Source organism: Colius striatus, chromosome 1 (genome assembly GCF_028858725.1).
Source record: "Colius striatus isolate bColStr4 chromosome 1, bColStr4.1.hap1, whole genome shotgun sequence".
Taxonomy (NCBI): Eukaryota; Metazoa; Chordata; class Aves; order Coliiformes; family Coliidae; genus Colius; species Colius striatus.
Window position 1 is genome coordinate 13,965,806 of NC_084759.1, and position 71,262 is coordinate 14,037,067.

Sequence of the window (71,262 nt, forward strand, 5' to 3'; positions counted from 1 at the left end):
CTTCCTCCTTCTCCAGAGCTGAGTCTGCAAAGTAGAGTGCCCTGTCTTGCTTTAATAGTCCTATTGCTTTTAGGTCAAGACCATGTCCTTGGAAGATTTCTGCAGCAGATGGAAGGTCTAGAATAAGGATCAGTCCCACTGTGATGTGCTACAGTCTGAGAAAGCACCACAGCTGTCCTCTTCCTCTGCTGCTGGTGAGTTTCCTTAGTCTCAGGTTGAAGCCAGACTCAGGATGCTGCTGCACGACTCCCCAGGAATTTCAGTGCTAAGAACAATGTAATGTTCTTACTTCATGGCCTTTGGGGAAAGGATTACCTACCAGTGTGGCTAAGTAGGTAGGGAAAGTTCCCTTTTACCTCTTTCTCTGGAAAGTTAAGAAATGAAAAGCATGCTGGGGTTTGCCCTACTGGAGAGTAGCTCTATGGAGAGGGATCTGGGAGTTCTGGTGGACAGCAAACTAACCATGAGCCAGCAATGTACCCTCATGACCAAGAAGGCCAAAGGCATCCTGGGGTACAATAAGAAGAATGTGGCCAGCAGGTTGAGGGAAGTTCTCCTGCTCTTCCACTCTGCCCTGGTAAGGCTATACGTATTGTGTCCAGTTCCGGGCTGGAGAGACAGAGAACTTCTGGAGAGAGTCCAATGCAGGGCCACCAAGGTGAGGCATCTTTCTTATGAGGAAAGGCTGCAGTAACTGGGGCTGTTCAGCCTGGAGGAGACTCAGGGGGAACCTTATCAATACTTATAAATAACTAAAGAGAAGGTGTCGAGAGGATGAGGCCAGTCTTTTTTTCTGTAGTGCCCAGCAAGAGGACAAGGGGTAACAGGCAAAAGCTGGAACACAAAATGTTCCATTGAACGTGAGGAAAAGATTCTTTGCTGTGAGGGGTCAGACAGCCCTGGCACAGGCTGCCCAGGGAGGGTGTGGGGTCTCCTTCTCTGGAGGTTTCCAAACCCACCTGAACATGTTCCTGTGCAAACTGGTTGAGGTGAACCTGCTTTAGCAGGGAGTTGGACTGGATGATCTCTAAAGGTCCCTTCCAACCCCTACCATTCTGTGATTCTGTGAATTGCTGTGAATGGAGAACTAGGGGAGCTGCTATTACACTGGAAGAAACAAAGCAAGCAGGAAGAGCCTGGCAGCTCGGGGCAGCTCCACCTCCTTTTCTGCTATTACAAGCATTTTAGCCTTTTTTTTTTGTTCCTCCTCCTCCCTTCCTCCTCATTTCAACATGAGGCTTGCCAAGCAGAAAGGGAGAGACTGCAACTGTTCGCCTTGAGGCCTGGAAAGGGAGGAAAGAGCAGCTCATGTTGCCAGATTGGAAGGAAGCCGAAGGGCGCAGAGGGGCAAAGGGCAGATACGTGGCTGGGGATGGAGTGGCGCAAGGGAGGGAAGGATGCAGGCTATGGAGCGCTAAGGAGGAACTCTGGATTAATTAGCCTTGGGAGAGTGCAAAGTGAAAACCTGTTACAATACATTCAATGTAACTTCAAGGTAATTTAAGTCCCCAAATTGGGAGCACCCTGTTTGCTCTGTGAAATTAAGTCTTTAAACAATTCTGATTAAAGCCACAGAGAGCGAGCAAGTGAGAGCTTGATTCCTTATGTGACAGTAATCAGCTTCCCGTGTCCAATAAAACTCTAAATCCCACACCCTGTCACTCTTCAGACATGATATTTGGAGAGCTGGCTCAATTTTTGAACCCATATCCTTGTCTCCTCCGTGTCAGTAACTTCTTTAAAATTACACATTAGGGATCTGGTAAAAAATTCTCAACTTCTAAAAGGAGTTTTAACCCTGGTGTTTTGTGTGTGTGTGTGAGAGAAATGTTTCTATAACTATGTGAAGTTAACTGGTGTAACAGTAGCAGCTACACTACACTAGCCATCACTGCAGCTAGATGTTTGAAATTTGACAGATGATATTGCTATATGACAAATGTCATCACATAGGATGGGAAATTTGAGACGGTTTTAGAAAAGACATGAATGATTCTCTTGCAAATTCATGTTACTGGAACTCTTGTTACAGAAAATTACCCACTAGTGTCATAAGGGTCTGCTCAGTTACACTTCCCTTCTTGTTACTCTTCAGTTGTGCAAATACCCTGCCCGTTCTGTCATCAGATAACGGGGTTTTTTAAGTCTTGTACCTGCTGTTTCCTTATAGGGAAGGCCAGACCATGACTGTGTGGGGAGATTTTGAGCTTGGGTCAGTGTTCTGGTATGTGCTGTGGAAGTTTTCAGATTTCTATTCGCAGACATTATCTTAAAACCCTCCAGCGGAAACTTACGTTCCGTCTTCCTCCTGTTGTTCCCCTGTGACTTTCGACGACCCAAGCCTCACCACTCACGTTGCTTCCTCTGTCGCAGCCTGCAGAGCCGCCTCTACTAGGAAATGCGGCCACGCACACGCGCTTTGCCCCGGTGTAACGGAGAAGTGATACAGCTGCAGGGTTCGCACCGAGCCCCCTCCTCGCCTCTCCCTCCGATCAGCAGAACCATGCGAGTGGGCGCTGTCCGCGGCCGACCCCTGAGCGGAGCGCGGTGCCGGCGGAAGCCGGCTGCGGCCGGGGGCAGCTGGACAGCCCGTCTGTGGCGGAGGTGCCGCGGGCAGCTCCGCGGGCCGGGGCCGTCCCGCAGCGGGAGCGCGGGCAGTGGAAGCCGCCCGCCTGCCCCGCCGCGGGACGGGCCAGGCCGGGCCAGGAAAACCCCGCCCTGCGCCACCGGGGAAGCACGCGGGCGCGGCGGGGATCCCCGGCCCGGAGGAAAGCACCTAACGTCCCCGCTGACGCCGCCGGGCCCGGGCCTCCCTTCCCCCTCAGCGCCGCTACGTGAACGGGAGGAAGGGCAGTGAGGCCTAAGAGAGAAGCCAGGCAGCCAGGGCGGCCGAAGCTCTCGACACTGAGGGCAAGAACAGTTCAGTGGGCGCTCCAGCCGCCACACTTGAGGCTCGCCAGGGAGGGCGCCGGCAGATATAACCCCGGCAGCGCCAGCGCCACACCGGCTGTCGGGACGGAGGGCGTGAAGGCCCCGCCCGGCGCCCGCCTTCCTCATCCCGTCAGGTCGCGCATGCACCCGGCGGTCGCCGGGGATTTCCCGATGTGCCGGGCAGGGGCGGCGCCGGCCCGCGGTGCATCGGTTCTGTTTCGCCGTTGCCGGGCACTATATAGGCCAGGGCGCACATTAGCTCGCTAGCTGCCGACGGCCCCGCTGGAGAGCGTGAGTAGGGGGGAACGCGCGGGGGGGCCGGGCCGCGGCCTGCTGGCGCCTCGCCGGCGGGGCGCTGCTGCCCCGCTCCTGCCCGTGTCGCGCTGGGTCCCTGCGCCGCCTCAGGGGGCGGCCGTGCCTGTGGCTGGTCTGGCCGGCGGGAGAGGAGCCCTGGGACGGGCTCCCGGCGCTGAACGGAGCGGGGCGGCCCCGTGAGATAGTCGGTCGGGGAGCGAGGCTCGGGCCCGGCCCCGGCCCCGGCCGGAGTCGCAGGGGGCGGTCCTCGAGATATGTAAACGCGAAGGGTGCTTAGAAGGGAAGCTTGTCTCGCCTGGTTTATGACACGGGCAGAATATTAATTTGAGTTTTGAGATTGGTGTGCTTTAAATGTCAGTACCATGGATTTATAAATAACTTGTCGCTGCAGGAAAAAACAAAACCCATGAGATTCGACATAGCTGGGCAGACTCGAAACCAAGGATACTCAGGGCTATAGTGGAGGATAATAATAGAAGGAGAGTATTTGGCAGAAAGCCAATGCAGGATCTCGGGTTTAAGTGATCCTACGTGTTTTAGGGTTATCAGGGTCTCGGTTTGTGCTGATAGTTCTAGCGTTTGCACTGATGTATTTTTCTGCAGTACAGAAACAGACTTTAACTTCTTGGACTGTCATTGTTCACGTATGTTACTGATAGTCTCACCATTTACGTTAAAGGAGTGGATTGGTGTAAGGTATTGGTGATTAAGAAGCTAGTGACCGTATCGAGAGCAAATCAACTAAGAGCTATAGAGATAAGTAGGAAATGAGCTCTGCCGTTTTCCTTTGGGTGATTTTTTTGAGGGGCTGTATTGTCATGCCAAGTGTTATCTTTTGAGTCTTTCCTGGAAGAACATTTCAGGAACTGATCCTGAGAAACAGACCACTACGTAAATGTGTGTGGCTAACTGTAAAAATTCTATATTCAATTTTAAAAAAACTTTTATCATTGCTCTTACCAGGAGTTTTTGGTGTTTTGCTGATGCCCTATGCTTCAAGTGTCATAGGGCTTACTTAAATAAGAATTTCCAGTATTTGGAATTTAAGCCAGTTTAATAAAACTGAATCCTCATTTTTGAGACTCTGCAAGTTTAAACGAATTTAAATGGAGTCAGCTTCTTTAGTACTAAACCTTACCTTTAGCAAGTGCTCAAGGAGCCTGATTCATCCATCTACCTAAAAATTTCTGCTTGTGAATTGTTTTGCATATCTGTCAGTAACAGAGAAATTGTGTGAAATGTACTCTGTATGGTCATCTGTAAAATTGACTTCCTGAAACTTTCTAGCTAACTGTACAAAAAATCCCTTATGTTGAGATTTTAGTGTTTCAATTAGCGTAGTTTCTGTTTGTGTAGACATTGCACGCACCTCACTTTGTATAATTTTAAACATTCTTTTTTTTCTTCTTTGTAGGTTTTGTTCCACCTGAAAGAATTAAATGATTGAAATGATAGACACTTACATTTTCTTCTTGCAAACAGTCACTATCAACATGGAGGCGTAGACACCTTAGAAGGGACATCAGTCTGAACTCTGGGAGGTAGTTCTGTGCACAAATAAAGAAAGGCTTCAATTTTACTTTTTTTTTAATCTGAGGATTCTGTTTGCTTTTGTATGCCATAAACATGGTGTACAGAAGAAACTCAATTGGACAGTACAAAGCATTAGAATGCCCCGACACAAGGCAAATCATTTATGTTAAATTTGATAACTTTATGCTTCTAACTAAAGCACCAGGTTAAAACTGAAACCCTGTTTGGTCTGTACTGTTATATATAACCCTGTTATAGACAGAAGAGCCTGAGGCTATCCCAGGCTTGTGAATTACGACAGTTCATCTGTGTCAGAGACAGTGTATAGGATTTGTTTATCTCGTAGCTGAATATTTGATATACATGGAGTTGAGTATAAACTAACTTCTTTAGTCTTAACAGTTGTTACAACAATGTGCAGAAGTTGAGCGGTCTAGCAGCAGCAAATGTACCAAATCAGTAACGTCAGTTCAGGGGCTCTTTCTTTGTGTGCCTTTTGAGCTTGACAAACCATTATTTTCAGCCCCCTAATGGGTTTTTCAAATTAAAATCCAGACCTGTTTATAAGCTGCATATTTATCAATGGTCTAGGGTGAAATAGTTCTTAAATCATTGCACATATGTTCTAGTTAAAAGCAACAGCATTTTATTTGCTTCTTTCTTTAGTTTCTTTATTGGCAAAGGATTTTGATCAACCCATTTGAGATATTTTTCCCCTGCACTAGCCTGACAAACTGATACTGCTCTCCCAGAAGGACAGTGCAAGGAAAGGGTGCTGTGCCTGTGTGATTCAAGGGGAAGGAAGTTCCTTCTGATGTGCTTTCTTCAGTTTTCAAAATGGGATGGGGCAGCTTTTGCACTGGAAGAAGTTGTGTAAACTAAAGTAGAAGAACTTCACAGGTGTTCAAAGGATATTAATCATGAGACTAATTCCATCCAAAGCTGCACATTAAAAGTACAGATTCTTACTTTTGTACAGGCAGGGGTCATTCCAAATTGCCTTTAATGCACACAACTACCTCCCAGAGGAAGACTTGTCCCATTCTTCCAAAAATAGTCCATTATGAACATAATGGAAGATAGCCCTTTCTTGGCTAGCATCATGAAGCAGAGTGCCGTGTGTGGTGAACTGAAGTACGACTTATCCTGTGAGCTCTACAGAATGTCAACGTTTTCGACTTTCCCCAGTAACGTGCCAGTGTCAGAACGGAGTCTTGCCCGGGCTGGGTTTTATTACACTGGCATGCAAGATAAAGTTCAGTGCTTCAGTTGTGGCTTGACATTAGACAACTGGCAGCTAGGAGATAATGCTATGGAAAAACATAAACAGCTGTATCCTAGCTGCAGTTTTGTGCAAGACATGCTTTCGGTTAACAACCTTGGATTGTCCTCTTGTTCTTCCTTCTCACCTTTGGTCGCAAACAGTCTCTCACCATCTCTGCATTCCATAACGCTTTCTCCAAGTTTAGAACAAGTGGGATATTTCAGCGGCTCTTTTTCCAGTTTTCCTCAAGACCCAGTAACTACTAGGGCAGTTGAAGACCTTTCATTCTTGAGACCTAAGCTTCACAACCCTTCTATGAGTACAGAAGATGCTAGACTGCGCACTTACCACTCATGGCCGCTGACATTTCTCTCTCCTGCTGATCTGGCAAAGGCTGGACTTTATTACTTGGGGACAGCAGACAAAGTTGCTTGTTTTGCCTGTGGTGGTCAGCTGAGTAACTGGGAACCAAAAGATAATGCCATCTCAGAGCATCGGAGACACTTTCCTGGCTGCCCTTTTGTGGAGAACCTTGCTCGAGGGCAGCCAAGTTTCAATGTTTCCAACCTGAGCATGCAAACCCATGAAGCACGGGTTAAAACCTTCATCAATTGGCCCACCAGAATCCCAGTTCAGCCTGAGCAGCTTGCAGATGCTGGCTTTTACTATGTAGGTAAGGAAAACTGATGTGCCCGGTTTTGTTTGTAGCACTGTGTCAGCATTTGCTTTAAAGTTCATTCTGTGAGTGTTTGCTAGATTTGTTTTTGTTGTTGTCATGCTGTTTGTTTTTTTTAAAGGCTGCAATGATGATGTCAAGTGTTTTTGTTGTGACGGCGGGTTAAGGTGCTGGGAGTCTGGAGATGATCCGTGGATTGAGCATGCAAAGTGGTTTCCGAGGTAACTTGCAAAATCTTTATTTGTTCACATCCTTAAATACTTCTAATTTTGTCAGATACGTACTGCACAACAGTTTTGTTTAATTTCACCATATTATATACAAATCCACTCCTTCATTTGGATGCTTCATGTACTCCTCTTTAAAAGCTCTGAAGTGCTAAGGTGTGGCCTTAATTAAATATGTCTTCATTAAGCATGGTACTAAATGCTTTCCACTTCACAATTAAAAGCTGTGTGCATCCCCAAATCGCTATTAGCAAGGGAGGCTGCATTGTTAATGAGCATACTTACCCAAGAGAAGCAGGCAGAAGGCAGACTGAGGAGGGCAAAAGCTGCTGAGAACAGAAGGAGAAGGAAGATCTGACTCCCTTGATCTAGCTCTGTGCTTGTGCTGTATGCTCTTGAACCAGTTTTTCAGCTCGTGCAGTTTAGTTTCTTAGGTGTGGAAATGCTTACGAAGAAGGTTTCAGCTGCTGTTTGATGTGTCTCTGTTGGAAAAAGGGCAGAAATAACTTTTTTAATGTCCCCCACCATTAAATGGCAATTGCATACCTGATTACTCTCTGTGCCTGTGGAAATCTCCACCTACATTAATGACAGAAGTGCTTGCACTTAATTGCAGGACAGCCAATAGTAATTCTTCACATCGTAGATCTCCAAGTAGTCTTTCATGGGCTACTGTTGGGCTACATGACGTATGTAGAGTTAAATGACACCTTTGTTCCCTTCTGCATTATGGTAAATGCCCTTAAGAGATATGACTCTGAATTAGTGAAGTGCATCTGCCTTTGACAGTGGCATTAAAATTTAACTCCTTTGGCTTGATCTGAGTTGGAAATAAGAATGGTGAGATGTAAGATAGGATCTGTTTATCCCTACGCTTCGTAGCGATGCTGACACACTGTCATTTCTCATGGTGTGCCATTTTGATTAGAAGTGGTAGCAGAATGTAAAGCTGCTATATTTATACATATATGCCTACTGACTGCTGAATGTCAGGAAGAGCTTTCACCAGGCTACATCAACTAAGAGAATCCTTTCCCCTCTGAAGGAAGAAAAACACGTATTTGAGTTCTGTTGTGTTACCATGAACTGTTTAGTTCTAATGTATTTTTCTTCTTTGTCAAGTAGAAAGTATAATTTAGCACACTACTGTCCACGTTTCAGGTGTGAGTATCTGCTTCGTGTCAAAGGAGGAGAGTTTGTAAGTCAAATTCAGGCCAGATTCCCCCATCTTCTTGAACAGGTAAGCTTTATTGGTGGTTTTCCCTTGTTGGAGAGTGGTGTATTCTTTTGAGAAGAGTTCAATCCATCCTTATGACTAATTTTTGCACATATTTCTACTGGGTTTCCAACATGGTAAATACTCTTCTAGAACACAAAAATGAAACCAGGGTTGAACCATGGCTAATGCACTTGGACTGGTAGGGTTTAACCTGTACAGATTATTTATGGAGAGTGTTATGAGGCAGTGAGCTCTTCTGTATCAGGGCAGAGAAATTCTGAGTCTGTAAGTTTCAGTGAAAAATACAGGTTGGTAATTGTTATTTCAGAAATTGCTCATGACCAGCTTGAATTATTTCTAACCAAAACCCTTCCGGTAGGAGTAATCAAACTTCTCTTCATGGAAGTGGTCACCACTAACTTATATTGATTGTATAGCTGCACAAATTTGCAGATTCGTGTAACCATATGTAAAATGTAATGGGTACCATTCAGATAAAAAGCTTAGGGATGAGGGAAGAATCTGTTGGAGGAGTGTGTAGGGGGCAAAGCAACATGTCAGTACTAATGCAGTTCTGTTATGTTCCACAGCTCTTATCAACCTCCGATACACCTGTAGACGAAAACATCGACCCCCCCAGTATGTATTTTAAAGCATATTTTTAAACTTCATCAGCATTTTGCAGACTTAACCATTGACTGTCCAATCTAACTTGCTTAACAATTCTTAAAATCTCTTGAAAACAACCCCCCCCCCCCCCCCCCCCCAAAACAGCAATACCAGGATTTCTAGCTAATGATAAAGGTTAGGTAGCTTTAATGTTAGATGGACAAACTTCAAGGAAATACTTCTAAGAGATTTTGTCTTTCATTTTCCTTATTTTCAAATTGGTAGCTAATTCAGATTTTTTGGGTTTGATTTTTGTGGGTTTTAGTTTCATGGTTAGGTTAATCAATTTGATGTTGGTTAAACTGACTTATGGTTGAACTTGGTGAAACAGTTGCTAGAGGGAGTCATGACCATGCAGTTGCAAAGCTCTTGTTTTTAGGTAAAGTTGAGCAGCTGTGGTCAAGGAGAGGGCAGGACAAGCTGATAAGTCATTTGGAGCTGGGCTTTGGTTATGGTGAAAATGACTTCTGCCAGAGAGTGAGTGGGTTATGCTATCATAGGCCCCACTGGCTGAGGACAGTGAGTCAGTGTCTCTTGTATCTGCTGCTTACTGAGTTGAATGGAAAATACTGATCAAGAGCTGGAATAGAGCATTTGTTTGTACTATGAACTCTACATTTTTACCCCAAGACATTTTTCAAGACTGAAATTAGAAATGACTAAGTATACAAAAGTTGCTAAGACACAATGGAATACTCTGTGGTTTCTCTGGATTATCCAAGATTTTAGTGAAGGCCTGACATGGATTGAAGTCTCTCATGGATTCAGTCTCATTGAATCTAAGTAACTTGCTTCCTTTTCTTTAAAAAGCTTTTTGGTGCTAGTTATTCCTGTATGTATGCATGTGTGTAGGTAATCCTGGTGTCCTGGTGTGTTTGATTTCTGAGTTGTATAAGTATCTTATTCTTCCACACAGTGATTTTTTTTTTTTTTTTTCTCTTTGAGTAGTTATTCATTTTGAACCTGGAGAGTGTCACTCAGAAGATGCTATCATGATGAATACGCCTGTGGTTAAAGCTGCCTTGGAGATGGGATTCAGTAGAAGGCTAATAAAGCAAACAGTGCAAAGTAAAATCTTGGCCACTGGAGAAAACTATAAGACTGTCAATGATCTTGTGTGTGATCTGCTCACTGCTGAAGATGAGAAGAGGGAAGAGGAAAGAGAGAGACAACTTGAAGAAGTGGCATCAGGTATGTGTAAGCAGTACGTAATAAAAGTGAAAAGCAGAAGTGGTTTGTGTTGAGTTTTTTCCAGTAAGTCATTCAGTTTAATTGTTATTAGGATCAACTTCTGTAAAGGCATTGTCACAGGATCTGTACAGAACTAGCAGTCTGGGAATTGTTTCATTCCCCTTAGGGGATGGTTCATACAGGTGCCAAGGGGTCAGAATCGCCTGATTATCTGCACAGGAACAAGGTGCTTTATTTATTTGTGTGCCTTATCTTGCTGTAAAGTACTTTGGATCCATTTACTTTATTGCTTGGCACACATTACTATTTTTTTTCCTCAAATTTGTCTGCTCTTTAAGCTATTTCAGTGAGCCACCATATCCACCTCTAGAAGAGCCATAAATGTTTGTGAACATAGAGCCTGCAAAATGGCCAGAGGTGTGCTTTTCTGTCCAACTCAACTGTGTAGGCCAGCTTTTTAGCAGTGTTTCTTTGCTGTGTTTTCAATATTTCCTGTTGTTTTAATACCATGTAAGTGTTTTTTCAAGTCTAAACAAATCCTACTGTTTTTGAGTCTGTGAAGCAGTAATGAAACTTCTCAGTTATAAATGGAGTGAAGACTGCTTCTTTCCTACTGGCATGTTTTATCAAAAAACAGATGGATCCACCCATTAACACTTAATGGAAAGTTGTTGTTTGTAATAGACCGTAATCCCCTGAGTCTGCTTGTACTGTACTTGTGGTTTTCTTGCACATAATTCTGTTGGACACATCTTATCAGAGCTTGCTTCTCTCGCCACATGACTTTTGACTACCATTGACTAAGTTAAGCTGTTGGTTGTGGGCGAGTTGGTGTTATGCAGAGGTGATGTTTTCAATTTCCAGTTCTGCAGAGAAATCTAAGTCTTGCTAGTGAAGTGAGAGAAGATCCCCTCAGTTAACCTAGCGATGGGAGCAGGAAGTGTCCTTGGTAGAAAGACTTCGGCTAAGAAGCTGCTTAGATGTGGTTTTTCTTCAGTCTGTTCTTTATGTGACTAGCATTAAAACTTGCTGAGGTCTATATTAGTGATGTGTAGTAAGAGAAAACTTCAAGCAGAGTTTAAGGAGCACATCACTTCTTACTAAGGGGAAGTGCAGGCTGGAGTAGTGTGTTGGTAACCAATTCCCCATCCCCTTTGCTTTCCAGATGATTTGTCCCTGATCCGGAAGAATCGAATGGCTTTGTTCCAGCGTTTGACCTGTGTACTTCCCATCCTTGGGAGCTTGCTATCAGCTAAAGTGATTACAGAGCTTGAGCATGATGTTATTAAGCAGAAGACTCAGACACCACTGCAAGCAAGGGAGCTGATAGACACAGTTCTAGTGAAAGGAAATGAAGCAGCCACCATATTCAGAAACTGTCTACGGGATGGTGACCCTGTGCTGTACAGAGACTTATTTGGTATGTCTTGCCTATTGTTTGACTTTTAAGGATTAAGTTTTTTATCAGCCTAACCAATGTTATCATAGCAGCCTATATATTAAAAAGAAATAAAAGCCAGGTGCTCTTTGAATATAGTCAAATGACAGGATTTTTTATTTTATTTTAGTGGACAAGAACGTGAAGTGTCTTCCCACAGAAGATGTTTCAGGTACCTTAAACTTTACCTTCTTACTTTGAGGGGTATTGTGGCACAAATAGCTTACATTGTGGAAATTACTTTGGTTAAGAAATAGGTTTTATGCTTTGCTCTCTCCCTAGTTCTACTTTGGTAAGAGAGACTTACCTGAAAGTTAAGTGCATGCACAGACCTACAAGCAAGTCTCTATCCTGTTCCTTATAGTCTTACCCATGCTTTTGCAGCATAGGATTTAGAGCTTTTTGGAGCTCAACAAGTCGAGCATGTGTTGGACTTGATCCTAGTACAGGCTGTCCTTTAGGCTTTGGGTAGAGTTGGGACAGTGAGCAGTAGGTTAGTATTTCACAGTAGGTATCATCACCTCCACTTTTCCAGAGGGTATCCTAAGATCCAGCTTGACCAACAGCTGGTAGATAAAAACTTGAGACATCAGACTGAGTTTGCTCTGGTTCTTGGTCCTGTAGTTCAGACTGTTAATAGACTGTAGAAATGTACCCAGGCCTGCCTGTAGCTCCCTTCCACCAGTCAGGCTGTGCTCTGTGCTTCTAATACCGAAGCAAACAATGTACAGCATTTCTCAAAGTGCAAACACTGATTGGTCTCAGGATCTACTAATGGCCTTCAAAAAATCCTTGAGCTGTTGTCACCTCACAGAAGGGGAAAGAACAACTAGTTCCTCCTTGTATGCCACTTGCTGAGCTCTGGAAAATGTATTTTCACAGTGCATCTATATTTGGCGACTACAGATGGAGAAATAAAGGGTAAAATGGAACATGCTGTATGTGAGTTAGAATGCATATATACTCAGGCTTCTCAATGTTAAATAATGTTTTCCAGGTTTACCTATGGAAGAACAATTAAGAAGATTACAAGAGGAAAGAACATGTAAAGTTTGCATGGACAAAGAAGTTTCTATTGTTTTCATCCCATGTGGTCACTTAGTGGTGTGCAAAGAATGTGCCCCGTCCCTTCGCAAGTGCCCGATTTGCAGGGGGACAATAAAGGGTACAGTGCGGACATTCCTGTCCTAAGGAGGGAAACTTGCCAAAGGTCTGTTCCTGCCATCCTCCAACTGCTGAAGTTAAAGAATGGAACGTTGTGTTACAGAAGATGATTAACCAACTACCTAACAGTGTTGTGTAAAAGTAAACTGTAACCATAAGGATGAGCACACTAGACCTTTCTTGTTAAGTCTATTTCTGTTCATAAAACTAACTCAATACTAAGGTGAGGTTTTGTATCTTTCCTTTGAGTAAGGAAAACAGCTTCACCAGTATGCTCTTATGTCACTTGGAAGAACAACTTTCTGGTTGAGTTCCTAAAATGGTGCTTGGTGTAACTCTTGTCATGAGTTTCCTTCACATGGGTGTGAGGAAATACGTTAAGCTTCCTGTTAATAATAGTTAACTTCGGCTCCTGTTTTGGTTTTGTTTTGGCTTTCGTGTGGACTTAAGGGGAAAAGAGGATGACTGTTACAAGCACACCAGGACTTTTGAAGAGTTTTGTTCATGTCTAGATACTTGTGTAATGTGTACTAATAATAGTTTATATGAAGACTGAATTAAAATATTTCTACTTCTCCAATGAGTACTTTTTACTCTGTTCTCCTTATTGGCTTTTCTCTGCAGGCTGCAGGGACAAATGCTGTCTTTTCCTGACAGAAGTTTGGGGATGTTTGCCCACAGGAGTACAATAGAACTTTAATTCCTTGTGTCTTTAATTTGTTCCGAGGGAAGTCAGCTTGTGTGCTGCTTGGTGATTCCCTTGGTTTATTTAAGAAAAAAAAACAAAACCCTTTACCAGCATCTCGTACTTCCTTCTGTCTGGATTTTTTTTCAAACAGAAATCCTGTATGGAGAATGGCCTTCAGGATCTTAGAGATGAAGCAGAGAATAGCTCTACAGCGATATAGCCTTTCTGGTAGGGATTAAAGCATAAAAGCTGTGTTTTGTGTTTGAAACTTTATAATGATTGATTAAATAGTAGGATCTTCCACTCCCTGTGACATCTTGGGTCTTTTTGTTAGCTGACAGTCTAGGGCCTCCTGTTTCCTTGCTATTTGGCTCTCGCTTTACCCTTCCCAGGTTTGTACCCCTGGACTTGGATAGCAGATACCTCCAGCAGGAAAGTGTTCATAGCTATTTTGCAGGGATTTCCTATCAAAGTGGGGAAGGACACTAGCAGGGTGACAGCACTGGGCCCTGCAGGGGTGCTGCCAGTTTGTCCCCAGTTAGTCACTTGTCTTCAGTCATTTCTTACTGCCCAGTGTGGGCTTCAATCCTCAGACCTGCCAGCTGTAAGATGTTTTCAACAGTACTTTGGTGTCTTATGCTCTGTAGCATGGGGTGAAAATACCACTTCCAAGTTTTTGAGAGCCAGTGTTTGCAAGTTGTGTGCATACAACTGCCTTTCACCCCTTCCCATGTGGCTTTAGCTCTTTAGGTGTTACCTCCTCTTTTAAAAAGACAGCAGCCTGTAAATGGTAAAGCCTTTGCATTAAAAAAACTTGTATGTACCCTGTGGCTCGTGACCTGTTGCAGCACTTTGTCCTCTGTAATGGTTGCCTAGAGTTTAGAGCATGGTTTAGTGTTTAGGCTTGTATGAAGTAGGGAGACTGTTTGTCATGAGCAAATACACTTCCACTCGTACTTTGCAATTGTGCAAAGGAAGGTACAAATACATTCCTCTTCCCATTGGTTTGCCTTCGCCCTCTGTCTCTAAGTAGCACCTTCTGGGCTGGAGTCCCTTTCAAAGTAATACTGGAGATACTAATTTTGCAGAAGTCTTGCTTTGCTGTCTGGGAGGTTAGAGGAGGGGTGTAAGAATATGGATTGATTTGTCTTTAAATGGTTTTTTTTTAGTGTGAATTCAGCAACAGGGATGTTTGGCTTCATCCATTCTTCCATGATTTCTGCCCCTGTTCAGTGCTGTGCACTAGCTGGCACTAATGCCTTGGTAGCCATTCCTTGCATGATGCTTCAGCTGCAGCAGGGCTTGCTGTAACTCTTTTAAATGCAGACTTTTGTCCAACCTGTACTTTCTGCAGATGAAGATGAGTCTGCAGGGGGAGCTGGAGAGGACAGCATCGCCTGAAGAGTGTGGAATTGTTAGTATGTGAGACCTGTTTCTGAGTGGGGAAGAGGATAGGGGAAAAACGGGGTAGCCAGACTTGTGAAGCAGTGCATTGTTTTTAGTACTATACGAGGTTATAGTACTTCAAACGTTGCAGTTATCACGTGTAGCTGAGATGACAGGATCTACTGGGCTTCAGAAACTGATCTAGGTGTTCATTGGCAGTGCCTGAGGGTGTCTTGGGACCTGCCACACACCCTGCATGCAGTGCTGGTCAGTGTTTTGAATGTCCTGGCCAACTTCTCTCAGCCCCTGTCAGCCTGCAGCATGGCACTTGAACCATCTTCTGAGAAGGGTAAGAACTTGGTCTAGAAACCACTGGATAAAGTTCTTTAACCTAATTTTGGTAGGAAGGCTAATCCAGGTTTATGGCTTTCCATAAACCAGCTGCAATGCTGGTGTTTGCCCTCGTCTATCATGCTGTACTTGGGGGCTGTTGCACTACCTCCAGCACTAAGCTGTAGTGCAGGTACTTGTCCGTCACACACTGCAACAGACCTCAGCAAAATGTTCCACCCTGGGAAGACTGTCTGCAGGGTGTAACATTTGGAGAGGATCTAGTGCCTCCCGCTACTTGGCAACCAGCTGACCAGAGTCACACTTTGTTCTACCAGCTGACTACAGTCACACTTTGTTCTATGTCCACTTCCTGTTTTGAAAGCATTTCCCAGAGCTTTGCCTGGGTTACAGAGCAACAATCAGCCTCCCCTCCCCCAGCTTCCTGCAGGCTCACTGAGCAGTATCAGCCTAAGTTCTCAGCATTGTGGGGTCAGAGCTTGTCTTGGGCTGGCAGAGTGTCAGTGGGGTTTAGGGGATTAGGGGGTGGGCACTTTGGTATGGCTGGAGGGAAGTGGTTAGATGGGCTGAGAGATGGGAGACAGAAGGCAATGGTGCCAGCTTATTCATAAGAGCAATCTCCTTACTTGAATGAAGCATGTATCCATGCAGGCTCAAGGCTGGACCAGCTGCTGTTTCTACAACTTGTCTGAGATACTGCAAGACACAGTGGCTTCCCAAGCAGGCGTTGGATTTTTTGGGAAGGAACTGCCATGAAGCTTTAATGTATTTATTGAGCAGTTTCCTGCATGGTGGGTGGGGTGTGTGCCTTTTTTAATGGAATGCCTATCTGTATCTTCTGGTTGCTTTTGAGAACTGACCAGGAAGCCCAGCAGTGCTGAAACTGAGGGCAACCTGCAGTCCTGGCATCCACGAGTGATCAGACTGCCACCAGGCCCTACAGCAGAGCACTGCCCTTCCATGCTGAGATGAGTAGCCATATAGGAAATAGCAAAGAGCTCTATTAGCATGGTCGAAGAGAAACGATCATTCTATTGCTGCTTTTTGTGACCGAGTTAGTGGTTGTTCAGTAACTCCATAGTGCCATGCTCTCAGAACTTGGTTCTTTGCTGCATTTCTCATCAGGAGGAGAAGCATGTGATATTGTGAACAGTGTATTCATCTGCCTTGAATTCTCTGTTGTGGCAGCTGTGGTGTAGTGAGGCTGGGGTATGCAGGGTCATGTGTAATGGTGCAGATGGACAGAACTTACACATGCAGTATTCTTGCAGTTAGTTATTCCTGAATAAAGCCACCTTGGACCTCAGGTGAATTCATGCAGATGCGTTCTGGGCACAAAAAAAGTATTCTCTGTTAACTTATTAGCATGCAGTTGCTGTACTTTCTATGGAGCTGCTGGGATTAGCTCTACCCCAAGCAAAACCAGGTCACTGAGGCAATGTTAAACACCAGGCCTTTGTTTCTATCTTTAATTGAGTGTGTTGTCACAAGGGTTACTGATGCTCCAGCCCAGCTCCCTCACCCACAGCTGTGGGCACAGGCCCTTCAAGCCTCAGAGCCCAGGGCATTGCATACATCCTGCAAGGAAGATCAGAACTCCCAGCAGCAGGTCCTGCTGTGCTACTTTCAAAAACCCCCCAAAAAGAGTTATTTCTTTTTACTCCTTTAGGAGATTAAAATGTACTGGAAAATGGCAGGAAATTGTGTCCTAGCCATGGCCTTCACATTTAGTTTTGGCTTGGCAAAATTGTTTAGGGAAAAGCAGGAGAGCTTGCCAAAGGTTTCTTAGCTCCCATGTCAGAGGGCATAGGCTTTGTCAGAACAAAGATCTCTTTCTTTTGGAGCCATATAGCTGGATTACTGATGCTCTGTGCTTCTGACTGATTGATAGAGAAGTGAAATACTTGGTCCTCAGGAAGTACAGGACTTCAGTGTTGGGTTGTGATTTGCCTAGTGGAAGACAGCTTCACAGATGACCTGACACTGGAGGATAAACTTAATTACTGATACAGTCTTCAAAGTAGTGTTTTTATAGAGATGCAAACACTAAATTCTAATGCAAACTAAAGCATAGACAGTGCAGGATGGGCACCAGGAACAGGCCTTTCCTGGGTCTGCTCTTTGTGAGAACTGTCAAATGCAGAGTCCTAAATTCATGTCACTTCCCTTGTTTTTAACACTGCTGTCTCGGTCACACACCACTCTGGACTCCTTCAGTGTTGGCTAGAGAAGGTGTTTACATTTTGCACAGGTCCCTTCTCATTCTATCTGCTTCCATATCACAGCTAAATTCTTAACCTCTACAGTTATCTTGGCAATTTTCAGTCTCTGATGCTGTTGTACTTTGCTTTGGGCTATATTGTCATTTTGTTGCTTCTTTTTTTTTTTTCACTAAAGCACGTTAAGAATGCTGTGTATGTCTTCAGGGCAAAGCCAGAGCGGCAGGAGTATGTAAGAAGAGCTTTAACAGTCTCTGAACAAAAAGGAAAGGTATGAAAGTAGATTTACAAAAGGACAACATTCAAGTTACTGCATATTATCACAGTAACATAATCTTGCTTTAATAGTGTTTTTTTTTTTTTTTAAATAAAAGCCCAAATATAGTACTGCAGCATTTGTGGGATGCTTTGAAGCCTCTGAGGGCCTGTAGAAAGTGCTACAATTTGGTACTAGAACACAAGCTACAGGAGACTTGCATAAAAAGGAAGGATGTGTGGGAGGAAGGCAGGAAGCTGCAGGCCTGAAATTTGCTCAGGTGGTTGATCTTGATGCATCTGAAGGGCAAAAGTAAAATTCCTGGTGTTTGACCTAAGGTGGCTGTGTCTGTAGCCACTGGGTGACTTCCCAAGCCTGGAGTATTAAGTGAAATAAATTTTCATATGAAGCACAAACCCATGAATTTTAAGGGTTAAAAATGTGAACAGAGGTTCTGTGAAAGCCGAAATAACCACCTGAATGCTGGTGATGGGCTCACAAGGTGATGCTGTAAATGCAGTTCTGTGATGTGTCAGCAGAGGGGCTCCTAATCAAGACAGAACTGTGGCCTGTGCTGTGCCGACATCACTACTAGTAAGAAAACAAATATGCAGTGCTGTTGGGAGGAGGAATTATGAACAGTTGAATCACCTTTACAATATTAATAAACTCAGTTAAAGAACAGCTGGAAGACTGACTGTAGCATAATTATACTTAGAGAAGAGAGCTAAAGATTTGTTGCATAAAATGAACAGATCATAACTTACCACAGAATGGTAGGGTGGGAAAGCACCTTTACAGATCATCTAGTCCAACCTCCCTGCTAAAGCAGGTCCACCCTGATCAGGTTGCACAGGAACGTATCCATTATGATTGAATTTAGAATAAGCACCAGAGAAGTGAATGGGAAGAGACTTCCATGAGGAAAGGACTGTATTTATGAAACATTTCTTTACTGAGAGGGACGGTCAAGAACTCGAACAGATGTCCTAGAGACGTGGCTGATGTCCCAAGCCTGTCAGCGTGCAAAAGGCACTTCCACATCAGCACGCTTTAACTGGGTCAGCCCTGAACTGGTCCCTTGCAAGTATTCTGTGTTCTGTGCCCCAGTTGCCTGGGACAGTGCTAGACTTCTGTCTAGGAGACAAAAGTCCTTTAACCATCGTCTACTTCAGGTTTATACCTCATTGGTCTAAAATTTAGTAGACTCCTCTGGGAAATAAATCCTCTTTCCTTAAAGAAACTAAGCGCCAGTCTTAAGATATTCATGGGTTTTGAATGCTGAATTACTATTTCAGTGATTTAATACAGTCAGTCCTGCTACATGCATAGAGCACAGCTAAATTCAGGTGTGCTGCTTGTTCCAATGCTGCAGAGAGACTTCCAGGGCTGAGGCCTAAATATGTACTTGGTGGTACAATACACTCCCTGAAAAGCTGCCCTATTCATCCCACGTTATATGCATGTAACTTAAAGCTGGGCTTTCACTTACTGTTGGAAAGTAAACATAAAGCTGAGGTGCAATTGATAAGTCTTACCTTACTTTGTTTAATATCCAAACACCTGAAAGGAGGTTGGGTTTTGTATTTGCACTGACATCTCCAGAGGCTTAAGCACATAATTTTGCTTTACACAAAATACAATACATATGATTGAACTGGGCAAAAATACACTATGTCTGGTATTCCAGCATTTAGTATATATAGTGAACATCTCTTATTCAATGGGTAAGACTGTGGACTGAGTTGATGGAATTGTGAAAGCATCTAATAAAACAAAGATCCATCTGAAGTCAATATAGTAACTCCAAAGATTTCATTTTATTTATTCACCTATACAATGGAGATGAGACAATCTCAGTACCTGAGTTGATCTCAATTTCTACAAACTAAGGAACTGCAGTGCTGTGGAAGAATTGTTTCCAAACTCCTCACACAGTTTTCTACCAAACAAGTTAAAAAAAAACACAACAAAACCCACAAAAGTTACTTCAAATCCCTCTTCCCCCTGTACCCCAATCCCAGTACGAAACGGAACAGCCCTGTTACCCCCACAGTGGCTGCATGGCTGGTGCTATTAAGACGACTCCTTGGCCATGATCTGCTGGAGTCAGCTGTGCCTTGGACACAACAGACACTCCATGTGAAAAAGGAAAAAAACATCCAGTCCCTTTAACACTGCATGTGAGAATAAGCCACTGCCCAACAAAAACACGAACTTGTGCCAGAGCTGTAGCCTCACCTGCCCTGACAGACCCATGTGCAGTTCCCATTGCTGTCTTCCTCAGCTGTCACCACTTTGCCCAGCCTGGTACCACAGACCGGTGCCAGCAGCAACGAGCACAGTCATGGGCTACCACACCAGCCCTCTTTGCCAGGGAGAGGTCTACAAGTAGGGCCTGAGCGGGACTGACGGTTATTTAGTCACATGAGGAGCAGCCCTGTGGCTCTTGGTCCTTGCTCTGGGTTTCCCTACAGCAGTGTAAATCAGAAGCCCGCGGGGTTACCTTGCTGAAAGGTAGGAGGGGTACAGAAGTAGCAAAAGCCATCATGCACAGGAACCCCCAGGGTTATCTGGGCCTTAATCTAAAGGCCTTCTGAGAGATACCTGGGGCCTTTCAGTGGCCTTTGACCAGACCTGTACATGGGTGTAGCAGTACCAAGTTCTGAAAACAGCTGTAAAAATGCAGATGATGTTTTTCTAAAATGCTATCTTACAGACGTTCCACTTCTCTGGGTAACTTTCAATGCTTATCAGATGCTGTTAAAACATTGCATACAGCTTCATAATAATAAAAACCGAGTGAAGTGATTGCTACATTCAACTTAAGCCAATTTTCAGAAGCAGTTTTCCTATTTTATCGTATTTATGATGGGAGAATCACCCTTTTTTCCATTTTTATAATTAGTTGCACATGCCTCATTATGACACGCTAGAAAAAAAGAAGCTCCAGATCACTTAGTCTGTTTTCTTCTAGGGACCCATTTAGAGAAAAGGGTCATGGACAGATCTCTCCATCCATATGGATGGCATCATGTTTCCTGCAGCTAGTCTCACTGTAGAACCTGTAAAGAAAAGCCTCCCCAGGTCACTGGTGAGACAATGACTGAAGTTTAAAGTCCTCATCGTTTCCTATGAAGTTAGCAAACCACTTCCCTTTATAGTCTAAGAAAAATTAACTGAATTGTCCAAAATTTCTAAACTAAAGTTCACATCAAACTTCAAAATAAATACTATTTCATTAAAAAAAAAAGGAATAAACTCTCATTTTACTTGCAAAGGCATTAACCTGCTGTACCCACTATGGAACATGCTGGATTTACACACTGCCAGACATAATCAAACCAAGAATTGCAATGATGGGATCCACTGTACCAGTAATTAGCTATTTCAGAGATTTGTGTGTGCACCTTAAAATGACTCAATCTGTGTTTCTTTAAATTTCATTACAAATTCTGGAAAAAAGCATTTTGTCTCCACAGAGTGCTGAGTTCTTCTTATGAAAGCCAAGGCAAAAATATCAGGATTTTTAAAGAGCCTCTCAACATTTTGCAGGATCCCACCTGAGACACATTTAGACTGTGATCATCTTTGTGAACTCTTCTAGAAGTTACAACAGCTGCACAGGATGGGTTTCCAACACCATCTTCCCTGAAGTCTCTTTAAATGATGGCATCATGTTCATCACTGTAACAGAAACATGGTAATTAATGTTCTGTGGTACAGGCAACAGTCAACACAAGAAACAGCCACCCAGCTGCTATGGGGAAGGTTGTTCTGTGAGCAGAGACCATCTTGCAGGGAAGGGCTAAGGGTACACTGGTGCAGGAATTACAGTCCCCTCTGAGCCAAGCCTGAAGTTAACAACACTTTCCTTTTGTCAATACTGCTACAGCTTTGTTAGCGTTATTAACATATTGGTTTTCACCTTTCTTTCAAGTAAATATTTTAAATCAGCTGTTGCTTAGGCATTTTTATCCCATTTGTCTTACCTATATCCAGTAGTAACACCGTTCAAAGCTGGTTTACAAGCTCAGTGAAAATTTTCTGTTGTTTTAAAGATGCTGTTGATCTGAATTCTACAATATCCATTCAGAAAGTACCAAGGGTAAACCATGTGCATCAGGCACTGGTTGAATTCCACGACCAGCAAGCAGGAATCAAGATGGGAAGAAAACACAAGGCCTAAACACTAGTACCCCAACAAGTCCAATGATGTCACCTCACTTAAACCAAGCTTCTCAACTGAGATGGATGATACCGAATAGGAAAAAGGAAAACACCTGGTTTTAGGTATTCCCAGTTTTTAAACTAAATGCGGAACAAGGAGGCAAGTCTGGAAGCCTGGAAGAAAAGTGAGTAGAGCTGAGTATAAATGGCAAATGAGTTGGTACAATTTTGATTTAACTATTCACTAAAAAAAGGGTGATACAAGGTGAAGTCACAGATGTGTGACTGCTCTGTGCTCTCAGGAATGAATGCTGCAAAGGAGAGGAAAATAAAAAGTAGCTCCACAAAGATGGATCACACCCACGACAACACTGGACCTACTACCTCCTATTCCCTAATCTACTATGAAAAAGGAGAGAGACCAGTTGGCTGGAAGAAGTGTTTTCCAACTTGCAGTATACAGACTGACTGAAACTTACAGACAACTTCTAAAAGGTTTAGATAACCAAGAAAATCAAGCTTACTTTCACTAGGCTTGTATTTGCTCTGCAGCACCTACACTCACAGGGAAAATACCAGCAGTTTGCAGCTCAAAAACGTTCAAAGTCACTGGTGTACACAGAGTCAACAACTGGCTTTAGGTGGGATCCAACCTTTCAATATCCACAGCACAGACTGCTTTATATTAGCTGCCCTCACAGTAAGGGAATTCAAACCCTCACAGATTAATCTGATGTATTTACCCTACTGCCTGTATTTGGTTACATGAATTCTACTTCTCATTTCACAGACTCATGAAAAGTATTTACAGCAGGTTCAGTGCATACAATTTTATGGACGGGTTTCCGAGTTGAGAACAACATAACAAGAAAATTGAAAACTAGAAAGCAACCAGTTGGCCTGCTTATATTGCAGGTGGGGCAAAAGTCTGAGCTCACGTATTGACAACAATGAAATACTGTGCTGTAAAAATGTGAATAATAGCCTTATTGCCTTTGAATGTTTTCCATGACAATGAATATATGAATGAATTCAACAGTGGTGGCTTAAGAACGTGGAATATTAGATGTCAGCAGTGGTGAGGCTGCACCTCAAATACTCTGTTCAGTTTTGGGCCCCTCACTACAAGATGGACATTGAGGTCCTGGAGTGTGTCCAGACATGGACAACAAATCTGGTGACGGGTCTGGAACAAAAGTCTGCTGAGGAACGGCTGAGGGAGCTGGGGGTGTTTAGTCTGGAGAAGAGGAGGCTGAGGGGAGACATGATCACTCTCTACAACTCCCTGAAAGGAGGTTGTAATAATGTAGGAGTCAGTCTCTTCTCCCAAGTAATAATAAGAAGACAAGAGGAAATGGGGTCAAGTTGCACCAAGGGAGGTTTATATTGGAGATTAGAAAAAAAAAACCAAACCTTCTGTGAGAATGTTGTTGAGCATTGGGACAGGCTGCCCAGGGCTGTCGCTGTGTCACCAGCACTGGAGGTATTTAAGAGATGTGTAGATGAGGTGCTCAGGGAGATGGTTTAGTGGATGATATGTCAGTGCTGAGTTAATGGTTGGACTTGATGATCTTAAAGGTATGTTCCAACCTAACTGTGATTCTGTGATGTCTGTCTTTAAAACCAGCTGCTCAAACTAGACTTGAAGGTACATAAAAGCTGATAACAGAAGAGAGTTCCAACAAGAAGTCACACAGAAAAAGAGAGCTACTACAAAAAAAATAATGGCAAGGGGAAGGACAACACCAAAGAGTGAACAGGCAAACAGAGTCCAGGAGAAAGCGTCAGGAAGAAACAGAAGTCTTGCAAATTGCAGCAAACATTTCAAGGAAATATCAGCTATTCATGGAATAGCTAAAGGACAAGGATCCTTTAAAAAAAGCAAAAATATTTTATGTGACAGAAAAAAAATCCCACATAGAAGAGAGGCATAATGAGAAATAGCTGAAGACAAAATAATACAGTTAAATCTCTTAATATAAATATAATGTACATGAAACAAATGTATGTATCAGACTACATACTCCTTGTTTTGTTTGTCCTTGTTCCCCCAAGAAAGTGAACTGACAAAGGACAATCCCATGAAAACTTACATGGTTCTGTACTGAATGCCCCTTCTGGAGTGATAGGTTTTGCACCCAATGTAGAGAAAAACTAGGGCTCCAAGTGTCAGCACAATTCCACCTACAAAACTGCCCACATCAAATCTGGATTTGGTTAAGGCACTCACAGGCTTTGATGTAGCTGAAAAAAGAAAACAAAATGTACTTTTTGCAAAGTTGTTTTCTGAGATACTCCTCTGTGTCCTGTCCTCCCCACTGCTATATCAGCTAAAGACCCAATTAGACAAAACAAACAACTTGCAAGATATCAGACAAGTACTAGAGCTGTCTTTTAAGTGCCAGATTCTGGTGACACAGGAGTAGCTGATCCAACTGCTTGCTGCCTCTGAAAGACTGACTGTTCCTCCTCCTCTCCATCTTCCCACCCCCCATTGCTTATTTCCCTTCTGCACTCCCCTCCTTCTACACATGCAGCTCCTGTCTTTCTTAGGCCAGTTCTAGTGTTTTTCACACCTTCCATGAATCAACTTAATGCACTAAGCTGGCCTGAAACTAGCCCAAGCAGAAAAGGAAGTCGCTTTTAGTCAGATGAGCATACTGAGTCAGCTGCAGAAAGGTCTGAAAAACACCAAGTCAGTCAGTATAGTTACGTGATGGGAGTAAAACACTTTTGGCAACTCATGCTGTTGGGACTGTTTCACCTTGTCACATGGAATTGCACCCTTATTCTCCAAGTGATATCAGTTCTGCAACCCAACATCAACATTGACATGGATAACATGACCTCAGATAAGCCATGGCAGTTTCTGTGCAAAAACTGGTTTTATCTGCTACAAACTCCCACCACAAGACTCAGTCTGAGCCCATCTCTGTTTGTACTTGCCACAGGGAGTGTTACATGGCCAACTCTAAGTTCTGCTGAAGACAGCTTTACCTACTCAGTAACACTTCACTGACATGTGAGCAACCCCCAGCGGTTTAGGAAGTGTAAGCACCAAGTGGTGTGAACAAGCAGCTTACTGCAAGGAAACACTGAACTCTGCACAGGTATTTGTTTTTTTTCTTAAAGGGTACTATCAAACTGTATTTGACAACTTGTACATAAAATGTGAAACTAATAATTCTACAGTTGTACAACACATGTCAACATGTATACAAGCCTTCATGAGCTTCTTGAAGTGTGAACTCACCCGTTACAGGAGTTAAAGTCTTGGAAGTGGTCACCACTGTAATATTGAGTTGTGATGATGTGACTGATGAAGCTGTGGTGGATCTCGTTGTCTGGCTGGTTTTGGTGGGCTGAGTCATCAGGGTGACAGACATAGTGGTGTTGGTGGACTGACTGATGGTGGTGGACTGATTGGTACTGGTCAGATTAGTAGAACTGGTGGACATACCTGGGAAATTTTTATTTGTGATTATCAGACAGAAAAAAATACATTAAACTAATAAGCTGTATACAACTTGAGCAACACAGCATTTGTCATGCCTACATTGAATGTCAGAGTAACAAAGAAAATGCCACTCTGTGGATATCCAGGTTTGCACACAGACTCTTCCCCCATGCATTCCCTTTGGAGAGACCTAATTTCCAACTTCTGGAGCTTGAGGTCATAAGTGGTTTAAATGAAAGACTGCAAAAAAACCCTGGATATGTGACAACTTTTAGAAGGGTCATTTTTTTTTTATAACACTATCCAATTCCATAGAAACATGTCTAACTTACCGTATTTTGAAATGTGAAAAAATTATGGATCAAGAATAACTTCCCACCTGAATGGACTAACTTTTCAGATAACTAAGGTTTTCTGATAATATATTTTGCATGAAAAACCTCCCCCCCCCATTTTAGTAATGCTTCATTTGCTTTTGAATGAGACACTGGCTTTACTAAGGCTGCATGTATATTAAACTTACCACAGAGAATACTGTATATATGTTAAACTTAAGGTTCACAAGGTTTTCTATACATGATAAAGAAGTTTGACTAAAGGACATCTCCTGTCTTGCCAAGGTTACAAAAAAAAAAAGACTGGAACACTGTTTCACAAGCTTGAAACCTACACCTAAAGTCTTCAACTTTTACTTAATGCTTCCCTCCTCACTCAGATAGCAGCGAACTGTTCAGAATAAAAATACAATGAAGCAAAATTTAAGAACTATAGAGATTGATATTGACAGCAAAATCCTTAAAACCACGGCAGAAGACAACCTAATAGAATGAATTTAAGAAGACTTTTCCAAGAAGGAACTAAAAAGAAACACCAGCCTGTTAAGCAACTAACATTTCTCTAAGCAGACGAGAAGAGAAAAATGGCTTTTATGTATGAAGGAATTTTAAGGAGAAAAAGCTCCCTTTGCAGCTGTCTACCTCAGTATTATTTCTATAACCTCATGCAAGCTGGATTCATTTTACACACCACAAAAGCTTTCCAAGGCTTAATTATACCCATGGTGTCTTGGAACTTTCTAAAACTACAATAACTGAAGAATAGGTGAATTTCCATGATAAATTTGATGTTCCATTTCTGCTTTTTTTTCTTTTTAATGGAGCACCTAAATTGCTTCTTTAGAATAATCTTCCAGTTAAGTGTGGTTTAAAATGTGAGCAGCTACACACAGAATGGTGTTTTTGCCAAGACTCAGGCGTCACTGTTTCCAGTACAGATGTGAACACCAAAAACTTAAAAAACCAAACAATATGACAACATAAGCATTCAGAAAGGAACTGGCCTACACAACACTTCTCTGACACATTTAACATTGAAACTACCAAAACATCCCAATATGGTTCCCATAGTAAACGTTATTTATTTTCCTGTTCTTTGATGTTATAACTGCATTGTGCCATAACCCTAGGAAACACTTTAATATGAGCATTCACTGAGATGGAACAGTTGGAGTACTATATTCATGTGCTTACCTTGTTATATTTAGGAAATTCAGTTCCTCTATGAAGCATGTGTAAAATACATCAGATAAAATTCAGGGCACATTTTCATACTGACAAAGAAACTCCTCAAAGGCACAATGATCTTTTATAAATATCAATGGCTCTTCATTGTAGGAGATAAGCAAGGAAATGTCTATATGGAAACTATCTACAGTTATATGACATGAAACCACACCTAGTAACTACATTCCTAACATAAAAGATAACAAAAGAAAGATAAATCTGAAGGCAAGTGTCAAACAGTCAGTAGTCTGTGGTTTTGTTTTTAGTTGTGATTTCTGAGTGTTAAACTGGCTTGTGTTTTTTAGCAATATAATGCATGCATAACATTACTAAATGATGTTACACAAAGATGGCACTTATTCCATAGGCATTAAATTACTCTACAGAAAACCTGAGTCATCACAAAAAAAAAAAAATCTAAGCAGCTATCAGAAGGAATTTCAGCCAATTTGCACATTACTTCCCCATCTCTGTCCCCTTCCTACTAGGAATCCTTTTTTTCTTAACTTTATCAAGATTACAGCACTTGGAGATGTAATATTGAGTAAAATCTGGTTAATCTTCTACAGACTTATCTTTCCTGATGCATTTAGCATTAATTATTTCAAATCATCAGTGGGAGACTCTCTGAGGCAGCTGGAGAATTTGAGAAGCTGACATGACTTGAGCACCAATCTGCCCTTCTGTCTCTTTGAAAAATCTCACCCATACTATTTTACCAACAGACTTGAGATGAAAGAATATTTGCTAGCAACATCTGTCCTTTTATCTTTTATTTCCCTAATTACTTTTCCACCAAAAGACCAGCTGGGCTTCACTGAACACCACGCTAAACAAACCCAGACTGCTTTGAGTTAACTTTTGTTATTTAAAAAGGACGCATGCCAGTAATATAGTTCAGGTTTATGATGCTTCATTTTTAAGAGACAAGTATTTTACTTTGTATGCTACTTGTGTTTAAACATTAAATAGCTATGCTACATCCATCAGTCAAACTCTATATATAATATAATAAGAATTCTTAGCAGCGTGCACTACTCCGTTAGTGTTCTAACTGAACAAGAATGAACACAACTCAAACTGCCTAAGCACCACAATTATTATTGAATGCTCTCCCTAAAATAAATAAATACACCGCTTTGCATAGAAAAAAACTGAGTGAAACAGACCTATGTTTCTGTCCTGAAATGCATCCAAAAAAGAGGAAGGAAAGAAAATTAAAAGGCAGAGACTTTAAGGAAAAGTAAGTACATGTATATAGTAGTTTTTATTCTGAACAGCTTGAGACATATAAAATGGATGAACACGGGTCTTAAAATCTATGAAGCTTGTAACAAAAAAGAAAAAAAGTAAAGGATGTGAATCATACACCATGTGAAGGAAGATATATCTCTCTGTTAGGTTTGTACTGTGCCTAACAGTAAAGGGGACAGGTTTCTCCAGACCTCTGCAAGAAACCTATAGTCAGGGCTTGAGCTCAGGCTGGCTGAAACATCTGGGGTTAACAACAGCTTTACACATGGGGAAGGCCCCAAGGCAACAGAAGGATTACAAAAATCTCTCCTCTTTCCAAGTTAGACATGCTTAAACTGGTACACTGGAGGCAATGGAATGAGACACTGCACCATCCCCTTGCTACCAAAAGGAACATCTTGGCAGAGATTTTTTTTTTTTGTCTAGTAAATATTTAATTCTTAAATGAGTAACAAGCAGCTTCTGATTGTGGTAACTCAGAGATCGTTTTGAGAATGCAGAGGCACAAAGCAACAGTTGTGTTGGAAATGGAATGAAGTAGTTGGGACCTTACGATCAGTACAAAATTCCACAAATACACAAAGTATCTCAGGGTAGGCCCAATATTTCTGCCCTGCTTTCATGTGGCTCAGCACAAAGGGGACCTGGTTTGTATGGGAACTGGCTTCTCTCAGACACAATCCCTTATCTGTGCATCACAGGCTGAACAACTGCATGACATTAGTTCTTATTCAGTCTTTACTGAAGCAGGGAAATAAGCTTCTGCAAGTTCTGAAAGATCATTTTTTTAATTTCCATTTTTAATAATTGCACATTGATGCAGCCAACAGCTGGAAGACTGTAAATAAAAGTGGATTAACTGTTTGTGTCTCAGGTTAAAATCTGCTTTTAAACTCTATGAGTTGACCTAATACAGCTATTACTGCTGCCTTGAGAAACCCTTCTTACCTACAGTTCTTTTGCCAAGTTGTGAAGGAAAGATGGTAATGCTAGAACAATGCAAAAGTACCTGTGGCACACTGTTCCAAATCTGCTGCTTGTGTCTTGTTTGAACTCCACTGTTTTGTGCTATAAGCTCTGTAAGGACAATTTTCTATGGTATAAGGTACCACAAGTCTTACCTAAAAGGAAATGGAGTCTTATTCTTGAAACTCAAGCCCCTAAGACTTCATTATACCCTTACTTACTGTGAAATGGCATTAAGCAGATATGTGCTGTTTGCACATCTTCATACTCCACGAAAATGGAAGAAGTTTGCTTAGAGACAAAGAATGAAAATTAAAAAGACCAACTTTTTCCAATCCTTCCTTGATTGCTTTTGACTGCTGTTTTTCAATGACACTGCAATTGTCATTGCTGCAACTGATGAAGCATGCTACCTAAGCCCCAAAACCAGCATAGCTTCATTTCAGAGTTGTTTTATGCAATGACTTCCAGCCCTAAAATGATAATGCCTCTCAAATACCCACTTTTGATGGATATTTCTTTAGAATTTGGTATGATCTGGGCTAAGTTTGGAGCTAGCTTCCAGGCTGATAGTAATGAACAGATACGTACCCACTGTAGATGTTATTGCAGATTGTGTGGATGATATAACAGGGAGACTGGGTGAATTGTCACTGTCTTCGGGGGGGAAAAAAGGAAACAAAAAAAGAATTATTATTAATTTTCATTTTAATATAGTGTAATTAAAGTGCTCACAATGCAATACTCTCCTCAGGGTATCTGTGTTTGCATGCCACGAATAAGAACAAAGCAGAGAACATTCCATCCCAAAGCAGACAGTTTTATCTCTGCAAAATGTTTCCCAATCTCAGTGTAGTAAGGACATAGTTCTGCTGAATGCACAGTTGTGCCCAAATGGTCTACATTTGAATTCTTTACATCTCCTCTTTTTGCTTTCTTCCACCTCAACGTCATGCTCTATTCCAGTTGCTGTTATCTGCCATACTGTCACTGACTTTCTTGACCTACTTAAGCACTGTGGGTGTTGTGTTCTAGTTTTTATTCCTCTCCTTCAGCTCATTTCCTGTCCCTCAAGCTTTTCCTTTATTTTGTTAAAAACTGAACTCATGCAAGGAGCATTCTGCAACCATGTCAAGCAGGGACAGACTGATGTACCCTGTAAAACATCTTTCTGTGGGTTTACTCTCTATTTACACAAAAAGAGTCCTAAGAGTGTACCTGTTTCTGAAGACTTAAAATAGAAACCATGCTTCAGTCCTAACGGTTTAATGCTTATCTTCTTTCTTTCACTTTCCAGTTCTCTTTTTTTTCCCCCCCTTCCTACACGTCACTTCTAGGTTCTGAGGCACCTTCCCACTCTAACTTCTGTCCTCATTGCTGCATCCCTCTTCAGTGTCTCTTACAGGTTACCAGCCTCTTCCTCCTGGCAAAGGCCTACCGGGCTGTCCAGTAATCCCCATGCCTAGAAGCACCACTGCCCATACAGCCCTCCCTTAGTCCTGTACTGGTGTCTACGCCCATTCTGCCGCTATTCTTTTTTCTGAAGTAACTCATCTTTCACAGCACCCGCCCACATTGCTAGCACTATGCACCTGGCAGCAGCTCTGCTGCTCTTCAGCATGGCTGGAAAACAAAGTGCACAGCCTCAGAGATGATGAGAACAGCAATGCATCTGCCAGAATGAAGAAGCAGACATATTTCCCTTGACTGGATCTGCTGTTCTTACCACTGGAAAAGTCTAGTCTACAGCAGTTTTGTTAACCCTCTTTACAACAGCATACATGTTAAGAGCAGACTCAGGTTTAAGAACAAATGCAATCAATTTATACCTTCATGTCACCAACTAAAAATTGTCAGAGGGAAGTGAATTACAAAGGGAATGACTTTGCCTTTTGTTTGGTATAATCACAGCCAACTAGCCCCACCAGTGTGTATTCCCATACACTCTTACACTGACATATCCAAGCTATTAAGCTGCAGATTTAAGGGCCTTTGAGAAACAATGTATAGTTGTACAATTACATTCTTTCTTGGATATGTTAACTTTTACACCAGTGTAAGCCATTGATATGCCTGGGGCTAAACCTTTCTCACACTGGTTACAATACTATAACCAGAAAAGAGCCTTGGGTTTCCCCCAAGTTCTGAGTTCTTACTTCTGCAACCATGGGAACATGCCTGGATGTGGGCTGCGTGCTCATACAGGTGAAAAGCAGCCACAGACACTGCCTGGAATTTGGGTGTGAGTCAGTGACAAAACTAACACAAGACTGAGTGAGTCAATGAGCTCTACGCCCTACTTGTTGGTCAACAGCAAATGAGAGGAGCAGAACAGTACAGAGACAAAATGACTCAAGGAATATGCCTTTTGCATGGCACATGCTTAAAGGTGTGCAGATAAATTACAGTCAAAATGAGATTGCACGATGAAATAAACATGTACCTTATCACTGAGCTCAAGCATGGTGGATCTAGAATCCATTTTGACATTAAAAATCAAAATTAAAAGTGCCTTCCCTTTTTCTCAAGGACTCTAGCCTAGCAGACTTCTTGAGCTGGTGGTTCTTCTTTCAAATATAAACTGGTATTGGCAGGTATTTCTAGTTCAATACATAATATTTTCTCTTTAATTTCTCCTCTCTCAGTTGCTCTGGAGTGCCTAAGGACACGAGGATTGAGTTGTGTTCTACTGTTCCTCTTAAATATCTTTAGTTGTCCTGGAATGATGCAACAATTGGAGTACCTCCCTCCTGTCCTAAAGCTGTTCACAATTCAACAAAATAAAGAGCAAACTATTACAGGACAGTTTAAGGTATACAATAACACATATGGCTTTTCTCAATGCTACTGAGCAACAGCAACAGAAACACCAAGACTATTACATTCCAAATTATGGACTGGAGTAGTAACAAAGGGTGCAGTGTGGCTGAGGCTGTTTGTGTCTTCATTTCCTGCATAAAAATTAGAAAGTAAATAGTTTTAGGTGTCTCATTATTAAGAATAATACTTAAAATATAGTACAGTACTTGTCACTTGCTTTGGGCATATATATGACTAACTACCACAGCCAGAAGTTCAGTATAGCGATGATATAGAAGCATGGTATCACAACAGCCTGCTCTTGGCATATTAAAACCAGTCATCAAACGAGGTAGATCTCCTTCTTATCCTCAGTTTTATCTTCCCCATCATCACCATCCCACATTCTCTTATGCCTTGAGATTAAACTGAAAGAAGTAAGAGGCAGAAAATAAGGCTCCTTCCTTCAGCAATAACGTATGACCTGCATCCTCTACAGCAGAAGGCAAAGAACTTCTCACATAAATACTTTCCTATGAAACCAGCAAGACCTTTGCAGGCATATCTGCTCTGCCCCTACAAGGACAGCATGGTACGACTAAGTAAGAAGTGGCTCCACCAAGAAGTTGCATTGCTTAGTTTGGGACTAATATTATTTTAATGCATCCACTGAGCACTTGCAGGTGAGGAGTGGGATGGAGAATAATCACACCTTCAGTGAAATCATACCCTAATGACTCATGGAGGACAGGTGAGGTGCCTGAGGACTGGAGAAAGGCCAATGTCACTCCAGTCTTCACAAAGGGCAGGAAGGACAACCCAGGAAAACAGGCCGGTCAGTCTCACCTCCATCCCTGGAAAGGTGATGGAACAACTCATCCTGAATGTAATCACTGAACATAATAAGGATAAGATGGTTATCAGGGGGAGTCAACATGGCTTCACCAAGGGAAAATCCTGTTTGACCAACCTGATAGCCTTCTATGAGTGCATAACCGGCTGGCTAGATGAGGGGAGAGCAGCGAAGGTCATCTACCTTGACTTCAGCAAGGCTTGTGGCACATCTCCCATAATATCCTCATCAGAAAGCTCAAGCAGTGTAGCTTGGATGAGTGGATGGTGATGTGGATCAAGAACCGGCTGAATGACAGAGCCCAGAGGGTGGCGATTCTATGATTCTAATTGAGGCCTGATTACTCTGTCCTCAGACCTCATCTACAAACAAGTCACAAAATTTTAAGATAAACAACAGAATGAAAAGTCTGTCATTCACGTGCACGCAAGATAAGCTACAGATTCTGCCTTTGACAAGAAGAGTTGAGCTTTGACCACTTACAACAATATTCTCCTAAAGGCATGCAAATAACCTGAACTAAGTATCTCAGAAATATGGCATTTTCTCAGTGGTTACAAAACCTTAACAAATATCTCAGGATAGAAAAGTTGGCCAATACAAATGTCAAACCCCTTAGCCCTGTGTTATCAAGATTGAGGGCAGTGCTGCAAGGTATGTCAGTTTAATTAGGAAGCTTGGGGAAAGCAAACAAGGAAAGGAGGATGGGATGGAGCTAAACTAAGCTTCACTGGGACAGACTGAATCCTGCAGAAAGCGCAGTGTACATCAGAGCTAGTCCCCCCGCATTTAACAATCATCTGATTGAGGAAGCTAACCCAACAGAAACCTGATATTATCCCCCTCTCCAATAGCACACAGTGTTTTTTGCTGCCTCAACCAGTAAAATGGAGTCCCTGTAGGACCAGATGAGAGGGGCACGAGCTAGAGGTGGAAGGGAAGACAGGACTGTATTAGTCCTCTTTCAGATGAACTTGTACTGTACACCTTGAAAGCCATCAAGGACCTTATCAAACTTAAAAGATACAACTTTTTTTTTCCTCCTCAAAAAACCCCACAGACATTGCTATGTTTCTTAATTTGGATCACAAGCAGTTGCTCCAGAGTACAAACACATCTTAATATGGGGTAACTGCATAAACATATGTTACTTCAAAACACGTGGCAGGTAATGGGAAAGGTAAGAAAATCTTAAAATTACACTATTTCCAAACTGCTGTCTATCTTCAGATCATAATTTTGGATTTGAAGCCATGTGTATCACTACAGGGACCTCTATGTTCATTTTTCAGGATGAAACAGAACTGAATCAATTAGCTATACAACTTAAAACAATGTACCAAAGCATCATATACTGTAGCAGGACAGGGACAGCTGATGAACAACATAACTACATTTTTGTCAGACAACTCTTGTTTTCCTCTCTTTAAGGGCAGGCACAGATGCAGCTAAAAGGAAACTGCTTGTGGCTAGCTGGGGTGTCTCTGAAGGCAAGAGTGCTTCCTGTGAAACACTATGGCTGTTTGCTACACCCAGCACTTCCAGCCCCTCTGCAGTTGTCTTGCTCCAGGGTGTAAAAAGTCATGAGTTGGAGACAATTCAGATCACAAACTTTCAAAAGGGGAAAATCAGGTCAGTTCCTCCAGCTTTACAGCTGGAATCTGGCTTCCAGAAACGGCACTCAGCTTGTGGTAAGCAGACAGATGCAGGGTAAAATAATGGAGATCTCTTTTGCTGCAACCAACAAAAATCTCAGCAGTAGTTTCTGGCAGTTTCTGAGTGAGCAGAAAAAAAAAAAGCTACTTCAATAGATATGTTAGACTGAGCCTTAAAAGGACACAACTTCTCTCAATATGTTATAAATGGGGTCTAGACAACACACACATGCATACAAGAAGGACTACATTTGACTATCAAAAGTTTGGTGAGATCATCCCTGTCCCAGGAGACAGCACTGACTGTACACTGAGTTAAACGAGCATATGCACTCAGGAAGCAGCACCATGAAAGACAGATCAGGCCAATCTTACATCAAATGAAATGATGTTGTAAATGAAATATCGTTGTAAAATGGAGATAATAAGATCGTAGCAAAGTAGTAAACAAGTTACCGGAAAACCACTTCAAAAAAAAGCTTTTTATTGGGGGGGGGGAGGGCAATTATAAAGCTGTTTACATTCCTTATTCTACTTTTTTGGTATCAATTTATATTACAGCTTCATCAGATTAAACAACAGTGTATTAACACTGCTGGACTGACCAATATTTCCCTCAACATGTTTTATGGCAGGTTCATTTTGGTACCTATCTTTCAGCTTCCTTACTTTTGAAAACTGTGGGGCACAGTATGGGACATTTCAGTTCTGAAAAGGCAACTCCAGCAGCTCTGACTTTTGTGTCTCGTTTTATTTTAGTGCACGTGGACCCCCGAATCATGTATCTCGCTACCCAAGTTAAAGCACAAGACAAAAGTGGGCTACGTATTTACTAGAATGGGCCATTAGAAAGAGCCATTGCTACAAGCGCCCAACAGAAAAACACAAAGCACATCACCTGTCTCAAGAGCAACGCCACAATGACCCCAGAACTACCAAAAGCCACAACGCTTCACTTCAACGCTTCAGAAAACAGCATCAAGACGGGCAAGGAAAGCGCGTCCTTCCAGCCAAGCACCGTCTGGTGCATCGTGGCTTCCCCGTCTCCTCCCTGACCCGGACAGCTATCGCGGGAAGGTCCTTGCCGGGTCTGGGGCACACCTGCTGCGCCTCACGCCTCTCTACCGCGCTCGCACTCACAAGCAGGTGGACGGGAGGAGCCAGGGGGAGCGGGTCGCGTCCTCCCCCCAAACCAAACCGCTCCTTGGTTTTCGTTTTTGCATGGTTTGGGTTTTTTTAGGTTGTTACCAGTCTGAGTGTTAAACTCTATCACCTCCCCCCCTCTCTCAGCCCTGCCACAGGTCCGTTCTAGACAAACAGTCCGTGTGCCCGGGGCATTCTCGACTCCTGGCGCCCGGCGGGGCTGAGGGGGCGCGGCCCTCACCTCAGCCCCGCTCCCGACCCGCCGCGGCCCCCGCCCACCAGCTCGCCTATCCGTGCCCCCGCAGCCGCTACTCACGGGAGCCGGGGACAAGGAGCAGGAGCAGCAGCGCGGCCGCCCGCAGCGCGCAGCCAGCGTCGCTGAGGAGCCACATGGCCGCTGAGAGAGCGCCAGGGCGCGGAGCCGCCGCCGCACGCCGCTGTCCCGCGCCGCCGGGGCGGAGCCTTCGCGCAGCGCCGCCAGCGGGCGGAGTCAGCAGCGGCCCGCCCGCCGCTCGCCCTGCTGCCCCTCAGCGCCGCCTCAGCCCGCGCCTCCGCGGGCCTCCTGCCGGCGCGCTGCCGCCAGCCTTCCTTCCCGCCGCGGTTAGCGCAGGCTGTGGGCACGGTGCTGTGATGTCCGTGAGGAGAGAACACTAAGTGGAGAGAAGTCCGTGCGCGCTACAGGGTGCGCAGAGAGGTGATGCTCACGCGGCGTGGCGAGGGGTCCGTGGAAATGGGAACCGAGCACCTTGAGTGCTGCCTGCAAACAATTATTAGTGCAAGCCAGTCTGAATTTCTGAATGCTGTTTTAATGTCTTCCACCAGAGCCTCAACGGTGAGGATTTCAATCACCAAGCTGGTGATTATGCCTCTCTAGTCCGTACTGGTGAGGCTGCAACTCAAATAGTGTGTTCAGTTCTGAGCCCTTCACTACAAGAAGGACACTGAGGTGCTGGAGTGTGTCCAGTGTCAATCCAGGGAACGGGATATATCACCTTTGTTTGTCTGGAGTCCCTCCAGGAAAACTAGTCACTCAATCAGGGCAGCGGGGGACAGGCACAGCTATGGTGCACCTTGGGCAGGGACTGAAGGCTCAGGCCAGAGTTGAAACAGAGCTCCTGGATAAATGAGCAGAGGGCATATGGATGGAGGTCCCAGGTGAGGTTGTTCAGGGATTATTATTACCAGTTAAGCCTTGCTGGTGCACTCATGGCCCTGACATTCTGGCAATTCATTAAAAGGTACAATCTGATCTCTTAGAGGAATGTCCTTGATCAGTGAAACTTTTTCTCATTCTGGTTAGGTAAATGTATAACTCCTAGGACATTCACACAAGTATTACAAATGAAAGTCCCATGACAGCGTTGTAAAAATCCATGGATCCTAAACATAAGCATCTCAGGTGCATTTTGTCCATGAGATGTCAAAATGGCTTTATGGAGACAGTGCAGGTGAAACCAAACAGTTCCAGAGCAGAGTTATCTCACAAGGACCATCAATAAAACTCAGAAAAGGCCAGCTGGAATGAGGAAAACTCTACTTACTCACACCTGAAACCTGATCCTCAGGAAAGACCTACAAAGGCAAAACCTGGCAACCAGAAGTACCAGTTCCACTCAGTGTTGAAAACTGTGGACTCAGTATTTGCTCAATAAAAGTTTTATGATCACTATAGTTTTCCAGACCTCTCATCAACTTTTAACATGTTGTTGTTCCACAGAACTTCATTTTCATAGGCTGTCAGGAGGGTGACGATGCACTGGCACAGGCTGCCCAGGGAGGTTGTGGAATCTCCTTCTCTGAAGGTTTCCAAACCTACTGGATGTGTTCCTGTGTGACCTGATCAAGGGGAATTTGCTTTAGCAGGGGATTGGACTAGATGATCCCTGAAAGTCTCTCCCAAGCCCTACCATTCTGTGATTCTGTGATAATTGAGGTGATTTAAATGGTAAAAATAAAGTCTTTTCCTCTTATATAGTAGTTTTTCCACACTAATCAAAATCATAGAATCATAGAATGGTAGGGGTTGGAAATGCTTTATGAAAATTAAGTGCAGTGGACTATTTGGATTATTCAGTTTTCATGTAAGTGCACAGATACTTTAATGATAAGTGCAAGTTTGAGATGCTCAGCAAGATAGCTAACTTCTCTCTATTCTGCCATGACAGAAAGAGGATGTTGTTGGCTGAGTGCAGTGTAGCTGACTTACAGAGGTGACACCACAAGCGTTTGTGATGGTGTAAACCTGGAAATAGTAAAAAAATTCCCAACAAATGGAACAATAAATTTCAGGTGAATTTCAGTGATCCAGAAGCAAGTAGCTGAGTTTGGAGCCCAGCCAGTCTCATAGGGTGAAGAAACAACTATTTGGACAAAATCCATTTCAGGTCCTTAATGGCACAGCCCTAGGTGCTGCCATTATGTGCAATGTCTTGGACAAGGAGATGGCTGTATTTGTCATGGAAATGTCGTTTCTTTCAGCATTTGACAAGTACCACTTGGGCATGTGATTCTGTCTCTCCTAGTGCAGATTAAGGCTAATCAAGGGACTGGAGCATCTTTCTTATGAGGAAAGGCTGTGGGATCTGGGATTGTTCAGGCTGGAGGAGTCTGAGAAGGGACCTCATTAATACTTACAAGTATTTAAAATGTATGCCAAGAGATTCCACTTAAGGAAAAAATGTTTCACTATAAGAGTGAGGAAGCCCTGGCTCAGTCTGCCCAGGGAGGATGTGGAGTCTCCTCTGGAGGTTTTAAAAACCCACCTGGATGTGTTCCTGTGTGACCTGATCTAGGTGAAACTGCTTTAGCAGGGTGTTTGGACCACATGATCTTTAGAGGTCCCTTCCAACCCCTACCATTCTATGACTCTGTAATCCCCACTGGTTTATGCAATCTCATTCAGACTTGGGTATAGATGTATGTCTAAGCAGCAGAAAGAGAGAGAGCTCAGAGCAATATATATGAACACAGCCACAGTCTGCTGTATGAAATCAGATCTTGGTTTTAAGAAGTAATTCTCAGTACAGGAGAAAACTTTCCCTATTACAGAGCACTGTCTGAGAGGAATCTGGAAATAAAATTTTAAAAACATGAATGTGTATATTTTCCTACAAATATAATTGCATGAGAGGAATGAATGTCCTACTTACTGAAACACATCAGCCAGGGTGCTTTGCACTAACGGTTGCTTGAGATAATGTTCTGCACTGAATGGCATTCCTTAATATTAAAATCTAGAAGTCTTGTCTTCATGGAATCTTGTGTTTATGAACTCCTCAATTAATCAAAGCAGAAATTGTTAATAGAGACTTCATTTCTAATGAAGAAAAAACTGAAAATAAACACAGTTCTAGGAAGTCATGTATGTTTTTATGCCTAATTAGCCAGAAGCAGAGAAGTTTTTGAAAAGTACCCTACGTTATCATAAGAGTAGGATTTTAAATTGGAGCATCTAAAATCAATTCTGAGTCTTGGAGGCTTAGGTTAGAGTGTTTTCTACAAGTAAGGAAAAACACTTTAAACTAAATAGAACCCGAAGACTAAATGCTGATCACATCAGAAAATTGGTGCTTTCATGAACAAAAGGAAAATCCATCAAAGTTACTCTTTACTGAATAGGTTTCATAATTTGAGACATTCTATTTGAAAGGAGTAACAAATACTCATAGCAGATCTTTGCTACATCCAATAAATTGTTCACAGCCCTTCCTAATAAACTTGCTTCGCAGTCCTTTTGTTTCCTTTAAAAATGTTTGCAAATCAGTAAAACATGTAATTGCTTCTGTTTTTTAAGTAGCCAGGTTTTCTAGATCAGTTACCAAGAATTCTTAGCTTCAGACTTGGGAGCCTAGCACTCTGTGACAGTGCTTTGTAATGAAAGCAGGGTTCAGCTATCTGCTTCACTGGGTGGGGGCTGCCAAGTTTTACTTCTTTTTTGGATTTGAATGTTATTGAGTATCCTGAAGTATGAGTTTTCTAGTCCCTTGCATATATATTCTTGTCTGTTCTTATCTCTGTTGATAAAACATAGTCAAAGCAAGCGAATCATTCACTGATATAATAAAGCAACATTTTCTAAAAGCAAGAAATGCTTTCTGGGATTTAGCAGCTGAAAAGTTTGTAAATGATGTTGGTTATATAGCTCCATGCTTTCACTATTAATGGTCTTAAAATGCTTTCACTCACTTTAGCAGATGCTGTTTCCAGATTGTAATTGTGATTGATATCTTTTAAGCAAAGAGTAATTATATGTCTGTTTTGCTATGAAAATCCAAGCAAACTAGGTCAGTGCAGCAATATGCAGGAAAGTAAATGTTTTAGGTTCCAGAGGATTCTGCTTTTCTTTCTGCTAAAATCTACCTTAATACTGAGATGAAATATTTATACTGTAGTTAGTTCAATCAGGTGGTCATTTTGTTTGGCAGATTGGGTCACCTTTTGGGGAACTAACAGTTTGTGAACTACACACTCATATGAAGTTTTGATATACTGCTCATTGTGAGCACTATGATATTGGCACACGTGAGCCAAAGCTATAACAATGTCGTAATGTAGCTGGAAAGCACATTCTCGTAAGTCAGTGAGGGTAAAACAGTAGTATTGGACTTTGATCCTGAACTGAAATATGTGCTTCAGGACTCGAGAAGGCAAAAAGTGGTATCACAGAAACTATTTTCACTGTAACTCTTTGTACCTTTGGAAAATTGTTACCTATACGTCCATCTTTTCTTAGTTTGACTTTTTAAATTTAAGCAATTTGCTGACACAAATTCCTGGGAATCCTCAGGGGTTAAATCACAACAATACTTTTCGGTGCCCAATGTGGGGCTTGAAGGGTTTGAGATAATGACAGATTTGATTAGAATGTGCTAGACTGGATTTATAGCTGTTATTGCTGATTACTTGTTACTTCACAGGCTCCCGTGCTTGCTGTGGGGCTTGCTTGCCTTGCTATATATTACAGCCCAGTGCTCATTAGTGGCCGCTTTCACTGCTTCCTGTACTGCTGTACTGCTTATCATCTTGCTCTGCGGTGCTTGGGAACATTTTGATGACAGCAGTGGTAATGTGCCTGGGCTGCTGTTTCTGTGCTGCTGCACTGGACAGGCTGCAACTCCAGTATGAACCTCAGGTGAAGGGACAGTGACCTGTGGCTGAGTCCACGTGAGAGAAAGACCCACCAAAGCATCTGTGACCATGGGTAAGTCCACATCAGAGTAGGTACACCTCGTAGTGTCTGGAGCTGCGGTTATATCTGTGAAGCAGCAGCAGTACCTCTGAAGGGATTGTGACTTGAGTCTAAGGCCATGATGAAGAAGGTATACCTCAAAGCATCTGTGGCTGTGCATGAGTGCACATCAGCTGGTGAATGCACACTCAAGTTGGGAAAGATCTAGGGATATCTAATTTGTATTGTATGATACCTGAAATTGAATTTCAAGTAATCACAAAAATGATATTTCTTCTGTGTTTTGTAGACATGGACTAGAAGTAAAGTATCTGCAGGGAATAAGGTCATTATATTCACTGTTTGTACCTCTCTGATAGCACAAATTGCAAGAAGCAGAAATCCTTACATTCTTACATTAAGCATAGTTTTTTTTAAAAAGGGCTATAATAAAAGGTTTACAAGTTTCAGGGTTTGAAAGAAGTCAGAGAGTCGTGATCTGTGGGACAGGGTCTAGTTGGAGGCCTGTATCTGGAGTCCCTCAGGGGTCAGTGCTGGGACCGGTAGTGTTCAGTCTATTCATGAATGACCTTGATGAGGGAACAGAGGGCATAGTTAGCAAATGTACTGACGATACTAAACTGGAGGGAGTGGCTGACACACCAGAAGACTGTGCTGTCATGCAACGAGACCTGGACAGGCCGGAGGGTTGGGCAGGGAGAAATCTAATGAAATTCAACAAAGGCAAGTGTAGAGTCTTGTATCGGGGAGAGAATAACACTATGTACCTGTCCAGATTGGCAAATGAACTGTTAGAGAGTAGTGTAGGGGAAAGGGACCTGGTTGTTCTGGTGGGCAGCAGGATGAGCGTGAGCCAGCAATGTGCCCTTGTGGCCAAGAAGGCCAATGGCACCCTGGAGTGGATTAGAAGGGCTGCGGTGAGTAGGTCAAGAGAGATTCTCCCCCCCCTTCTACTCTGCCCTCATGAGACCACATCTGGAATATTGTGTCCAGTTCTGGGTCCCTCAGTTCCAGAAGGACAGGGAGCTGCTGGAGAGAGTCCTGCACAAGGCAACAAAAAAAGGGAGTGGAGCATCTCCCTTATAATGAAAGACTGAGGGAGCTGCAGGTCTTCAGCTTGGAGAAGACTGAGGGGTGACTTCATTCATGTTTAAAAATACATAAAGGGTGGGTGTCAGGAGGATGGAGCCAAGCTGTTCTCAGTGATGTCCAATGATAAGAGAAGAGGCAATGGGTATAAGATGGAACATAAGAGGTTCCAAAGAAACATAAAGAAAACCATCTTCACTGTGAGGGTGAAGGAGCACCTGAACAGGCTGCCCAGGAGGATTATTGACTCTCCTTCTCTGGAGACACTAAAAACCCACCTGGATGAGTTCCTGTGTGACCTACTCTAGGTGGTCGTGCTCTGGCAGGGGGATTGGACTCAATGATTTTTGAGATCTCTTCCAACCATTAAGATTCTGTGATTTTGTGTGATTCTGTGATTCTGTGATTTATAATGACTGCAAAGGTGATGTTTCTGTTTCAACTCTTTAACAGTTTGAAATAAAAGTGCATTTAGGCACTTATGATTTGATTTATAATACTATTTACTTTCATGCAGGTTCTTTGCATAGTTTACTTGGTAAAAGAAAATTTTGATCTCTGGACTGTACAATATGACAGAAGGGATTGAAATTGTGCAAAAACTGTGGTATTCTCAGAAGCAAGAAGAAAGAACAAGAGCCTTTGTGTGAAGCCAAGTTCCTGCAAGAGCTGGGGTGGGAGCTCAGCTGCCCAATGGCAGTGTTTTCCCTGGAACTGCATGCATCACAGGCAGCAGGATGCTAAGGGCAGTACCCTTGTTTCTCTTAGGAACAGCAGCCAGTAAAGGCAAAAATATATTTTTATTATTCATCCGAGAAGGCAAAAGGGCCCTGGATGGAACCATCCATGAATGAGAGTAAACCAAGAGAAATATTCATCAAGCAATGAGACAGACAATTACTAAACCACCAGATGAAGACATTGTTGACAAAATCATCTCGTAAAAAAGTGAAAGAGAGAGCATGTGGGCAGATGGCAAAGCTTGGAAAAGTAGGTTGGACTTAGGATATATCCTGTAGAAAGGAAAAAAAACCAGTCAAGCATAACGACTGCTATGCTGGGTCCAAAAAGATACATGTGTAGCTCAGACCAACTAGACAAGAATATAATAATAGGACAATGGGAGATGTTTTAACTAGTACTCTTTGTCCATCCTCATAGTGTCAAAACAATCATCTCACTTCATCCTGATGCATTGTCTTGATATTTTTTGAACACTGTTTCTCTTTTTGGTAGGCTATTCATTGGGAAATGAGTAACTTAAAAGATGAATGAAAGTGTCTTTTTGCCCAGTAAAACCTTCTTCCTGGCCTTCTTTGTATAACTAAATGTTTCCAGGATTCCAGAGGAAACTAAACCCCAGAACATTGTGCCATACATTTCGCAGCAAAGATAATTCTCCCTGGAGGAGGAGAAATGCTAGACTCTGAAACAGAGGACTGATGTTGTGTCTGAATGTGTGTTGCCCCAAAGACAGCCAACGCTGTTACAGTCACCAAGGAGAAGAGACAACACAGACAGGGCAATTAAAAACAAGTAAAGGTATCTAAAAAGCAGGAGGAATATGATATAAATAGATTATCATAAAAGGAAAACAGAGTGCTTTAAGACTAGAAAGCTGCAGTTTACAGCGGGAAGTGAAGCCGGTGCAGTTTGCGGAGTGGTACCACTAGATGGAGGCAGATGCTGCCCGGTCCCCGTCGGCCCGGCAGCGGGAGTGCAGCGCGGCAGCCGCCTTCCCCAAACAGCTCCTCTGCGCCCAGGGAAGCTCAACAGCAGCTCGCAAGAGGTAAGGTGATGATGATAGCTCTTTGCCCTCTCAGAGGACAAACCCTCTGGCTACTGGAGGCTTCCTAGGAATACACTTCTGGAATTTTATTCCACTTCTCACGGGTCATATGGAAATTAAATATTCACTAGAAAACAGCTCTGCTATTTTCAGTCAGGTTTGTTCTCATGCCTTCCTCATTTGTCAGTAAAATGCCTCCTCCTGCATGGTACACAGGTTGTCTCATGCATCCTTAGGAATGGCTCTTTCTACAGTATTTCCCCTGATGACCTCTGTGTGTCTTCTGTGCTTGTTTTCTCTTTAAGAAGCACTAGCAAGTGATTTGAGCTCAATAAAGAACATGGTGTGTCTGTTTCGTGCTATGTTCCCTATAGGGACTTTGAAACAAGGTTCTTGATATCGACATTGCATCTGTGCAGGACCATCACCCACATCAACCCAAGTTGTCTGAGCATGCACATAGGTTGTGGATCTCAATAGTCCCATTCTTCATAGTCTTTGATGAAATCTGGAATTCGGCTCTGTTTAGTGGCTTCCTGTCTGTCTTGTACCTCAAGACAGCTGTGTCTTCAGAATAATATCCACTTAGCACTAGTTACTTGCTCTTTGAGCTACATGTGGAAGAAATAGCTAGTAACTGACGAGTGTTTTTCAAACTTTTGTCTTACTAGAGGCAAGAAACATTTCTGAGGGGGAAGCACTTTCAGGAACCCTGCTTCATACACCATCCTTACATATCCTTGACACTCTAGACATCTGTCAGTGATTTATTTCAACCATTCTACCACCTGGTGCTACTGCTTGCAGCAGGTATTATTAGGTTAGATGAACTGGAATAACAGGATTTATTTATGGAATAAACTGCTTCCCATGTGTCAGGTCTGGAGCTCTACTTCTCTCTTCTCCTGTCTTCAGGAGTTACCATCTGTCCTTATGGAGGAGGCAGCCATGGGGTTGTTCCATTGCCCTTGCTGAAGGCACTTCCAAGGCAATCACAGAGCAATGGGGATCCCATGGATGGTGAAGATCCTTTTTTTCATGCAGTACCTGGAAGGTAAAGTGTCAGCTAGAAAGGAAGTGAAGAGAAGAGGTCAGAAGGACAGGAGGAAGGTAGTTTCCCAATGCCACAGAGAGGAATTGACCTTTGTTCCTTACAGCTGGTGTCATGTCCCTTCCAGCTCCAAGGAGTCAGGAAGAGCAAAGTCCAGAGATCAGTTGGTACCCAGAAACCTGACTGGGAAGTAGGCCTACCATGGGAAGTGTATCAGTGTTTAGATGCTATTTTAGGATTAAACCAAGGATTAAATCCAGAGGAGGCTTTGAAGGTTTTCAAGTGGTGCTTTGCTCAGGGAGCCAGGAATCTCCTGGGACTGAAAGACATGGATGTGTTTTCCCACGTCATTTCAGCTTTTCAGTTATGGCAGGAAGGTGGGAATCCCACCCTGCAGCAGAGAGGAGCTCAGGGCCTTGGGACAACCTGCCAGCTCCAGCAACTGGAAAGCCATCCCAGTGTTTCCAAGGTTACGCTCCTCTGTGCTTGTTTGTGTTTTCTGGAAACATGAGATTAGACTTCCAAAGGAGGAAAGGAGAGTTCCTGTTAGTTTGGGGTTTTGTTGTGTTTTTTTTTTTTTTTTAATTCAAAATACCCAAGAAGTATCTGAATACCACAGTGGACAATGGGAATCCTAGTCCACTGCTTCAAACCCACTTCTCTGATAAGCCAGAGAGGACATGAAATTAAAGAACTCTTCCGTTTCAGAAAACATCCCAATGCTGAAGGACTGTGGACACCTTCTCTTCTATGTGTGAGCTGTATGGGAAGCAACGTGGGAGGCAGCAGTAGGTGCTGTGAAGGGCCAAAAGGTACATGGAAATAGAAAGCAAGTCAGGAACAGAGTTTATAGCTCCATCACTAAATGCCCACAGGCTCTTTGTGTACCTACACCTTTATTCAGGAAGATATTTGTCTGTCACACATGAAGGAGTTATGAGACTTGATCTAGATTGACCTGCTTCTGCAGGGGGTTGGACTAGATGATCCCTAAAGGTCCCTTCCAACCCCTACCATTCTATGATTCTATGATTTAATTCCCCAATGTAATGCCAAAAGGTAAAAAAAATATTAGACAACAGAGTATACAAGTTTAGATTTTTTTTTAATGGAATGAAATTGAATAAATTGCAAATAAATCAATATAAAAATGTAGGGAGAGAAAGTGCAGTCCAGGAGTTTACCACTTTAATTTGCTAGAGGATTAAAATTGTTTTGAACACAAAACCAACCAGATGTGACTTCTTTGGTCTTCTTGAAGAACTTAAGAGTTTGATGATCTTTTCCCTGTGGGAAAGAAGCACAAAACATAGAGACTGTACTGGAAATAAACAATGCAGACAACTATGTTTTGTTCCTAGCATTCCTATGCCCCGAGGAAGGTGTTGCCTAAAGAAAAGCAAACCTGGTAAATTTTGCCCTGTGGGGTCAGTTTCAGTTGTGCTCCACTCCTACTGCTGAGTAATTTCTGCCTTCACTGTCTCATTGACTTGGTAAGTGGCACAGGATCTCTCATTTCTCTGCCTGTAGCCACACTCCCTGAAACAGTAGAGCAAGATCTGCAGGACTTTTTTGCCAATAGGTAGACGTGCAGAAAGGCAGTGTGCCAGGCCACTGCTCTGCTGGTCTGACACCTCTTGGCTGCAGTGGGGACTCACTACAGAAGGAACATAGTGGACAGAGCACACAGGAATGTGTTTTTCCCAAGTTTGGTCCCTTTCTTTCTTTTTGGTGACAGCCTTGCAACCAAGGAGAGCAGCAAAACCTATACCCTGGTAGGTTTTATATTGAAAATCAAATCTTATCACAAATTTACCGTATAACTTCTGAATTCCCCTCTTATCATCCTCTGAAAGTCTGAAGGTTGCTGGGTTCACATATGAGTAGACGGGGTACATCAGAGCTCCACGGACGTTTGAATGAGCAAGTCCCAAAGAATGGCCAAATTCATGAGCAGCAACAAGGAACAAATTAACTTCTGCAGCACAGAAGCAAAGAGAAGTATGTTAAATGTGTGGCTGTGTTCTTCTAACATGTACAGTATTTGCCCTTGTCCTTCATACACACATGTGGGTTTTACCTCGATTGGTTTCTGACCACCATTCATCATCATCAAAATGAGCATCTCCGCCAAGTCCTTCTCCAGGTGCAAATGCATGAGCTAGTGTGTTACCTCGTCCATCAAAAGGATTTCCATCACCATGCTCTGCATTGGAAAGTAAATAAATGTAATCAGATTGTATCAGCTGCAATGTTTGAATTGGATAAATTGAAGCATGTTTGAGCTACTTTAGTTCCTTAGCAATCTTCAAAAGAAGATCGTATGATAGCAGCAAGATTGTAAAAATGAGTGAGAAGTATAGGTTTACAAATTCTTGACTTGAAATCAAATACTGTAATTTGATAATTCAGGCTGCTGCATGTTTCAGAAGGAACAGGATAGCTTTTTCTGAGGCTTTGTCAGAAATGTGGTTCTGAGGCAAAACCAGCCGGTTTGCTCTGCAAATCTGTTCCTAATAGTTTGCACTATTTGCCAAGGTAGACAGGGCCTTGAACATCTAAATTTCAGTGTCTCATTCTAGAGCTGAATTCTCCCTCCATTTCACAGGCATAACTCTGAAAGGATTTTCTAATAGTTTCATAGGAATAAAACCAAATCATAATATAAAAACTTGGTGGCATGACAAAGAGTAGATAAAATTTATGCAGGCTTCAGAAGAATTCCAAACTCTCTGTTCTTTCTTAAAGCTATGCTATAAGAAATAGGTACTCTGAGTCAAATATGGACTATTGCATTGTAAAAAGGACAAATATTCTCACCATGACGTGCAAATGCAATCATGATGTCTGCATTTCCTCTGGATATTCTTTGGAACCGCAGTGGAGTCACATCGCTCCATACCATAAAAGCCCTTTTAATTGCATCTTCTACTTTCCTTGGGGATAGATCAGGTGTATAATTGAGAATCCTGGTAGCAAAAGGAAACAGATGAATGTCATTTAGGGGTTGAAGGAAACCCCCATAGTTAAATACAAAGCATTCCCTTTCCCTTAAGACCTGAGTCATCACTAACCTGTAAGTCAAATGTGTCTTTTTCCATCTTGGACTTCCAGGAAATGTGCTGTATTGTGCTATATCAGGGACTCCACACCTGGGCTGTTTAATTAGTTCTTGTGTTTCTGCATTCAATTTTCCGGTTACAGTCAGATGGAAAAACCTCTGCATTTCTTTAATCCTCTCCTCTAAGCTTCGGTCGTCTGTTTTTGTGAAAAGTGGAAAGAATTTATCAAGATATACCTGGAAGAAAAAAGGGAACATAAAAATGAATACATTTATCTGTGATCTTTTGGTAACTTCATTTTACATTTGACTGAATTGTTTCATTGTCCTCCATTCACAGCTAGTTGTAGATGTACTTTTAATTCCCATTTCTCTCTGGAGTAAAGATTAGCACATATAAAAAGAAGTGCCATAGCAGCCATGTGCTGTGATCAAGCAATCCTTTAAAGTAAACACAATTTACCGAGCACTCAAATCTTGAGCCTTCCAACATAGCCTACATGATATTTTGGAGATATTTTGAAAATGACATGCTCCCCTTTATTTCCCAGTTAGAACCTGATCTCTTTTCTAAGTCAGATTTATGGCATCTAAGCTAATCAGCAAGTTTAAATTGTTTCATGTTACCTCTGTAGTAATGTAAGATATGAAGCTAATATAAACAGATAGGAAAGGAATGTAGAAGCTGAATCAAAAATCAAGTTTTTCATATGCAGTTGTATTGTCCCCTGTTAACGTACCTTTACATTCTGAAGGTCGATGTTACTCCATGATTCCAGTTTAAGTCGTGCTGGAAAAGCAAGACTCTGAGGTAAGAGGATGGCAGCACAAAGTAGGAGGTATTGCATGGTGCCCAGCTCACCAAGATGCCTTGCTGCAGCAGGAAGGGTTTGACCATCTGTCTCCCAAGACTACAGCTAAAGTGTTTATATAGACCCTGATAGGTCCAAGTGGCAATGCACACGTGACTCACTTTTTGGTAGTGTTAATGTAATGTCATCACTATTCTAAGAAGTGAATGAAAGGCATGTTAAACAAATCTTTACTTTGACTTCCCTGTTGATGTCATGTCACAACTAGCAACCAGCTTTGTCATTCATTTTTATATTACTCCAGTAGTGAAACCACAGGGTTACAGGGAAGTTCACTTTCTGCAACTTCATCAGTATAGTTACTGTATAATCACTTCTTGTGCTTCCCCCAAGTTCCTTAGACAGAAATGCATTTTGCAACAGCCTTTTGGTCCAACAGCCTGCCTGTATTAGTTGATGCAGAACCAGATATGAGATAGATGGGAGTGCTTTCTCCCCTAAACTACTGGCATTTCTTAGGGAGCACACACAATGCTATCTCAGGAATTTTTCTGATTCAAATTATCCTATGCTGCAGGAAATGCGGTTCAGTGAAGTTAAAGAGGTTTCTGCTGTTTTTAGAGGGATCAGAAGAGAGCTCTTTAATTGTGCCCTCTGGAAATAAGAGACTGCAGAAAGCCTTTGTCTCTTTCCTCCCAAATGAGGTAGTCTTTCAGGACAGCCTCTTTACATTGGAGAGATAGATATAAAACATAATTTACAAGAATGAGTGAAATCTCTCTGGAAAAAAAGAGAGGAGCTTACCCTAACAAACATGGAGCTACCTTCTACCTTTAGGCTGTACCAGTGCAGTCTGATGGAAGTCCATGAAGCACTGCCAGAGCAAACCAAAGCTGAGCATGGCAGCCACAACCAACACTGGTGGCAGCTTCATCCCACCAGGCTTCACTGAAAGTGATAGCTTTTGAGGACTGAAAGTACCAGTCCAAAGGCTGGCCTGTGATTTATTTCAGACTGTGCAGTTTGTGACCATATTACTTCTAAACCAAAAGGAGGGGTACATAAGCGGGAAAAGACCATTACCATGTCTCACAATAGGACAGACTGTATGGGTATAGCTGAATGTGTATGGAAGAGTTTGTGTGTTCCCAGCTTAAGTATGATTATTTCTGACTGACATGACAAGAAAGGCTTTTATTAGAGATAATCTATACCAAAACACTGATGAAATGTGCAGGGGAGAACTAGATTACATGGTAGTGTCTGAAGCAGGTGCTAAATGAGTGATGCTTTCATCTGATACTGAAAACAGCCCTGATACTCTCAATGTGATCACTTCTATACATTTTGGTAGGCTTGCAGGAAATTTACTAATGTCCAAATTTTAAAGCTTGATGAAAAAAAGCTGGTTTATTGTTAGGACCAAGTTAATATTTTTATTCCTCAACAAGTGACTTAATGTCTGACTGTGGCAGTAAAGTAGGATGTGGGCCAGGGTCTGGAGGGCGGGAGATGAGGATGTGTTTAAACCACTTTGAACTTCATGAGTCTAGCGTGTGGTACTGATTAATTCCTCATATACACAAGAGGAATCTGAAAGCCTTAAAAGCCCCATTCCAGTTGACAGACTATTGAGCAATTTGCATACATCTCGAACTGGGTCACGGGCAAAGCGGAAAAGGAGAGTTTAAACACAAGAATTTGCTGAGAAAGGACAGGCATCATGCTCCATTTTATTTGCTGCTGGAAATTTGTCAACTCTTTTCTTTTTTCTTTTCTTTTCTTTGTTTTTTTTTTTTTTTAAGAGAGAGGGTTTTGATGAATATTGAGCTTGAACTGAAATGAGACTGAAATGAAACTGAAATGAAAATCTTTCAGTGAAAAACAATTTCATTTCTTTGGGCTCGAAATCAGCAGGAATGCATCTAATTCTAATATAAATAAAGGAAATGGATGATGATTTTTAGGTTTAGCTGTGGGAATTTTGCAGACTTTATCTATTTGTCTTGATCTTGAATGACAAAAACTGCTATGGGTCAGAAAAAGTAATTTCCTGCTCAAGCATAACAGCCATATAATGTACTTTCTGCAGAGAGCCTATGCCTGTGCCAGGGTATGGCCTCTGAACTTTCTCTAGAAAGTTCAAGGAGGTCAGAAGAAATGCCATTAGAGATATTTAATAATAGAAGCTGCTGTAGCCACACAGTGAAAATTAAAGTACTTCATGATGTTATTTTCTATTAAGAAGACTCACAATATTGCCACCAAAATATTTACTCTGTGACATTTTCTGAAGTGAGTAACCTTGCTTTGAACAAGCTCTTGTCTAGAGAAAAACACATATATAGGAACTAAGACCTGAGCCTGCTTTGGACATGAATGAGGTGAAAAAGTGAAGTAGAACTGCATGATTCAGTGGTGAATGATCACTGTTCCTCGGTCATTTGACTTGGAGAGAGGCTCAGATGGATTCTGCCCAACCAGAATGCAGCCAACAGTGGAGTTAATGCAAGTTAAGAGCTACTTGAACTACTTGAATATCTTTGTGAATGTTATGGGTCTAGCTGGGATAGAGTTAAATTTCTTCATAGCAGCCTTTGTAGTGCTGTTTGGATTTGTGGCTAAACCAGTGTTGATTACACACCAGCGTTTTGGATATTGGTGAACAGTGTGTACACATTGTCAAGGCTTTCCCTGTTTCACACTGCCCCCACAGTATATGGAAGAAGTAGACTGGAAGGGGAGGAGAGATGACCTAAATTCTCCAAATTTGGGATATTCTATGTGATATAATGTCTTGCTCAGCAATAAAACTGGGCAAGTAGAAGAAGGGGAGAATGAGGTTTGTCTTCCAAGGTAGTCATTGCACAGATACTGGGAAGTGCATGGGAAGTGAATGAGTGGCTATGTGAGTGATTAGCTGCTGGCTGTGGTCTACCCAAAGCAGGGCCAAAAATTCCTTGGAAAAGGTTTCCTTGAGTCACTTGTGAATCATGCAGTATTATATTTAAGGTCCTACCAAACTGGATTCTTATGGTCTCCAGGACAACTGATTTGTTTTGTTCTGTTATCTGATTATTCAATTTAACTAACAAAAATTAAATTCTAATATGACAAATATTTCTACAGAGTAAAATGATATTTTGCATTGTGATTTCTTGAGGCTTAGCCCAGTGGGACACAGTTTGCTTCAGAACCTACCTGGTATTTTTCCACAAAAGGAGCCTTCAGCCCACTTGTCTCGGCTTTGTGCAGCATACTCCTTTTGGGTGCAAAATGACCTCTTAGCAGCACTATCTTTAAAGGACTGAGGCAAGATGCAATTTAAGGCCTTATGTACATCTTGTCTTGCATCAGCCCTGGAGAGAGGCAATCCAGTTCTTCTCTCCTGTTTGCCTGGATCAAGGTGCACTGAGCTATTTCCCAACAAGATCTACCTCATGTTGCACTGCTTTAGGAGCAGAAAGGCCGGAGGAAGGAATTAGGTATTCAGGTTCAGCACAAACAACGTGACAAGAACTAACATTATCCAATTTACTAATACTTCAGCTATCAAATTAGCATATTTCAACTTGTGAATTTACTAATTGTGACATTGTGTGAGAAAAAGATGTAAATATAGCGATAAGTTTTTACAACAGTCTTGAGCAATAAACCACAAGGGAAATAACATTCCTGTAAATGTTACCTACCCGTGTTAGTTCTGGTATCCTCCATTTTTTATTTGTCTGCTCCTTTGGTCAGTGATCAGGAGTTTTTTGTTCCTCCAGCTAACAGACACGTGTGGGTCTCTTAAAATTCTCTAGATAATACTTTGGTTTATTCAATTTAAATTGAAATCACAAGAGGTAACCTTTAGGCTCATGCAGTCTTTCTCCAGAAGCAGATGTGCAAGACATGGGGAAAAAGGGAGGGCAGGAGGTTAGTCTGCTGCATTTCACTGCAGTGTGGATCCAAACCCTGCTGGCAGGAGCAGTGCCTGTCTCCATCCAGCTGTAAGTCTGACTCAACACTTTAAAGGACTGAGTAAAAATGTAATCTGAGGCACACCGTACATCTTGTCTTGACAAAACCGTATCCCTTCATGTAGGAAACCTTTAACTTAGTACCTGGACTAAGGCAACCTCAGACTGCCTATAATCCTGCAGAAAATCTGCAACAAACAGAGTTGTGGCCTCTGTTTCACACAGAGCAAGTTCCATTAAGTTTTCCAACGTGGGACCAGACAACCGTTACAAAGCTGCACAACCAAATAAGGGCCTCTCACATGCAGATGGTGAAGAGTGAGTCACAAAGAAGCCTCGTTAACTTTAGAACAGTTATTCATGTAGCTGCTCGCCAGCCTCAGTGGTTGCTTAACCAAGCCCCTTAGTGTTTTTCACTCAGTTTCTTTGGAACTGAAGGATAACACCGAGTTTCATGAGTTTCATTACATGTAACTAGATTCGTAAAATCACCTGAGTGAGTTGTGGCCTGCAACTGCTTATTGATGACTGTCTGCCATCAGGAGCACTTAGCTGAGCAGTTCAGATGCTGCTGCTGAAGTCACTGACACCTGAAATGTTCTGTCTCCCACCACACAGACTGCCATCCTTAGTTACAAAAAGCTATCTTATTGTCACTGCATGTTTTAATAGTACTCCTGGCTCCATATGTGATGCACTTGTCTCAGATTTTTCCACAAAACTCCAAGAAGAAATACAATCAGATATAGTCACCAGACTTCTTAATTGTTTTCTTTACTGTGTTATCATTAATATATAATTTAAAGGCAGTAAGTTTACCATTAAAAATGTTTGCCTCATGAAAACAATATAAAAATTCTTACATCATTGCCTCAAAGAGATCTGTAGAGCACGAGGACATCGCCCACCTTTTTTTGATTTTTATTTGTGTTTTCTTTTATATGGTCTAATATTTTACTTTTCCATCTTGTCTGCTTTTCTACATTTCGATTTGTTTTTTTCTCTCAGAGGGTCTCTTCTCTAAACTGCATAAAATTTGCCAAACTATTAGAGCTGCTTCCAATCAAACATTATTTAATAAAAGGTTATGTTACAACAGTGTACAAAATTTATATAATAGATATAGACAATGAGGTCACAATTATAGCAGGAGTTTGGCAATGTCTAAGATGTAAAATGCTTAATAAATATATTAATACACACATTTAAAAATAACTTCGGTGCTCATCTAAAAAAAATAATGTCTAAATGTTATGTCAATTCCTGTAAGTAAAATCTCCTGCCTTTTGTAAGGCAATAATTCAACCTCAGGCCAAGCATTACTCAAGGGAAGCCTTGTCCTTGTTCCTCTCTCCTCTTCCTTTATCTTTGTTCTAAGAAATCAATTTTCCTTTGTTCAGGGAGGTTACTGGTCAGAACGAGGAAGCATGTAGGACATCTAAAACAGGAGGAAGGTATAGGGTTTATTTTGCAAGATTTTGGTAGCAGGGTGGCTGCAGGGTTGGCCTCAGTAAGAAGACACTGGGAGGTGCCCCCATGTCAGACACAGCTGGCTCCAGCAGACTCCAATAGAGCTGCTCCTGCCCAAAGCTGAGCCCATCAGGAGTGCTGGTGCCATCTATGTGATAACATATTTAAGAAAAGAGTAAAGAATGCTGCACAGCTGCTGGGAGAGAGGAATGAGAAAATGTGAGAAAAATACGTCCACAGACATTTAGGTCAGTGCAGAAGGAGGAGAGGAGATGACCCAGGCCCAGAGCAGAGCTTCCCCTGCAGCCTGCGGTGCAGCCCACGGTGAGGCCCTGCCCCTTCAGCCATGGAGGCCACAGGGAAGCAGGGAAGCAGCCTGGGGAGGACCCCACATTGAAGCAGGTGGAGGCTGTGAACCCATGGGAAGCTCACAGTGGAGCAGCTCCTGGCAGGACTTGGGAATCTGTGGAGAGAGGAACCCATGGTAGACCAGGTTTACTGTCAGGACTTGTGACCCCTTGGGGAACACATTCTGGGGCAGTTGATTCCTGAAGGACTATTTCTGCCATGGAAGGGACCCATGCTGGAGCAATTTGTGAAGAACTACAGACTGTGGGAAAGACTCATGTTGGAGAAGTTCACAAAAGACTCTGGCCTATGGGAGGGACTGTGTTTGAGCAATGGAAGAGCATGAGAAGGAAGGAGCAGCAGAGGCAGAGTGTTGTGAATGGACTCCAACCCCTGTCTCAACGATGCCATTTGGGGGATAGCAGAGAGTGGGTAAAGGAGTTGAGAATGAAGGAGTAAAATTCAGCCAGAGAAGATGCAGGAGTGGGAGGAAGATGTTTTTAGTTTTGCTGCTATTTCTCACTCTACTACTCTTACTAACTGGCAATACACTAAATTAATTTTCCCCAAGGCAAGTCTGTTTTGCCCATGAGGATCATCGGTAAGCAACCTCCCTGTTCTTATCTCTACCCACAAGCTTTGTCATCTTATGTTCTCTCCCCGTCCTGCTGAGGAGAGGGAGTGAGAGAGAGGTTGGGTGGGCACCTAGCAGCCAGCTAAGGTCAACTCATTACAGTTAAAGAACTTTCAGGGCAAAAAAAAGGGAAGGGGGAATTTCACATCACAATTTTGTCAGTGCCACAAGTCTGCTTAGTCTCTTTTCCAGTCTATATTAAGAAGTAAAGTGGATGTGGAGGGTGAAAGAGTGGGTTCTGAGGCCATGACACCCACATGGGAGGGACTGCTCCAAATCAACTTAGGTCTGTCCCTGCAGGTTGAACATCCTGTCCTTTCAGTAGGGTGGAGTGCTTTTTGGCTCAGTACCATCTGAAAGGAACACAGTTTGCTCACACTGATCCCCGTGTGAACTCAGGTGCAATAGTGCAGAAGGGTGGGACTTGTTTTGGAACCATGCACCTGTCTGAGCGAAAGGCTCCTGAAGGCACCTCAGTGCCCTGTCCCCTTACAGGCAGCTTGATGTCATCATGTTTTCTCCAGAGGCATTGTCACTCAAGGTGCTTATATCTGATCATAGCTCAGAAACAATAGGCTTTTGTACATTTTAAACCTTTGTAATCCTTTGCATTAATGTGTAACAAAAGAAGATTGCACATTAAAGAGTCTCTCCAGTCCTTACAGTTTGCTCTAAGTTCGCATTTTTGCATAATGCAAGTTTAAATTTTTATGGAAGCAGGAAAATGAACCTAGGGTTGTTTTTGGGTTTTTTTTTTTGCAACAAATAAACAGCCCTTTGCAGTAGGAAATAGTTTATCACTGCATTCTATCTGAACATGACCTGTCCCAGCCTGCTGTGAACTCTGTCTTGCTCTGGACGTGGTTGTCATTTATTACTCTGCAAGGGGTGGAGGAGTTGGACTCCATCATGCTAGTAAGAGATTAGTGACTGTACCATGGCAAGGCGAAAATAAAAAGCAAATCCAGTATGTTTTACACATTTCCAATGCAGCTGGTTTTATTTGGATTACAGTTAGCTTCATCTATCACTTGTGTACAGCAAAACCAGAGGTGTTGCACCAGAAGTGTGCTCTGTCCAGGCACAGCAGGATGTTAGCTGTTATAGCTGTTGCACTGTGGATTATGACAGCTTCCAAAATCCTGAGAAAAATAAAGTAGTTGCTTCAATAATGTGAATGTTTTTGTAAGTCAAGCGTGGCTTTTCCTGCAGTTAATACAGACAATAATGTCAGATCTTAAAAGGGCAAATACATCATGCTCTTGGTGACACCAGTATTGTAGAACTAGTAGTCTTCATTCCTTGTCCTATTATTGTAGTTCCTTGTTATGCTGGTTTTGACTGGGATAGAGTTAATTTTCTTCATAGTAGCTAATACGGGTCTGTCTTTTGGATCTGCACTGGAAACAGTATTGATAACTCAGGGATGTTTTGTTTACTACTGAGCAGTGCTTACACAGAGTCAGGGCCTTTTCTGCTCCTCAGCCTACTCCACCAGAAAATGGACTGCGGGTTGCACAAGGAGTTTGGAGGGGACACAGCCAGGACAGCTGGCAGCAACTGACCTCAGGGATATCTCACACCATATGACATCATGCTCAGCAGATAAAGCTGGAGGAAAAAGAAAGGAGGAATATCTGGAGTGATAACCTTTGCTTCCCAAGTAACTATTACAAGCGCTGGAGCCCTGCTGTCATGGAGATGGCTGAACACCCGTGTGCCCATGGGAAGTGAGGAATTAATTCCTTGATTTGTTTTGCTTGCATGTGCTACCTTTGCTTTATCTTTTAAACTGTCTTTATATTAGCCCACGACTTTTCTCACTTTTATTCTTCTGATTCTCTCCCCCATCCTGATGCAGAAAGAGTAGGTGGGTGGCTGCATGGTGTTTAGTTGTCAACTGAGCTTCAACCGTGACAATTGCAAAGAAATAAAAACTTCTTTTGATTCTATTTTCACTCAGAATGTCTGACGTAAACCACTGAGGATGGTTACATTAATGACAAGATTATCCAAGCAGGAGTTGTAGTGTTTGTAGTTTGTAGTGTATAGTGACAGGACAAGGGGTAATGGACAAAAGCTGGCATACGAAAAGTTCCACTTAAACTTAAGGAAGAACTTCTTTACTATAAGAGTGACAGAGCCCTGGCACAGGCTGGCCAGGGAGGGTGTGGGGTCTCCTTCTCTGGAGGTTTTCAAAACTCACCTGGATGCGTTCCAGAGTGAGCTGATCTAGGTGGACCTGCTTGAGCAGGGGATTGGACTAGATGATCTTTATAGGTCCCTTCCAACCCCTACCATTTTATGATTCTGGATTCTATGGTTTGACATTTTCTCTGCCCCATAAGTTTTATCTTCCAGAGAAGAATTAGCATTCTACTCTAAATCTGAGGAGCTGGTCTGGCATTAGAGAGAGAATAGTCCTTTAGGAACAGACTGCTTCAACGTGGGTCCCTTACAGGATCACAAGTTCTGACAGCAAATCTGCTCTCTGGAGTGGGCTCCTCTCTCCCCACTGACTCCCATGTCCAATCAGAAACTCTGTTGGAAGCTCAGCCTGGAGCCACAGCTTCCTCCAGGCATCCACCCGCTCCAGCATGGGCTCCTCCACGGGCTGTGAGTGGGTCTTTGCTCCCTGGAGGCCTCCATGGATGGCAGGGGCACAGCTGCCTCATCATGGTCTTCACCACAGGTCACAGGGCAGTCTTTCTTTCAGGGCCTAAGCACCCTCCTCCCCCACCTTCTCCACTGACCTGCTGTCTGTGAAGATGTTTTCACATTCTCACTCCCTGTTGCTACTGCAATTTAGCAACTGTACAACAACTTCTCCACCTTCTCAAATACGTTATTCACAGAGGTGTTACCTCAGTCACTAATTGGCCAGGTCTAACTGCAGCTGGGTCAGCTGCAGAGTCTATGTTAGAATTAACTGGCATTAGTCCTGTCAGCTACTGGGGAAGCTTCTGGCAGCTCTTTGTTTAAAGAATCCACCCCTGTAGCCCCTCCTGGCTATCAAAACCTGGCCACACAAAACCACTACACAGCTCATACCTGTCTGACCAAAAACTGGAGCAAATAAACAGCTTGATAGCTGTCCATCAAGCCAAAGTTGTAGGCATCATTGCATGAAAGCAAAGTTCAGATGCTCACACAAAAGGTCTTTAAGATGGAAATTCAGATTGATGTTTAATCAACCATTTTTATGCAGAATGTCAGTTTGTCTGTTGGACCCAATGTATAGTTAATCTGTTATACAGTTTACCAAATCTTTTACACATTTACAGAATTTGACTGTTGCAGTGAGGCATTTCCCATGATTTTTTTTGTTTCTGCTTACTATTTTTATAAATTTGAATAGGCCTTATTTCTTTGCAACTTTAACTTAAACTGAAGAGAAATAGATACGAAATAAGAAGACATGATTTTTCACTTTTATTTGTTCTGAGCACATACTATAAGGCTGTTCACCCCATGTAATATTTCTGCTGTTAAGCTCTCTATACATACATGTAAGTGAAATGGATAGAGACTCATTCTGTGAATGCAATAAAGTGTGACACGAGTATACCTCAAGGTGATGAAACACTTTTTCATGTGGTGAATAAGCAGCAACTGAGTGCACTAAGCAACTAAAGGACTATCATGATACATTAATAAGGATACTTTAATCAGTGGAGATATACAAGAGGAAAAAATGTTGAAAGAAAAGATTCAAATGTGCATACACTTAATGGGAAGAAATTTGTGGTTCATTGTCAAAAGAAAAACATCTTTAATGATGAGATGATTGGTGACAGTAAACATGGATTCAATAAGGGCAAATTGTGCCTCACAAATTTGGTGGCCTTCTATGACAGGGTTACAGCATTGGTGGATAAGTGGAGAGCAATTCATGTCATCTGCCTGGACTTGCACAAAGCATGTGACACATTCCCACATGACTTTTTTGTCTCTACATTGGAGAAACATGAATATGAGAGAATATGGAGAAATATGAGAGAATATGAAAGAATACGGAGAAAGGTCAATATCACTCCAGTCTTCAAAAATAGCAAGAAGGATGATCCAGGAAACTACAGGCCAATACGCCTCACTTCCATCCCTGGAAAGGTGATGGAGCAACTCATCCTGAATGTTATCACTGAACATACGAAGGAAAAAGTGGTTATCAGGGGGAGTCAACATGGATTTACTAAGGGGAAATCCTGTTTGACCAACCTGATAGCCTTCTATGAGTGAATAACCAGCTGGCTAGATGAGGGGAGAGCAGAGGATGTCATCTACCTTGACATCAGCAAGGCTTTTGACACTGTCTCACATAACATCCTCATCAGAAAGCTCAAGCAGTGTGGCTTAGATGAGTAGACAGTGATGTGGATCAAGAGCTGGCTGAATGACAGAGCCTGGAGGGTGGTGATCAGTGGCACAGAATTGAGTTAGAGGCCTGCAGCCAGTGGAGTTCCACAGGGATGGGTTCTGAGGCCAGTCTTTTTCAACTTCATCAATGACCTGGATGAAGGGACATAGTGTACCCTCAGCAAGTTGGCTGATGACACCAAACTGGGAGGACTGGCTGATTCCCCAGAAGGCTGTGCTGCCATTCAGCAGGATCTCAACCGGCTTGAGAGTTGGGCAGAGAGAAACCTCATGAGGTTCAACAAGGACAAGTGCAGAGTCCTGTATCTGGGAAGGAACAACCCTATCCACCAGTAGAGGCTGAGGATTGACCAGCTGGAAAGTAGTTCTGCAGAGAGATCTGGGAGTCCTGGTTGACAGTAAACTAACCATGAGCCAGCAATGTGCCCTCATGGCCAAGAAGGCCAATGGCATCCTGGGATACATCAAGAAGAGTGTGACCAGCAGGTCGAGGGAGGTTCTTCTCCCTCTCTGTTCTGCCCTGTTGAGGCCTCATCTGGAGTCCTGTGTCTAGTTCTGGGCTCCTCAGCTCAAGAGGGACAGAGAACTTCTGGAAAAAGCCCAGTGCAGTTGTCCCTGTCCCTGGCAATGGGTTTGGAACTAGATGATCTTTAAGATTCTTTTAAACCCGAACCATTCCCTGAGTTTTTATTAGCTGGTAGAGCTACATTACGCTCTACCATAACATGGCCCATTCAGTTTGAGGTTGCATTAGATCTAGACAGCACACTGAAATACGGCTTAGTACTTCAGCCTTGTCTTCTCCAGGCAGCACAGCATATGTGTAGTCCTGTACCTGTCAACACTCATCTACACCATTTTTCAAAACTTATTCTCATTTACTAATCACTTGACAAAAAAAGCTTACTATACTACAACAACCCAATTCCTTCCCTTTTTAGGTGTTTTGGTTTTTGTTTTCCCTTTGCATTCTTTTATTTAAGACTTTCGTCTTTCACACTGTCTGGCCGTCCCAGCTAGTAGATAGCTACAGTTGCACAGATGAAGATGCACCCAATTGCCTTTAAAACGGCAACCACAAACATGGAAGGCATACTGTATATGCACCTACTTCAGAGATTCTGAAAAGATCAAGTAAAATTAAATGCAAAATTATAGTGATAAAAGAACCTATGATTCCCGTAGAGAGAGGAAAATGACAGATGAACACCATAGCAAATATGTCCTTAAAAAGAGGTGATGGAGTCATGTGAGGTGCATGGAGATTTGTTAGGAATGACTAAGCCCTTTGAACTCTGGGTAATGAGGGAAGAAATCACAAAACAACAATGTGAGAGACCCAGTTTTAGCAAATTGAGTAATCTGGTCAACGTGAAATGTGGCAATATGGCCTGGAAACATAGACTGGCAAAACCTAAAAGGTGTGATAAAAACTGGCAACGTTTGCTTCCTCAGTGAGTATCACATCACCCTGTTCAAGCTCTGCCCTGCTGCGTGCCTCAGTTACTGATGAGCAGAGCACAGGTATGGTCCCCAGACAAGGAGCAGGTCAGCAGGTGACCTCTGTTCAAGAGAGTATATGTCACTGTAGAGGAAGCCAGTGAAGAGATGGAGGCTGACTGCCCACCAGCTACATAGCACACAGTGCTGAGCTTGCAAATCCACAGCTTCTCCAAAGGTGAAACCTGGTCTTGAAGAAAGTGCTCCAAAAGGCAGCACTGCTGCAGCTGCTGACTGCTCCTGGTCTAATTCCTTCTGTATCTCCTGGTCATATAAAATCAAACTTTAAACCAGTGCACATTAAATCAGACTATGATACATATTTAAGTTGGAAATGTATCATTTGTCCTCTAAGAACCAGCAAAACAGGATGTAGTTTAAAAAGGAATTGAAATCATGTGCTGTGGTTGTGGTTAAATATTGCACATTACCATGCAGGAAAAGGAACTAGTTAATAGTTGATCACAAGCTGAATGGGAGTAAAAGAAAAGTTTTGCTCTTTTGAAAAAGGCAAACATCACCTCAGAAATAAAACAAATGAAATATTTCTTCTGTTCCAACAGTTGCTGGTGTTTTCTCAATGAGAGTTTTGCATATAGTTTTGTGCACCATAGACTTGTTTAGATTGGAAAAGACACTTAAGATAAAGACTGTGCATCTAGAAAGGTGGGAACCAACTAAAGGGAGCACAGAGGTGAGCCACAGGAATGTTATTTAAACGTAACTTCTGTGGAAAATTTTAAGGCAAGGGAGTTGCCAAGTCTGGAGAAGAGAGAGCTGAAGACATGATGCCACTACACATCTACATGGGTCATAATGGCAAAGGGGAAGCAAGTGTCTGCTTGAATAGATTTAGCTTAGCAGGTAGGAAAAATACTCTATCTCCAGAATGGTTGAGCTTGCAGCAGATTGCTTGGTGAGACTTCAGAATCTCCATTACAGTAAACTTTTAAGAAGAGGAGGTTAAAAGACACCACTTTTTTGTCTACCACTCTCCTTGGAGAACTAGAGTTTCATTTTAAGTGCCAGGTAGATTTTAAGAAGACAGGAACATGATAACCAGAATTCCTGTATCTGAGTGTCAAATCTGTGGTACAAAGGCAAAAGGAATATTTCAGGTACTATCTTGTTTGACCAAATACACATTTCATGCACCGAAGATCTTGCACATGCTGAAATCTGCACGTGTGCAAAGCAGTGCTCAGTATTCAGATCAACAGCTGTTGGCTGACAGCGTCCTTTTGATGCCTCTGGACAATAACATCAGGCAGAATTTTTGCCTAGTTATAGTTGTTTGCATGTTTTTGAGACTCAGAAAGAAGGTAAATGAAATCTATAAAAAAAGCATCTATATTTGCTCATAGTTCCTATGAACTGTGTATAAGACTGTGAATGTTGTGGAGGTTAAGAAAATAATGGATGTGCTGGACCATGGCCAGCATTGGTTTTCTAGACCATAAATCAATGTGAAGGCAATGCAGATGGCTGAGGAACATCTGTTTTTCCTTCTCTGTGCTCTGAAGTAATGATTACAGCATGTTAGTGGCCTCAGCAGGCTCTATTTGTCATTTTATGACCGTATAGCCATTGTAAAATAACCAAGATTATGTTTCAAGCATAATGGAAGTAGTTTACAGGCAATATTGAGAGCTGACTGATGTAGTCAATATATTCTGCAAAGTGAAGTGTACATGTGAAAAAAATACGACATATCTTTTCTCCTTTGGCTCAACATTACATTTGCCACCCACCTAGTCTTTCAAATCCTGCACTTCTGCATTTTTAATCCCAGACAAAACCTCTTGTATCTATTTTCTTAGAAGTATTTTATTAATTTCATCAAAATGGAATTAAAATATGTATATCTATTTTTGCTTGAAAGAATTGAATCAAAATCTCATGGAAACTGCCGATTAAAATAATCAGTCTGTAATTATTCCCACACTATTACTTATCAGTAAATCAGCAAAGGAATCTTAACATATTTGATTTCATTTTTGTCTTAAAACTCTGTCTAAAACTAAATAGACACTTTTGTTTGGATTTTTCATTCACATATTTGCTGGAAACTTTCCCACAATGTTAAAGAGAGTCCTGAAGTGCTGGGTTCTTGCAGGAAATATTTGTGCACAGGTGGCCTGCAGAATCACACCCCAGAGTGTGAAAAACTCTGAAACAAGGATGAAGCACTGATTTGTCTTAAAAAATTGCAAGCCTGAAGCACTTGGATCAAATGCAGAATATGAATTTATTGTTAAATGTCCATACCTTCAGATTTGAAAGATGACATGTTGCTTATCAGTTTATTGAACTATTCCTTCCCAACAGTATGTAGTAAACATTCTCACCTAAAGGGGAGGTTAAAGGAAGTAGTACTGTAAAGGGGAGTGTGAACTTAATTGAAAGAATTTCGGTAAGGTCACTGGGCAAGCAGTCATAACAACAGGATTATTTCTTTTTTTGTCTGGAGTAAAAATAGCTATATATAAATTCTTCATTCTTCCGCATTCTGGATTTTTGTTGAATATGCTACATGTATTCCAAAATACTCGGATTTATTCCAGCATGTTATACAGTGAAAGGTGCTTTTCTTAAGGTATTTTTATGAAAAAGTGTAAGTTTTTCTCACTAGTTAGGCACACTTTTATGATATTTTTTTTTAAATGATGACTCATATTGCTAAAGGACACTCATATATCCCTTTTACCTATATTTATACTATTCCCTCCAGGCCGCAGCAAATTATTCACAAGATTTTAGATTCAAATTAATGATCTGGGGCCTCCAGCATAAGAAGGACATGGACTTGTTGGAGCAGGTCCATAGGAGGGCCACAAAGATCATCTGCTGGAGCACCTCTCCTATGAGGACTGGCTGAGAGAGTGATGATTGTTCAGCCCGGAGAAGACTCCAGAGAGATGTTATAGTGGCCTTCCAGTCCTTAAAGGGGCCTACAAGAAATCTGGAGAGGGACTTTACAAGAGTATCTAGTGACAGGACAGGGAGTAATGGATTTAGGTTGAAAAAAGTTAGATTTAGGTTAGATATTAAGATCTTCATTATAGGGGTGATGAAACAGTGGGAGAGGTTGCCTAGAGAGATTGTGGATGCCTCACTCCTGTAAGTTCTAAAGGCCTGGTTGGATGGGACTTTGAGCGACCTGTTCTAGTGAAAGATATTTCTGCTCGTGTCAGGGGGTTTGGAACTAGGTGATCTTTAAAGTTCCTTCCAACTCAAATAGTTTCATGATTCTGTGATTTTTATGCTATGATGAAGGTGAGAGACACTTAGCCATTCATTCACATGGGGACCATTTCAGTGCAACTTGCCATACAAAGGCTGCATTCTATCCAAAGGTAGTATATATTGTGTATATGTCCAAGAGAAGGTCAAGTTCATGAGCTATCCTTCCCCACTGAACAGATCATGTCCTAATATAAAAATACAAATTAGATAACATCAGATATGAAGTTATAGTTTAACTTTCATAAGAAACTTATGTTAAGAGATTAATAATTTCAGACTTTGTGATATATTGTAATAAGCCTAATATTGGATTTAAAATTTTTAGATCAGAAAGTTGAATTGTGAAAATGATTTAAAATTTCTTCATAGGACAAAGGAAAGGTTTTTTTAACATTTGTTCTTGAATTCGATTATGTTTTTTACTGAAGTTTCCTGAGGTTGTTTCCTTGGGGAAAATCAAATATGACCTAAAGTCATAAGCACATCTCAAAAAGGTTTGATGGAAGGAAGATATTTCAATGTACTACAAAGGAAATGTACAGTTTTGGTCAGCACTGTGGATGAGGAGCTGAGAGGGTTTAATGAATGACGACAACTGAGAATATGTGCAATGACCCTAAACCTTCCATGGAGATAAACCTGTTCCTGGCCTTAGCTAGGAAATGGAAGGAAGCAGTAAAAGCCCTTCCTAAAAGCATTCTTGTAAAATGATGTCTCTTCAGCCCTCTGACATGTATCTCAGTATAAAATCCTCAGTGAAAAAAAAGGATTTTATACTGAAGGTTGATGTGAACGTGCCTACAGAGTGGCAGGGCTGTTAGAGTGGTTTTGGTGTTTCACACTTCCTGGTTTGCCACATCATCATTCTGGGTAGGATCCAAAGCTCAAGGAAATCAGCAGAAAGATTTTACTGGTAGGAGGTAGATGACTGAGCTTGTGGAACACAGTCTATTGTCCAAAGTTCCTCTTCATCTCAGTGAGGATCACCTCTAATTCTTCTCCTTCACGTCCTTATACGTGACCTAGCGCATGACATCCTTGTTCCTTTATTGTAGAAAAGTGCATATCGGATTTTAGCTGGCAGTCCTTGTACTCAGGTAAACAGTTCGACCAAAAACTGCTGTCATTTAAACACAGAGAATAATAATCCTTGGATTTTCTTTCTCTGTTAAATTGGCTTTCTTTCAAATCTCTCGTACCTGCTTAGTCAATAGGTCAAATATACCTAGCTATGGTATGAGCAACATTTAGGGTTGCAGAGAATTAAAATTATAGGGGATAATTCTTTCCCCTAACACAGAGAGCTGCCATGGGTTAATTTCTGAAAGCAATGGTATATAGATTCTCTGAACCTGTGTCTCCTAGCTAAAACTGCAAGAATACGTAACGCATAGCAATGTCCTAACTAAAAAAAATGTCCTTGCTTTTGAACTACATCCAGTGGTATTTTATTGTTTGATTGATTCTGGGAAAAAGTCTAGCTGTGTCACTTTATGGAAGTTTTGAATGATGTCATCACAGTGACAAAGCAAACAGAGATATTGTTAGAGCTCCATCGTATCTTTTCTGACCAGCACTTCTGAGAGTCAAAACACATATTAAAATATTACATGTTAAAGGCAACATGTGTCTTTACAATGTAGGACCAGGAAATGATGCTCAGGGTGATTCCAAGAAAATATTTTAGGTCGAAGCACTAGGGAATGAGAGAGGCTCAAGCAAAGAGCTATACTGGGTATACCAGCATGGTGATGGCATGACAGCATCAAGTTGCTAGAACATGGACATCCTATATAGTGCCCATCTGTACACTGTGGCTGTTTCTTTTTCCTCACTTCAATTTATTAATATTCAAATATATTTTGAAGATATATTAGATAATGATTCTTTAATATTTTGAAAGATGTGAGGTTATGTGAGTATGACTATGGCAATCACGGTAACAGTATGATAGCATGTTCAATTTACTGAATAGAATTTCTATTTCTTAATTTTTCATTGAAGTGTTTTAGATATTATCAAAATGAGAGCACCTTTCTGCTGTGTTACCATTCTACATGGCTACAGCAATGGAGTTAGTTCTGCAGCCAGTGTGTAAGGGTGACAAATAACAAGCCCTCACATTCTTACAAATCCAAGAGGAGAGAGAGAACTGCTATGTTGTGGTGGTTTAGCTCAATGTCCACCAAGTCATAAAATCACTCCCTCTCCCAAACTGGACAGGAGAGAGGGAGAAATATAACAACAGGTTTGTGAGTTGAGATAAGGACGGAGAGATCACTTGGCCATTAGTGTCATGGGCAAAACAGACTCAACTTAGGGAGAAAAACATTTGATTTATTAAAGAAACAATAAAAGCAGGGAGATGAGAAATAAAATTGTCTTAAGAACACCTCCCCCCACCCCTCCTCTTCCCAGGACTCCCTTTCCTTCCCCCCAAGCAGTGCAGGGGATGGGGGAGGGGAGTTGCAATCAGTTTGGTACAGATGGACTTTGCCGCTGCTTCTTCTCAGGGGGGAGGCCTCCTCACACTTCCCACTGCTATGCTGTGGGGTCCCTCCCATGGGAGATAGTCCTTCACGAACTTCTCCAGCTTGGGTCCTTCCCATGGGCTGCAGCTCCTCACAAACTGCTCTGGCATGGAGTTATCTGGCAAGGAGAACAGTCCTTCAGGTACCGACTGCTCCAGCCTGAGTCCCTCACGGGATCACAAATCCTGACAGCAAACCTGCTCTGTCATGGGCAACTCTCTCCCCACGGGCTCCCAAGTCCTGCTCCCAAGTTGCTCCGGGGTGACCTTCCCACAGAGTCACAGCCTCTTTCAGGCATCCACCCACTGCAGCGTGGGGTCCTCCATGGGCTGCGAGTGGGTCTCTGCTTCCTGGTGGACTGCAGGGGGACACCCTGCTTCACCATAGTCCTCACCACATATCACAGGGGAGCCTTTTCTTTCAGCGCCTAAGCACCCTCCTCCTCCTCCCCCTCCTTCTCCACTGACCTTGGTGTGAGTGGAGATGTTCTCATATTCTCACTCCCTGTTGCTGCTGCAGTTTTGCAGCTGTGCAACAGCTTCTTCTCCTTCTCAAACATTATTCACAGTGGCATTACCTCCATCACTAATTGGCCAGGCCTGGGTCAGGTGCAGGGTCCAACTTAGAACTGACTGGCCCTAACCCTGTGAGCTACATGGGAAGCTTCTGGCAACTCTTTGTTTAATGAAGCCACCCCTGTAGCCCCCTCTACCAAAATACCTGGCCCAGGCAAAACCACTACATATGTGCTCACATCAGAGGTTACACATTGAGACTCTTAATCTTTGTCAGTTTCTGAGCATCCAGATTTCCAGGGATATGAACCCCAGAGAAAGTTTGCACTTCTTTAATCTTCTTTCTGACATATTGGGCATACTTGTTCACTTTCCCTTGAAAAAGATGGTCTGTGCTGTAAAACCGGTGAAGATATTTCTTTATGAAAGTGGCAGGTTCAAAGGTTACATCAGGAATAAGATAGTCAAAACCAGAAGTAATATGTCTAGAAAGAAAACCTAATAATATTGATATTTTTGGGAAAAAAACGGAAATGAAAATTCAGAAACAAATATATACTGTGTCATTTCTATTTTGCATTGGCATTGACTGAGGAGAGATCAGTACAGACTGCAGCATGCAGGAATCTGCTGTCAACACATGCTGGAGAGCAAGGAAACTTCATGCCCAGACTCAAACACACATCTTTGACTACCCCATTGAAAGACATCATGCCATTTCTGGATGTAAGTTGTTGCTTAGTATGAGCATTGAAGGGAGTTGAGTGACACTGCAAAAGCAAGAGGGAACCAGCAGGACCCAATCTGCCCCTAAGTATGCATGTGTTGGTATCAGAAAGAGGCAGAAGCCAGTGTGATAGAGATTGAGAGAAAATCCTATCTTCAACTTGTATTGATAACTCCCAATTACTCATGCTACTGTAATATCTAAGGTTAATCTTGGAAATAAAACAAAAGAAAATGAAAATAAAACAAAAATACAATCAAATAAAATAAATCCACAACTTGTAGTTTATCAGCAATTATTCTGAAATCAAACCATGACATTTAAAAGAATTACCAGAAATACTCATCATACTGTTGTAGTGGTCTAGTCGGAAGCTGACACATTTTTTGTTCTGCTTTTTAATTTCTGTAACCCAACCATAGGCTTTTACTTATGTGAGCTTCAACTGTCTTTCAATCAATCAAAATAATCCCTGTAGTCAGGTTGGTTCCTGGGAGCTAATTCAGGCCCCTCCATCTACTGTAGGCAAATTCTCCTTCCATCTGATTTGTCTGAGTAAGGACTAGAGGCATTTCCTTGCAGATTTCAACAACTCTTGCTGATAACAAACAGTTTCTAACTCCACACTTTCCACTAACTTGATTTGGCCTGTTTGTAAATTCTGCAGCTCAGACAGGGCAATGGGAGAAAGATCTGACCCATGAAGTCTACAGCAGTCCTCAGAACCTGAGATTAAACTCACGGGACCCAAAGTCCTGCTTTCTTTATTTTGGTGCCTCCCAGACTGTGAAAGAGTTTCTACCTGCCTTGGCCAAGGGAAAATCATGTTGCAAATTTAGGCAAAAATACATTCTAGAATTTGACAAAATGAAGAAAACTGACTGACTAACTTTGTATCTTCTAAAAAACCTTCCTTATTACAAGGCACAGCTTCTCCTGCACCTTTCTCTGGCTCTATGGATATGATTCAATATTCCTGCAAGTAATTTATACCTACTTATATTTTTTTACAAGCTGGATTCTACTCTTGAGCTAAGATTACTATGGAGATGGCACCATGATAATAGATGGATCAAATCTTTTAGGAAGAATGTTATGAATCTACTTTAAGATTGATTAAAAAGCACCTGGACATAACAGGTCTTGTGGTCCTACAGTCTCATCCCTGTGCATTAACATGACAAACATCTGGCGGTGACTTAAAACAACCCAGGAAAGATATGATAGAAAAGACTAATCCCAGACAGAAGGACAAGTTGTATCTGAACAATTAGCTCTAATTTGTAGCCTCTGCAGTTCAGTGTATCAGATGTATTCACCCACTTTCTCTTGTATAGCAGTTTATATTAAAATATTTGCATTTACCATTTGTGCTGAATGAACTTACTGCAGATGAACGTGTTTAATGGTAAACTAAGTGATTTTGTTTGACTGTCTCCCTACTCAGTAGACCCACAACAATCTTATTTCCTACTCTCTGGATTCTCTCCAGACGAACGTATTCTGCAGAAATTAGGACACATCAGTTTAGTGAGTTTTAATTAAATTTTAATGGAAGAAGAATAACAATTCTTTCTTTTTCTACCCTCCCTAAAAACTTAAGAAGGAGAAAACAACAACAAAAAAATTATATGCCAATAAACTGTTCATTAAAATCTAGTTCAGAAAATTCAATAGATGTGCAGCTGTGTAACATGAAACAGTGAAGCAAGCACTTCCTCCAATTAGGACCTAGTCATGCAATGCCCCAGTTCCCCTCTGAGAAACCCTAGAACGTCTTAAGTTAACCAGCATTTAGTGAGCATACTACTACTACCTTCTGTGGTCAAAAGAAAAGATTGCTGGGTTGAATTTCCCACTGTGAATATAATAAAAAAAATTTTCCAGCCCAGTTCCTCAACTGTAGATTTGGCAAGAGTTACACAAATATGTCCATACTAGCTATTTCTAAATAAGTTTGTTATGGAAATGATCTGCATATAGACCTGCAGTGTACTTAGATTTGACCATTAGATTGATAATGAATGCTTTCATTCTTCACAGACTTAATGAAGACACAGTTACAAACCATGTTTGCTTCCAAACTGTTTACTTTGATTAATCTCAGTTTGTCAAGTGCGATTTGTTACACCACTTGTAGTGCACATATTGTGCTTCCTGAATTGGCACTGAAACTTTTGAATGACACAGTGATCAAATTATGTTGTTTGGTGTTAAAAGATGCACAAGCATAATTATGTGCAGCATCTGATAAGAACTTTGCTGAACTCAGAGATAATGATGAGAGATATTCTTTTGTGTTCTCTACTTCACAGAACATTTTATTAACAAATCACATTTTATTAGTTTCATTCTTCAGATGTGCATGCTTGTTTGCATGTGAATCCTGGTAATCTTTTGCACAATGAACAGCAATTAAGTAGTCATTGGGTGCTTATTGATTTGCATTAAGCATAAGGAGGATTCAAGCAACTATTTGGGAACAATAATTATAATTAAAACCTATACCTTTTGACTAATGAACTGAAAATTACCGTTTTCTCTCTAAACATGTAGTTGCTCATTTATGACAAATTATGATGACCTCCACTGAGGGTTAATAATTTTCAAATTCTCCATCTTCTTATTGATCTTACTGATGAAGAAATATGGAAATTTCTTTCTTCCCACCTTTTATATTATTCAGTGAAATGCACAACTGAAAGTAACCCCTTAATCCTCTGTGGTTTGGTGCCACACCTCTGTTCTTCATCTTTACTGTCTTCTCCTGTGACTTACATCAAGGACAGAGACTGAGATCCTTTCAAGGTACAAACTCAGAAATAGCTAGAATATTCAAATTTTCCTGTGGTTCCTGTTGGCTACTGTATTATTCCTCCATATTTATCCTTCAAAATACATTTTTCTTCTCTACATTCTGATCCTAGCTATTCAATATGATACTAGTTAAATTGACTTGCCTTCATACCTTGGTTTTTCTTTTGGTTTTCTGATTGATTTTCCTTTTTTTTGGTTTTCTTTGTGGATACATTAGAGGAGTGGACAGATGAGCATGAATCAGTTAGACGGGGAACTTCCCTCTGTCCAATTGCTACATCAGTGTCTACAAGTTCATGAGTAAGGTACTCCTCTAATGTTAGCTGGTCACATGTGCTTTCTCTATTGGCAAGAACAACAAACACCATTAGGAAATTATTTATCCTGTCCCAAAATAGGCAACAGAAAATGCTTCAGTCACCTGAAATAAACAGTAGAAAATGTTGTCAAGGATCATGCCTTCATCCATAACATGGATTATATCATCCATTTCTGATCTTTAGCTCAGAAAGTTTTCCAAGATTGAGACACCTTTCAGCTGCTACTGAAGCCATGCATTCAGAAAGCAAAGTTAGATATAGCTGTGCAGCCAAGAGAATACTTCATGTGCTAGGTGAGAGAAGACCTATAAGAGCTAGCCAGATAAATGAATAGATGGGAACCCAGTAGTCCTTGCTCACTGGGCAGGTCCCAGCGGATTGGAGGTTTCAAATATGACCCCCCTCTACAAGAAAGGCTGGAAGGAGGATCGTGGGA

At 42.0% G+C, this 71,262-nt stretch overlaps 3 protein-coding genes across 3 annotated transcripts; 1 reads left to right on the forward strand and 2 right to left on the reverse strand.

Annotated features, from left to right (window-relative positions):
- The first annotated feature begins 2,774 nt into the window (after positions 1–2,774).
- Positions 2,775–13,210, forward strand: BIRC2 (baculoviral IAP repeat containing 2). Its single transcript, XM_061991745.1, has 9 exons — positions 2,775–3,222; positions 4,661–6,716; positions 6,841–6,940; positions 8,108–8,186; positions 8,756–8,804; positions 9,783–10,025; positions 11,191–11,445; positions 11,594–11,635; positions 12,461–13,210. The coding sequence occupies exons 2-9, from the start codon at positions 5,843–5,845 to the stop codon at positions 12,652–12,654; spliced, it is 1,836 nt and encodes a 611-aa protein (XP_061847729.1). The 5' UTR covers positions 2,775–3,222; positions 4,661–5,842; the 3' UTR covers positions 12,655–13,210.
- Positions 13,211–19,327: 6,117 nt separating this feature from the next.
- On the reverse strand, positions 19,328–35,835 carry TMEM123 (transmembrane protein 123). Its single transcript, XM_062020389.1, has 5 exons — positions 35,703–35,835; positions 29,528–29,593; positions 24,951–25,157; positions 23,791–23,941; positions 19,328–21,214 (listed from the first exon to the last, which is right to left on the reverse strand). Exons 1-5 carry the CDS (start codon positions 35,776–35,778, stop codon positions 21,190–21,192), a joined length of 525 nt encoding a protein of 174 aa, XP_061876373.1. The 5' UTR covers positions 35,779–35,835; the 3' UTR covers positions 19,328–21,189.
- Positions 35,836–45,664: 9,829 nt separating this feature from the next.
- On the reverse strand, positions 45,665–48,426 carry MMP7 (matrix metallopeptidase 7). Its single transcript, XM_062020390.1, has 6 exons — positions 48,305–48,426; positions 47,578–47,801; positions 47,324–47,472; positions 46,584–46,709; positions 46,320–46,481; positions 45,665–45,790 (listed from the first exon to the last, which is right to left on the reverse strand). The coding sequence occupies exons 1-6, from the start codon at positions 48,410–48,412 to the stop codon at positions 45,768–45,770; spliced, it is 792 nt and encodes a 263-aa protein (XP_061876374.1). The 5' UTR covers positions 48,413–48,426; the 3' UTR covers positions 45,665–45,767.
- Between the last annotated feature and the right edge of the window lie 22,836 nt (positions 48,427–71,262).

Bases quoted from the DNA above. Each gene is read 5' to 3' on its own strand.
- BIRC2 (XM_061991745.1), top strand. From the start codon at position 5,843: ATGAACATAATGGAAGATAGCCCTTTCTTGGCTAGCATCATGAAGCAG. The intron at 8,805-9,782 runs GTATGTATTTTA...CTCTTTGAGTAG, and splicing joins CGAAAACATCGACCCCCCCA to TTATTCATTTTGAACCTGGA. The intron at 10,026-11,190 runs GTATGTGTAAGC...TTTGCTTTCCAG, and splicing joins ACTTGAAGAAGTGGCATCAG to ATGATTTGTCCCTGATCCGG.
- TMEM123 (XM_062020389.1), bottom strand. From the start codon at position 35,778: ATGTGGCTCCTCAGCGACGCTGGCTGCGCGCTGCGGGCGGCCGCGCTG. The intron at 29,594-35,702 runs GTGAGTAGCGGC...TCCCCCCCGAAG, and splicing joins GCTCCTTGTCCCCGGCTCCC to ACAGTGACAATTCACCCAGT. The intron at 21,215-23,790 runs GTAAGTTTTCAT...TTTCTGTTACAG, and splicing joins GGCATTCAGTACAGAACCAT to TGATGAACATGATGCCATCA.
- MMP7 (XM_062020390.1), bottom strand. From the start codon at position 48,412: ATGCAATACCTCCTACTTTGTGCTGCCATCCTCTTACCTCAGAGTCTT. The intron at 47,802-48,304 runs GTACGTTAACAG...TTTTTCTTCCAG, and splicing joins TCGACCTTCAGAATGTAAAG to GTATATCTTGATAAATTCTT. The intron at 45,791-46,319 runs GTAAATTTGTGA...TCTTTCCCACAG, and splicing joins GGGAATTCAGAAGTTATACG to GGAAAAGATCATCAAACTCT.